The sequence below is a fragment of the Rutidosis leptorrhynchoides genome, chromosome 5 (assembly GCF_046630445.1).
Source record: "Rutidosis leptorrhynchoides isolate AG116_Rl617_1_P2 chromosome 5, CSIRO_AGI_Rlap_v1, whole genome shotgun sequence".
Lineage (NCBI taxonomy): Eukaryota > Viridiplantae > Streptophyta > Magnoliopsida > Asterales > Asteraceae > Rutidosis > Rutidosis leptorrhynchoides.
Genome location: NC_092337.1, coordinates 444,542,484 through 444,614,572, shown reverse-complemented (window position 1 = coordinate 444,614,572; position 72,089 = coordinate 444,542,484). Strand labels below are relative to the sequence as shown.

Here is a 72,089-nt window from a genome sequence, read left to right as displayed (position 1 = left end):
GACGAGTTGCAGGGTTAATTTGCTGATTGTGTTTTATTTATTCTATTTATTAAGCGAGGTCAAGAACAGCTATGTAATATGACCTGGCTCTTATCACTAAGTTCTAAAATAGTGGGTCTGGTCTTACTTGTAGGTATGCATTTCCTTCACCAGAGATACTCATTGCAATTTTTAATCCCTGCTTTAGCTTGACCTGTGCCCCCAATGTGAAACATAATTATTATTCTTTTTTCAAAACAAGATAAGTACGCCAAAGTAATTTTATTCCAGCCTTGCCTTTTCCATGGCCTCTACATATTGGTCAACATAGTTACCAACATAGTTACCTGGTGCATCAGGAATTATAGATTTGTATCCTGGGCCTTTTTCTGTACGTAAATTACAGATGCAATTAAAACAAGAAAAACAGGTATTGTATAAAAGCATGACGTATAATAGTTTTAACAAATAGATAAGATTCTCAATTATATACCAATTAACCACTAACCTGGATCTTGAGCAATAAAGCTCAAAACCCTGAAGATGAAATTGCCCAAATTATTTTTCAAATCACCATTTACCTTTGCTTGCATATCTGACCACGAAAATGACGTGTCTGATACCTACAGATGTGAACACTTAGAGAACATAATATATATATATATATATATATATATATATATATATATATATATATATATATATATATATAGTGGTAGGATCAAGAGGGAAGTAACCATTCGGGGGGAAGCAAAAACTTTTTTTTTTTTTTTCGTTTTTTGAAAAAACTTTGTTCACGAACATTATAGATGAGATGAAAATATGAACATTTAGTACAGACACTTTGTGATAAATGTTTTTATTTTGGCGGAAAAAAGCTCGAAGAAGTAATATATAACAATTATCGTGTTTTTCGAACGTATTTTGAGGTTTTAGCTATTGGGGTTTAGATATTAGGGTTTAGATATTAGGGTTTATAGGGTTTAGATATTAGGGTTTAGAAATTTAGGGTTTAGGGTTTAGATTTAGGGTTTAGATTTAGGATTTAGATTGAGTTTTTAACACGAACGGTTTAGAGTTTAGGGTTTAGGGTTTGGTGTTTTGGGTTTATGGAATAAACCCAAAACACCAAACCCTACACCCTAAACCCTAAACCCTAAACTCTAAATCGGGCTAAATTTTACTTCACAAAACATGGAAAAAAAACGTTCATATTCTTCACAAACAATAATATCTTGAATGTTATTTTTGTCGATCGCTTTCCCGCCTAAATAATAACATTCATCACAAAGTGTCTCTTCTAAATGTTCATATTTTCGTGTGATCTTGATGCCGGAAAAAAAAATTTCAAAAAAAACGAAGAAAAAAAAAAATTGCTTCCCCCGCTTCCCCCGATTGGTTACTTCCCCATTGATCATGCCGCTATATATATATATATATATATATATATATATATATATATATATATATATATATATATATATATATATATATATATATATATATATATATATAAAACGAGTTGGCTGATCACATTATTAGTAATCATTTACCTCTGGTCTAGTGGTTAACAAATAGTATCGCCATACTTTTACAGGGATCTTTGTATCCTTGGCATCATTTCCAAAGATGCCTACACCCTTACTTTTTGAGAACTTGCCTACACACACACACACACAGTATTTGAATTGAAATATACTTGAGATGATACACAACGTGGGCAATACAACATCAGCCCCACGTATAATAAGAAACCCTCATATCTGACAGACAAGTTCTTAAGCCAAACAATAAGTTCCAGGTTAGAGCATTAAACAAACCTCCCTCATAGTTTAAGTACTCCGTAGCACTAATTGTTTTCATCATAGTCCAGCTCTCACCAGTCCCGATTAGAGTAGAGGGAAACATTACCTGGAATAATCTTTTCATAGTTTAGGGACAGTGTTGTGTTGCATACAATAACTACACCAACTTTATTTCGTGTTCATGGTAACTATGATTGTTACTAAAATTCAAACAATTGTTATGACTTTGATTTTCGTTAAACCCGTGTAATCACGGTCATGAACTAGTAGTATTAACAATTATGAAATCCTTTCTTTAACATATTAGACTTACAGTGTGGAATTGAACGTTATCCATGCCCATAAACTGGAATAGCTCCACATTTTCAAGATTTTTCCACCACTTGTCCCACTCGGGTGTGTAGCATTTAGTAATTGAGACATATCCAATAGGTGCATCAAACCACACATAAAAAACCTAGTGAGCATTGTATACAACCATAAGAAGATATACATGAAGTAAAAAAAAAAAAAAAAAAAAAAAAAGGTGTGAATGTTGCTACTTTGATAGTTGAAAATGAAGTTATCAACTAGTATAAAATAGATAAAGCATAAGGACAAACAACGCCCCTACCTTGTCTTTGAATTCTTCAACAGGGACAGGGACACCCCACTTCAAATCTCTTGTAATACAACGTTGCCTCAATCCTTGTTTAAGCAATACATTTGTTGCACTAATGGCATTTTTACTCCATGAGCCACCCACTGACATTGTGTTGATGTATTCACCAACTTTGTCTTGCAACCGATCGAGTTTAAAAAACAAGTGATTGGTATCACGAATACGAGGGCTGCTCGCACAGATCTAATTGCAAACGAAATACAGTTATACACAAGCATGGGAATAAAGTTGAAAAGGTAACATACTAACATTAGATTTACCTTGCATCTGGGATTAATAAGTTCTGCTGAATTTATGAGTTCTCCACATTTTTCACATTGATCACCTCGCGCAGAATCATAACCACAATCTGACTTTGGGCAACCGCCCTCAACAAATCGATCGGCTAAAAACTTGCTACATATATCACAGTAAGGCTGCATTGAAAAACAAGATCATTTGTGATTCACCAGATATCACAAAAAAAAAAAAAAAAAAAAAAGAAAAAAAAAAAAAGAAAAAGAAGAATCATACATCAGTTCATATTTCAACCAGGGGCGAAAATATGAAGCACCGGGGGCACCCGCCCTCAAGTAGATTTGTAATTTCTCGTGCAAGAATTTTGGATTTTTGGATTTTTCGATTTTGCCCAAATGGATTATTTTTTCCCCCAAAGTCTCCATCTTTTGCCCCTAAAGCCTCCATATTTTGCCCAAAAGATTCCAAATTTTGCCCCAAACCCTCCCTATTTTGCCTAAAATCCTCCAAATTTTGACCCGAAACCTCCATATTTTGCCAAAAAAAAAAAAAAAAAAGATGCTATGTTTTTTTAAAAAATTTCACCCCGGTGAAAAAAAGTTCATGCTTCAGCCACTGATTACCAAAGATAGCCACACACCTGCCGAATTGTCTCGTCAAAAACCAATTCATTCTTCATCAAATTCATAAATATCTCTTGGCATACTTCAGTGTGCTCGTCAGTAGACGTTCTTCCGAATTCATCAAAACTTATATTAAACCAATTATACACTTCTTTATGAATCGCATGATACCTAAAATATCAAAATTAAAACAACATCAACACAACAACTATAATAAACCCTAAACATATTATTCTTATTTACTAAGTCAATTACTTTTTACAAATTTCTTCAGGAGTACAATTCTCTTCCAAAGCCTTGACCTCTGTAGTTGTTCCGTACTCATCTGTACCGCCAATGTATATGACGTTGTATCCTCTTAATCTACAATACCTAGCAAACACATCTCCACTCAACACGCCTACATACAAAATAACGATTCACAAATTAATTTCAAAGCTGATTAAATTACACATTTAATTTAAGTATACAGTATACTTGATATACTTACACCCAATAATGTTGCCGAGGTGAGGCACGTTATTCACGTACGGCAACGCGCTAGTAATTAAGATGTTTCGTTTGCCAGCAATCGGAAGCTTCTTCGGTTTCCGACTGTCTACGGCGACGGTAGGTGTAATTCCCATTATTACGGCGCTTTTTAGGGCTTAGGTTTTGGATTGAGAGCGATAAAAAAACGAAAGTCGTGGCTTTTAGCTGATTGTAATGTTGTATTATGAATTCCCGTTAGGATTTTATATCTTCGGCTTGCTTTGGGTTCAAGTAATTTAAAAGAAGCTTCGAATTCGTGGGCTTTTGAACTGAGATTTTTTATTTCGCGCTCTTAATTAAGCACGTAGATTTTTTCCATTTTTTTTTATTTTTTTTGGCAAAAAACGAAAACTTTATAACAATTCTAATTCTTGAAAAGAGAAGAAGAAAACAAGATACAAAAAAAAGTACAGACGAGGCTCGAAAGCAGCAAAACCCAACAAAAGAAACCTCACCTAAAGATAAATAAACTTGAGCCTAGCCAAAAACAAATGAACTACATGACCTACAAACACAATAATTGAGAAAACAACCTTAAACAACCAACTAAACTAATAACAAAGACAAACTACTCACAATCGCCGATGTTGTTGGTGTCAACGCCAATGCCCGCACTCGCCCTGAACGAAAAAGTCGACTCGTTACCGATCTCGTTATCGGTGGAAGTTCCCGCCGCAAGGGGATTCAAACCGCCTTTCCTATACTCGTCAAAAAAGCCCCCTTCTTCTAACACACGTCCCGACCCCGAACCCACATAAGACCACTTACAAGCCCCGACTTCTTGATTATCTATGAAGGTTTTTTGGAACGCAACCCCCACTTCATCATCATCACTGTCATCCCGTAAACAAAACGAACTATCCGTCACGATCTTCTTCTTAACCTTATCTTTTGACTTGACCCCACCTTTAGAACCATATTTCTTCACTCCGCCTCTACGAAATTTGCTCGAATGGACATGCCAACCCCGACAAAAACCTTTACATGCCGGATCCGCACAAATACAAAACTTTCTACCTGCACTATTACCCGTAGCAACATTAGCGAAATTATCAAGAAGAACACTAGTCGTCCCGTTACACACAGTTGGCTTCGAAACATCCGCAATTCGCCTTTTTTTACTCTTAGGTCCAAAACCTTCACCACCAAGGGCATTATCTATCTAGTCAAATTGAACCGAATACGGCGAAGAATTTAACCGATCAACACCACTAGACACTTTACCTTTGCCTTCATCATGACCAACACACACTGAACTCTTCCTATCAACCAAGTCCATCTCAATCATTTGATTCAACAAAACAGGAGCATCAACTGAGTCAGCCATAACAGAAATAGAATTAGTTACACCCTCGTCAACAAGAGCAACAACTTCAACCTCATTCGTTTGTCCATTTAAACTTGCCACATTATCAGCTGCCATAGATTCTTCATGATTACCCGCAATCGATGAAACCAAACCAGGAGTAGTAATCCCACCACGAATGCAACACTCAACCACACCCTCTTCGGGCTCAGCAACATCCCCAACAGTTTCTACAACCTCGGCAACAACATCATCAGAATCTTCAACGACCGCCCCAATTGCTTGCCCATTTAAAACGTCGTCTTTTTGTAATATAATACCTCGATTCAATTCAGAAATCCTGCTCGAGGACGACTCCTCGTTTAACAAACTTTTGATGATACCGGGATCATTCACCTCATTAACCCAAATATTAGTCTTAAGGCTAACATTTGAATCGATCAAAACCACCTCCAATAACTCATGTATGTGCTTAACCGATCTAGAATCGACAAAAATAAATACAGAACCCGCGTTCCAAAAAGAGTTCGAATTGTTGGCGACATAAATCACATCACCAAAATGATTAACTATAACGGTTGCATTTTTATCCGACACAAAAGTAACCGGGATGCCACGAATCTCTAACCACACAAACCTAAAAAAAACAACTAGCTTTGTCCACTAACGGAGTAGTCACCAGGTAATCCAAATTACACGAAGTACCAAGTAAAGAAACGAAATGAGAGGCATCTAGACACTGAATTATGCAACCAAATAAACCCAATTTGCAAACATAAGAAACCATTATCTTATGTTTGGCCAAAAAGCTCCTCAATTTAGTAACCTCAAACGGCAATATACCAGCTAAAACCACACAACGGTCCAGTCCCAGGACCACTGATTGATTGGGTTCGAGATTAAAATAAGTGTGTTTGTGATGATTGTAATACTTGCGGTCACTGGCACCACGACGACTAGGCCAACCAACATAAATAGCATGACCAAAAATGGCCGAACCATTTAATTTAGAAACAGCAGATCGAGCAGAGTCAGGTGCAGTGTATGTGATGAAAGCGTATCTTCTTGCGCTCCAGAACTTTACTTCGGTAATTTCACCCTCATTCCCGAACACACTACAAAGCATATTGCAGTTACACTTCTCTAATCTCCCAACAAACACTGTGCTACCAGTAGCAGAGGAGTCATCAGACGGTAAACCACCCGGGACATAAGCACCGTCACCACCAGAGTCGTTAAACGGTACGTTCTTAGAAATAACCACCGAAGGACCACCGTGACCGGCATCATCGGAAACGAATCCGGCACCTAAGGAAGAAGGAAAAGCAGGGAAGGGTGTGCGATTGTTGGGAGTTGAATTTGGGGGAGCTTGGTTTAAATTCGAATTTTGGAAATGGGATAAAAAAGTCATAATGCAAGTTGGAGGAATTAAATGAGGTTAGGTAAGGAAAATGGTGGATTGTGACGGAAAAGGGAGGAGATTTTGAAAAAACTGGTGGTTTAGGGGACTGGCTCGTATTTCAAGTCAGAGAAAAAAAATTATGGTTTTCTTTTAAAGGTGTAATTGGTACCATGGTCTGTAGATTTTTCCATTTGAGACCCTAAAATTGACTTATGCTTAATGTCTTTCAGTGTTTATTTTTATTTATCTTCTATAAATTCTATTGTAATCAAGGTTGTAAAAGTCGCGAGTCGGGGATGCATCAGTCGAGACCTAAAAAGGACGCGTCGGCTGAGTTGGGGACGCGTCGGGGACGCATCGGTCGTTGACCAACGTTGACTTTATTAATAATTTCTTAAATATATATTTATATATGTATAAAATAGTTGATTCTGTACCATACATTTCTTAAATAAGAACTTGATTTAAACACAATCAAACTTGAAACTCAATTAATGTTACCAAGTACATAATCAGTAAGGACACAGAGAAAAGAGTGGCCCAAAAAATGAAAACAAACCCTAATTTTAAAAACATATCACATCTTGACGAAAATTTGACTGATTTTGACCGTTTTTGACCGTTTTTGACCAACTTTAACCGTCTTTGATAGACTTTGACCGAACTTTTAGCTTTGACCGTCTTTTGAGTTGTTTTCAGAAAAAACGTGACTAAAAACCCAAAAAAACGACGCATCGGCCGACGCGTCGGCCAAGTCGGCCGACTTTTACAACACTGATTATAATTCTAAAATGAGGACATTATAAAAAAATTATTTCCTTTGTTAAAAAAATTAAATTAAAAAAGAAAAAAATCTAGAGACTCTAGACGATGTCATAATTGTATTTTTTTTATAATTAAAAAAATCATATTAACTATAATAAGTATTTTAAAACTACAAAAAGCATCATAAATATAGAATTGTTGCAAATTTTTGAAAATATATTTTCAAATTAAATTCCAGAATTCATGGGCATAGAATCGCTTACAATTACGATATTTGATATAATTACCTTTTTTTGAATTTCGTATTTAAGTATTAATTATGTATTTGTATACGTAGTTGTATATGTAATAAATATTTGTAGATTGAATCCAATGGTTACTATGATTTATTTAAACGCAATGCATGGCCAAGATCAAATATTTGAAAATAATATTACTTAATAAAACTCCTACTTTAATAAGAAGAGGGAAAAAAACATATTAACTATTATATTAATATTAAAATTCTATAATGATGATTTCATTATTAGGCTAGTTTATTTGTTAAGAAATAATCAAAAAGAAAAAAAAAATCTAAGTAAAATCAAATCTTGAATTAATATAATTTTGAATTAATCTTATTAATTAATTTTGAATTAAAATTAAATCTTATTAATTAATTATTATTATTAAATCTTATAAAAAATTATATTAAATATTAAAATTAAATAATTTTGAATTATTACCCAAACTAACTATTTCATATCGATGGTTCTGTTTCCCTTTTTCTACGCAATCTTTCTGACGTTAAAAACGCATAGGTCATTATGTATACTAGGTACTAACTACGTGTATCTAAAAACACTCATAGCAAAACGTTTTTACTTATGTAAATACATAACGCTACGTTAACTATGAATATGCAACCCGAAGACCCCGCGGCATCGCGCGGGCCACTTTTACTAGTTATTATTATTAATATTAAATTTAACTAAATTAATTTATATTTATATTTAATTACTTCATTTTCTATAAAATAAACTTCATCTCCATCTCCATCTCCATCTCCATCTCCATATATATTATAACAAAAGCAATATTTGCAAAGCAAGTTAGACTAAAAGATCACATGGCAAAATAATGACCCTTAATTTTAAAAGCCAAAATAAATTAAGACCGTCGAATTTAAATTACATGAATTATTTGCAACTATATCAAAGAGCTTTATCCTCCTTAGACCTAACGTGTTAGTAAGTATAATATATTCCTTCCAAACAGGGCCGGTTCCGAGTTTTCCGGTGCCCCGAGTGAGGCGGTAAAAAAAGGCCCCTCTGAATACAGGGCCGGTCCGGTTCAAGTCACGATTAAACTCTATATATACACGCATGTATACGATAAATAGCAATTTAAGTATTGTCATGTGGCAGGCTTACTTTTTGTTGCTATTTTTGGTATCCAAAACCCGATATTAAATTAGTAGACTATAATCAAAACTAATATTTAAAATAAAATTGTAATATCCCGCCTTTTTCCGTTTAACTATTTTAAAGTCTGTTATATAATTATAACACCTTCCGTTAATACACGTTTTTAAATTATCTCGTTTAGGTAATTCACGCACCTGCAACCGAACTCGAGGGACTAGTTTCGTCAATTGAGCATAGATGTGACTAGATGGACTAGTCAACACCCACCTCCTCCATTCATTATCCTTTCCTTTTTCATTTTCTTTAATACTTTCACATTTTCTCTCAAAACACCAATTCAAAGATTCATCATCCATTTTTAATCTAACAATCAAACATCAAAACAAATTACATATTTGGAATCCTTGCATCTTCCTCTTCGAATCCATACCGATTATTTCTCATTTGGGTAACTTTCTAAAATCACTAGATTTTGTGTTCTTGATGATTTTTACTTATAAAAGTGTTAATTAGTGTCTATGGCTCAAGTCTAACATGAATATGTGATTTATATGTTCGATCTCGTTATTTTAAGCAACTAGCATGAACTTGAATTTTGGTGTGTCTGATTTGGTGATTTGGTTGCTTGAATGTTGTTAAATGTTATAAGTGCATGTTTTAATTGTGTTACTAGTATCACTAGCTTCAATTTGATGTGTAGGTTGCTTTAGAAAACTTCATAAACTTGATTATTGATTTTGGGTGCTGTTGGTTAGGGTTTGATAGACCTAAATGTGAACATTTGATGTATTAAATGCCATGAATTGTTGTTGGTAAGTGGTTAGTTGGATTGTATACTTGATTACCTACGAAACGGCGTATTGTATGTAGGTAGTAAGTTCCCGAATCATAAATATGCATTTATGAACTTGAAACTTTGAAAACAGACTTTTAATGACCACTTGGCTATAAATCGGTTATTGTAAATGATGTTTTTGATTAATGAAATGTGTTTAGTTGTGTTCCTCGTTAAATTATCTTTCCAACGATATAAGATGCGTGTTTTGAATGTTTACGGATCATAAGTTATGGTGGTTTGAAATTAGGTTCGTGCCTTAAGTGTTAAAAACTGCCAGATTTGCTGAACAGGTACCTGGAACGGTGCTCCATAACCTTGAGCGACGCTCCAAATTAGGCTGTCCAACTTGGCACTTTTACGAAAAATGTTTGCTATGCTGTGGACCTCCAATTCACATGTAACTTGTTCCAACACGCTTATATGTGATTAAAAACCTCAGAAAAATAGTTCGGGATCCAAGTTTTTACAGCATACGAAGGGACACTCGAAAAACCGGAACCGGGACATAAGTCACGTGATGACGTACGACTTATCGGAACAAAAATTACAAGTCAACTATGCACGTGAATTTAATATAATATATAATTAATTATATAAATTATATATTATAAATATAATTAATAAATATGTCGACAAGCGTAGGACAAAACAGATGTGAGCTGGATTTTTCAGCCATGCGATCGCATGAAAAACCAGTGCAAACCCCATGCGATCGCATGGGGTATTTTTTCAGGCCAGGTCCTATAAATTCATTCGTTTTCTGTTTTGATCGAAGATATATCTTTCCATCTACTCTCTCTGTATTATTATTATTATTATTATTATTATTATTATTATTATTATTATTATTATTATTATTATTATTATTATTATTAAGATTAATAATATTAATCTTATTATTATTAGTATTAGTATTATCAGATATCGTTACCGTTATTATTAGTATTTTACATAAAATATTACGACGAGGTTATGGCCAAACAATTTCAAAATGGGTTTTCGAGCGGGATAAAGCTAAGGAAATTATGGGTTATAGCCATGGAGGTTATGGGTATGATTTGAGGGTTTTGCTCGTGAGTCAAACTAGTGTTTATCATCTTTGTTGCGTCTACGTACTTTCCTACAATATTGAATCTCAATATTGATACGTTGAGATCTACGGTTATTTGGTAATCCGAGTTTCGGTCAACGGATGTATTATGGTAAACTATTATTTATGGTGATTGTCTATATGTAGAAATCATCAAACGTTGAAAACCTTAGAAATTGATATTCATTTATTGTAGACCTTTTGAAAAGAATGCAATGTTTACAAAACGTATCATATAGAGGTCAAATACCTCGCAATGAAATCAATGAATGATGTGTTCGTCCATATGGATTTGGAGCGATCGTCACATAGGATATGATTAATATAGATTTGTTACCAATTTTCACGTAGTTACAACAAGCAAAAATATCCAATTTTGTTTTACCCATAACTTCTTCGTTTTAAATCCGTTTTGAGTGATTCAAGTTGCTATGATTTCACATTGAACTTAAGTTTATGAATCTAAACAAAAAAAGTATAAGTTTATTGTCGAAAATACAGGTTACAAGTCGTTTTTGTAAAGGTAGTCATTTCAGTCGAAAGAATGACGTCTAGATGACCATTTTGAAAAACATACTTTCACTTTGAGTTTAACCATGATTTTTGGATATAGTTTCATGTTCATAAGAAAAATCATTTTCCCATAATAACAACTTTTAAATCAAAGTTTATCATAGTTTTTAATTAACTAACCCAAAACAGCCTGCAGTGTTACTACGACGGAGTATATCCGGTTTTACGGTGTTTTTCATGTTTTCAGGTTTTAAATCATTAAGTTAGCATATCATATCATATAGATATATAATATGTGTTTAGTTGATTTTAAAAGTCAAGTTAGAAGGATTAACTTTTGTTTGCGAACAAGTTTAGAATTAACTAAACTATGTTCTAGTGATTACAAGTTTAAACCTTCGAATAAGGTAGTTTTATATATATGAATCGAATGATGTTATGAATATCATTACTACCTCAAGTTTAGTAGGTGAACCTACTGGAAATGATGAAAAAATAACTTGAGCTTCAAAGGATCTTTGATGGCTTGGAAGTTCTTGAAATAGAATCATGACACAAAAACAAGTTCAAGTAAGATTATTACTCGAATTAAGATAGTTATAGTTATAGAAATTGAATCAAAGCTTGAATATGAATATTACCTTGATTTAGAAAGATAACCTACTGTAAATAATAAAGGTTTCTTGATCTTAGATGATTGATTGGAATGGATTAGGAAACTTGGAAGTAAACTTGTAAACTTGGAAGTGTTCTTGAGTAATTATTTTTATGATGATTATAGGTAATAACCAAAGCTTGTATTTAATGATTTTTGCTGGAAAAATAGTAACTTAGACGTTCATGGAAGAGTGTGTGTGTTTTGAGAGAGAATTTGGAAGAAAATTGGAAGTGAAATGGAGTAGGTGGTGAGTGGTGAAGGTGAGTGGGGTTAAAAGGAGTTCTTGTTTTTGTTTCCTTACTCATAAGTCATGCTAGATATTAAATGATGGTTCCCACATGGTTAGGTGACTCACATGGGCTGCTAAGAGCTGATCATTGAAGTGTATATACTAATAGTAAATACATTTAGAAGTTGTGTATTGTACAAGTACAAATACGAGTGCATACGAGTAGAATTGTTGATGAAAATGAATGAGGATGTAATCGTAAGAATTTTTGTTAAGTAGAAGTACTTTGATATGTGTCTTGAAGTCTTTCAAAAGTGTACTAATACATCTAAATACACTACATGTATATACATTTTAACTGAGACGTTAAGTCATCATTAGTCGTTACATGTAAATGTTGTTTTGAAACCTTTAAGTTAACGATCTTGTTAAATGTTGTTAACACATTGTTTATTATATCTAATGAGATGTTAAATTATTACATTATCATGATATAATGATGTATTAATATATCTTAATATGATATATATACAGTTAAATGTCGTTACAACGATAATCGTTACATATATGTATCGTTTCGAAATCCTTAAGTTAGTAGTCTTGTTTTTACATATGTAGTTCATTGTTATTATACTTAATGATATGTTTACTTATCATTTAACATGTTTATATATAGTGTATCAATATCTTAAAATGATTCATATGTAATTAGTAAGACGTTGTTATAACGATAATCGTTATATATACCGTTTTCAAGTTTCTTAATTCAATAGTCTCATTTTTATGTATATAACTCATTGTTAAAATACTTAATGAGGTACATAATTATCATAATATCATGATAACTATATATATATCCATATGTATGTCATCATATAGTTTTTACAAGTTTTAACGTTCGTGAATCGCCGGTCAACTTGGGTGGTCAATTGTCTACATGAAACTCATTTCAAATAATCAAGTCTTAACAAGTTTGATTGCTTAACATGTTAGAAACATTTAATCATGCAAATATAGTTTTCAATTAATATATAATCATGGAAAAGTTCGGGTCACTACAGTACCTACCCGTTAAATAAATTTCATCCCGAAATTTTAAGCAGTTGGAGGTGTTGACGTATCTTCCGGAAATAGGTGCGGGTATTTCTTCTTCATCTGATCTTCTCATTCCCAGGTAAACTCGGGTCCTTTACGAGCATTCCATCGAACCTTAACAATTGGTATCTTGTTTTGCTTAAGTCTTTTAACCTCACGATCCATTATTTCGACGGGTTCTTCAATGAATTGTAGTTTTTTGTTAACTGTAATCTCGTCTAATGGAATTGTGAGATCTTCTTTAGCAAAACATTTTTTCAAATTCGAGACATGAAAATTATTATGTACCCCGGCGATTTGTTGCGGTAAGTCAAGTCGGTAAGCTACTGGTCCGACACGATCTATAATCTTGAATGGTCCAATGTACCTTGGATTTAGTTTCCCCCGTTTACCAAATCGAACAACGCCTTTCCAAGGTGAAACCTTAAGCATGACCATCTCTCCAATCTTAAATTCTATATCTTTTCTTTTAATGTCCGCATAGCTCTTTTGTCGACTTTGGGCAGTTTTCAATCGTTGTTGAATTTGGATGATCTTCTCGGTAGTTTCTTGAATTATCTCTGGACTCGTAATATGTCTATCCCCCACTTCACTCTAACAAATCAGAGACCTGCACTTTCTACCATAAAGTGCTTCAAACGACTCCATCTCAATACTCGAATGGTAACTGTTGTTGTAGGAAAATTCTGCTAACGGTAGGTGTCGATCCCAACTGTTTCCGAAATCGATAACACATGCTCGTAGCATGTATTCAAGGGTCTGTATCGTCCTTTCACTTTGCCCATCAGTTTGTGAATGATAAGCAGTACTCATGTCTAGACGAGTCCCCAATGCTTGTTGCAATGTCTGCCAAAATCTTGAAACAAATCTGCCATCCCTATCTGAGATAATAGAGACTGGTATTCCATGTCTGGAGACAAATTCCTTCAAGTATAATCGCGCCAACTTCTCCATTTTATCATCTTCTCTCATTGGCAGAAAATGTGCTGATTTGGTGAGACGATCAACTATTACCCAAATAGTATCAAAATCACTTGCAGTCCTTGGCAATTTAGTGATGAAATCCATGGTAATGTTTTTCCATTTCCATTTCGGGATTTCGGGTTGTTGAAGTAGACCTGATGGCTTCTGATGCTCAGCTTTGACCTTAGAACACATCAAACATTCTCCTACGTATTTAGCAACATCGGCTTTCATACCCGGCCACCAAAAATGTTTCTTGAGATCCTTGTACATCTTCCCCGTTCCAGGATGTATTGAGTATCTGGTTTTATGAGCTTCTCTAAGTACCATTTCTCTCATATCTCTAAATTTTGGTACCCAAATCCTTTCAGCCCTATATCGGGTTCCGTCTTCCCGTATATTAAGATGCTTCTCCGATCCTTTGGGTATTTCATCCTTTAAATTTCTTTCTTTTAAAACTCCTTGTTGCGCCTCCTTTATTTGAGTAGTAAGGTTATTGTGAATCATTATATTCATAGCTTTTACTCGAATGGGTTCTCTGTCCTTTCTGCTCAAGACGTCGGCTACCACATTTGCCTTCCCCGGTGGTAACGAATCTCGAAATCGTAATCATTTAATAACTCAATCCACCTACGCTGTCTCATGTTTAGTTGTTTCTGATTAAATATGTGTTGGAGACTTTTGTGATCGGTATATATAATACTTTTGACCCCATATAAGTAGTGCCTCCAAGTCTTTAATGCAAAAACAACCGCGCCTAATTCCAAATCATGCGTCGTATAATTCTGCTCGTGAATCTTCAATGTCTAGACGCATAAGCAATTACCTTCGTTCGTTGCATTAATACACAACTGATACCTTGCTTTGAGGCATCACAATATATCACAAAATCATCATTCCCTTCAGGTAATGACAATATAGGTGACGTAGTTAACTTTTTCTTCAACAATTGAAACGCTTTCTCCTGCTCATCCTTCCATTCAAATTTCTTCCCTTTATGCGTTAATGCAGTCAAGGGTTTTGCTATTTTGGAAAAATCTTGGATGAACCTTCTGTAGTAACCAGCCAGTCCTAAAAATTGGCGTATATGCTTCAGAGTTTTCGGGATTTCCTACTTTTCAACGGTTTCAATCTTTGCCGGATCCACTTGAATACCTTCTTTGTTCAATATGTGACCGAGGAATTGAACTTCTTCCAACCAAAATGCACACTTTGAAAACTTAGCGTACAGTTTTTCTTTCCTCAACAACTCTAGCACTTTTCTCAAATGTTCTTCGTGCTCTTGATCATTCTTTGAGTAAATAAGTATGTCATCAATGAAAACAATGACAAACTTGTCAAGGTATGGTCCACACACTCGGTTCATGAGGTCCATGAACACAGTTGGTGCGTTAGTCAACCCAAACGGCATAACCATAAACTCGTAATGACCGTAACGCGTCCTGAAAGCAGTCTTCGGAATATCATCCTCCTTCACCCGCATTTGATGATACCCGGAACGTAAATAAATCTTCGAATAAACTGTCGATCCTTGTAGTTGATCAAATAAGTGGTCGATTCTCGGTAGTGGATAACGGTTCTTGATGGTAAGTTTGTTCAACTCTCGGTAGTCGATACACAACCTGAATGCACCATCCTTCTTTTTGACAAACAAGACAGGAGCTTCCCATAGTGATGTACTTGGTCGTATGAAACCACGTTCTAAAAGTTCTTGTAGTTGGCTTTGGAGTTCCTTCATTTCGCTGGGTGCGAGTCTGTATGGAGCACGAGCTATTGGTGCAGCTCCTGGTACAAGATCTATTTGAAATTCAACAGATCGGTGTGGAGGTAGTCCCGGTAATTCTTTCGGAAATACATCGGGAAATTCTTTTGCGACGGGAACATCATTGATGTTCTTTTCTTCGGTTTGTACTTTCTCGACATGTGCTAAAACAGCATAGCAAACTTTTCTTATTAGCTTTTGCGCCTTCAAATTACTAATAAGATTTAGCTTTGCGTTGCTCTTTTCTCCGTACACTATTAAGGGTTTTCCTTCTTCTCGTAAAATGCGAATTGTATTTTTGTAACATACGATCTCTGCTCTCTCCTTTTTCAATCAGTCCATGCCAATTATCACATCAAAACTCCCTAACTCTACTGGTATCAAATCAATCTTAAACGTTTCGCTAACCAGTTTAATTTCTCGATTCCGACATATTTTATCTGCCGAAATTAATTTACCGTTTGCTAATTCGAGTAAAAATTTATTATTCATAGACGTCAATGGACCACTTAATTTAGCATAAAAATCTCTACTCATATAGCTTCTATCCGCACCCGAATCAAATAAAACATAAGCAGGTTTTTCATCAATAAGAAACGTACCCGTAACAAGCTCCGGGTCTTCCTGCACTTCTTCCGCATTAATGTTAAAAACTCTCCCACGGCTTTGCCCATTATTATTTCCCTGGTTTGGGCACGTTGTTTTGTAGTGGCCCTTCTTTCCGCATCCGAAACAAATAATGTGGGCAGTATTTGTTCTTTTAGTCACTGGTCCGAATGCTTCACACTTCATTGCAGCATGACCCTTCCTATTACATTTGGTACATACTACTTCACAAAATTTACCCGGATGATATCCTTCACACCTATAGCATGGAATTTTCTTATTGTTGTTGTCATTGTTGTTATTGAGATTGCTATTGGGATTGATGTGGTTGTTATTGTTGTTGGGACATTTGGTGAAGTTATTATTGTTGGGACGCTTATTGTAGTTGTTGTTGGGATTGCGATTGTTGTTGTTGCGATTGATGTTGCGGTTGTTGGGATAGTTGTTGCGATTGTGGTTGTGATTGTTGTTGTTGTATGGGTAACTCTTGTCACTGTTTTCCTCCCACTTTCTCTTAACTTGTTTCGTGTTGGCCTCTTCGGCCGCCTGTTCTTTAATCCTTCCCTCAATCTGATTTATGAGTTTGTGAGCCATTCGACTTGCCTTTTATATAGAGGCGGGCTCTTGTGAACTCACATCTTCTTGAATCCTTTCTGGTAACCCTTTTACAAATGCGTCAATCTTCTCCTCTTCATCTTCGAACGCTCTTGGACACAATAGGCTCAACTCTGTGAATCGTCGTTCGTACGTGGTGATGTCAAAATCTTGCGTTCGTAATCCTCTAAGCTCTACCTTAAGCTTATTGACCTCGTTTCTGGGACGATACTGCTCGTTCATCAAGTGCTTGAATGCTGACCACGGTAGTGCGTAAGCAGCATCTTGTCCCACCTGCTCGAGATAGGTGTTCCACCATGTTAACGCAGTACCTGTGAAGGTATGCGTAGCGTACTTTACTTTGTCTTCTTCAGTACATTTACTTATGGCAAACACCGAACATTTTCGGTCCACCGTTTCAATCCGATTGGACCCTCGGTTTCATCGAATTCCAAAGGTTTGCATGCAGTGAATTCTTTGTAGGAGCATCCTACACGAGTTCTTGTGGAATTTGTTCCACTGCTAGAACCAGAGTTATTGTTGTTATTTTGCATTGCGGCTTGCACCGCAGCTATGTTCGCAGCAAGGAAAACACGGAAGTCTTCCTCGTTCATGTTCAAGTTCTGACTAGTAGTCGGTGCCATTTCCTTCAAAAATAGCCAAAAGAATTAAGTTAATCATATAGAATATTAAGAATAGTCAATAGTATTTCGTAGCATAATATGAACTTATTTATAAAAGCTTTTTCTTCATATTAGCGTTTTATAGTTTTAATTCGGGTAGTACCTACCCGTTAAGTTCATACTTAGTAGCTAATATACAATTCAACTACTACAATTCTATATGAAAAACTGATTACAATAATATTTCACATTCAAACTTATATACAATATTTTGCAAACTTACAATACCGCTATTTTACATATAGCATGAAATATAGCACATAAAAACTTTGCTACTCGACAGCTATAAAGGCAATTCTAGTTAATACGCAAGTTGTTCAGCAAAAGAGATAAAGACACGTAATTCATAAGTCCAGAAACAAGACGACTTCCCATCCTTGGTCTTGTGGAAAGTAACCGTTATGATCATTGGCTAGGCAGCATGTTGTAATGTCGTCAAAAGGACGAGGGTTTCGTAATGTCCAACAGCCCCGTAATAATCTAAAAACCTTGTTCCTCACCCCAACTACTGAATCTGTCACCTGTGGGAATGTTTCATTTAATAGTTGTAATCCGATGTTCTTTTTCTCACTTTGGTGAGAAGCGAACATCACTAACCCGTAAGTATAACATACTTCTTTATGTTGCATGTTAGAAGCTCTTTATAACTCATGAAATCCTATGTTGGGATATGTTGAGTCAAAATAGGTTCTTAACCCGTAGCGTAAAATTGCATTTGGGTTCCCCGCATTTAACACTTTAAAGAAAATACGGCGTAACTTACGGTCTCCCCAATGCGATATACCCCACCTATCAAAGGAAAGCCTTTTATAAACTAAGGCATTTCTGGAAAGTCTTTTAAATGTTTGACAAGTTAATTTCGCCATAACTAAATGTGCTGATGAATTCTGACCGACTCGAGACAAGATTTCCTCAATCATATCCTCTGGTAGGTCTTCTAAAATATTCGGTTATCTACCCTTAACGTCCGTTTTGTTTTTATACTGTAAAATAGACAAGGATTAGATTCGTAAAAGATAATTAACAAATAATACAAACAATTTTTACATAGAACATAAAAGTACAAGCACACTACAATACATATAATACACAACATAATTACAACTCTATAATCTGAATCACTGGTTTCTTCTGCTTCGGACTTGGTTCGTTTTCCTAATTTCCTAGGGATATATGGTGTTCCTCTAATACGAGCAGTTGTTTTCCACAATGGTTTAGAAAAACCTGGTGGTTTAGAGGTTCCCGGGTTATTGTTACATTTTAGAAAATACGGATGTTGCCGATACATATAAAGTTCATCGGAGTTGGAATCAGGTTTCTCTATTTTTATACCTTTTCCCCTATTATTTTCTTTTGCTTTACTAAATTGGGTCGAGGTAATTTCTATAACATCATCAGAATCCTCATCGGGATCCGATTCATCGAAAAATTGGTAATCTTCCCAATATTTTGCTTCCTTGGCGGAAACACCATTGACCATTTTTAACTTTGGTCCGTTAGTTGAGGATTTTCTTTTATTTAATCGATTTACTGTAGGTATCAATATTTCTTCCTCCGGAACCTCTTCTTCTTCCTGTTCCTCCTCTTCCGGTTCCTCCTCTTCCGATTCCTCTTCGGGAATTTGTTAATCTTCCCAAAGTATATTCGACTCTTCATTATTATTAGGTGAGTCGATGAAATTTGTACTAGAGGTAGACATCTATCACACAATATCAAACACGTAAGAGATTAATATATATTTACATGTTAATAATATATAGTTTTCAACAAAAAATGTTAAGCAATCGTTTTTGAAGAAAAACACGGTCGAAGTCCAGACTCACTAATGCATCCTAACAAACTCGGTAAGACACACTAATGCAAAAATTCTGGTTCTCTAAGACCAACACTCGGATACCAACTGAAATGTCCCATTCATATCGATTTATAAACGTTCCATATTAATTGATTTCGTTGCGAGGTTTTAACCTCTATATGAGACGTTTTTCAAAGACTGCATTCGATTTTAAAACAAACCATAACCTTTATTTTATCGATAAAAGTTTAAAAATATTACGACGATTATCAAATAATGATAATCTAAAATAAAGCGTTTTCACACGATTATTACATAATGGTTTACAATAATATTACACATCAATTTAAGTCTTCGAATGCAGTTTTTAAACAATATTATACAAGCATGCTGACTCCAACTCTTGTCCATAAATTAGCATGCAACAGCAGAAGCTCTTAATAATCACCTGAGAATAAACATGCTTTAAACGTCAACAAAAATGTTGGTGAGTTATAGGTTTAACCTACATATTTATCAAATCGTAATAATAGACCACAAGATTTCATATTTCCATTTATCATAAACAACATGCAATCTGCATAAAAATCATTCATATGATGAACACCTAGTAACCGACCTTAACAGGATGCATATAGAATATCCCCATCATTCTGGGACTCTCATCGGACATGATAAATCGAAGTACTAAAGCATCTGTAACTCGGATGAGGCTTGTTGGGCCAAATAGATCTATCTTTAGGATTCGCGTCAATTGGTGGCAATTATAATAAACACCAATTCTTAGGCTACCAAACTAAAAAGGGGCATATTCGGTTCGATAATTCAACATAGAATGTAATTTTGATCACTTGTGTCTATTTTGTAAAACATTTATAAAACTGCATGTATTCTCATCCCAAAAATAATAGATTTTAAAAGTGGGACTATAACTCACTTTCACATATTTTTACTTCGTCGGGAAGTAAGACTTGGCCACTGGTCGATTCACGAACCTATAACAAATATGTACATATATATCAAAGTATGTTCAAAATATATTTACAACATTTTTAATACATTTTACTGTTTTAAGTTTATTAAGTCAGCTGTCTTCGTTAGTAACCTACAACTAGTTGTCCACAGTTAGATGTACAGAAATAAATCGATATATATTATCTTGAATCAATCAACGACCCAATGTATACACGTCTCAGGCTAGATCACAACTCAAAGTATATATATTTTTGGAATCAACCTCAACCCTGTATAGCTAACTCCAACATTACTGCATATAGAGTGTCTATGGTTGTTCCAAATAATATATATACATGGGTCGATATGATATGTCAAAACATTTGCATACGTATCTATGGTATCCCAAGATTACATAATATATTAGAATACATGTATAATACAATATGAGTTAGCTAGGATATAATTAATATAGATTTGTTACCAATTTTCACGTAGTTACAACAAGCAAAAATATCCAATTTTGTTTTACCCATAACTTCTTCGTTTTAAATCCGTTTTGAGTGATTCAAGTTGCTATGGTTTCATATTGAACTTAAGTTTATGAATCTAAATAGAAAAGTATATGTTTATAGTCGGAAATACAGGTTACAAGTCGTTTTTGTAAAGGTAGTCATTTCAGTCGAAAGAACGACGTCTAGATGACCATTTTGGAAAACATACTTCCACTTTGAGTTTAACCATGATTTTTGGATATAGTTTCATGTTCATAAGAAAAATCATTTTCCCAGAAGAACAACTTTTAAATCAAAGTTTATCATAGTTTTTAATTAACTAACCCAAAACAGCCCGCGGTGTTACTACGACGGCGTATATCCGGTTTTACGGTGTTTTTCGTGTTTTCAGGTTTTAAATCATTAAGTTAGCATATCATATAGATATAGAACATGTGTTTAGTTGATTTTAAAAGTCAAGTTAGAAGGATTAACTTTTGTTTGCGAACAAGTTTAGAATTAACTAAACTATGTTCTAGTGATTACAAGTTTAAACCTTCGAATAAGGTAGTTTTATATATATGAAACGAATGATGTTATAAACATCATTACTACCTCAAGTTTAGTAGGTAAACCTACTGGAAATGATGAAAAAATAACTTGAGCTTCAAAGGATCTTTGATGGCTTGAAAGTTCTTGAAATAGAATCATGACACAAAAACAAGTTCAAGTAAGATTATTATTCGAATTAAGATAGTTATAGTTATAGAAATTGAATCAAAGCTTGAATATGAATATTACCATGATTTAGAAAGATAACCTACTGTAAATAACAAAGGTTTCTTGATCTTAGATGATTGCTTGGAATGGATTAGGAAACTTGGAAGTAAACTTGTAAACTTGGAAGTGTTCTTGAGTAATTGTTTTTATGATGATTATAGGTAATAACCAAAGCTTGTATTTGATAATTTTTGCTGGAAAAATAGTAATTAGACGTTCATGGAAGAGTGTGTGTGTTTTGAGAGAGAATTGGGAAGAAAATTGGAAGTGAAATGGAGTAGGTGGTGAGTGGTGAAGGTGAGTGGGGTTAAAAGGAGTTCTTGTTTTTGTTTCCTTGCTCATAAGTCATGCTAGATGTTAAATGATGGTTCCCACATGGTTAGGTGACTCACATGGGCTGCTAAGAGCTGATCATTGGAGTATATATACCAATAGTAAATACATTTAGAAGCTGTGTATTGTACAAGTACAAATACGAGTGCATACGAGTAGAATTGTTGATGAAAATGAATAAGGATGTAATCGTAAGCATTTTTGTTAAGTAGAAGTACTTTGATATGTGTCTTGAAGTCTTTCAAAAGTGTACTAATACATCTAAATACACTACATGTATATACATTTTAACTGAGACGTTAAGTCGTCGTTAGTCGTTACATGTAAATGTTGTTTTGAAACATTTAAGTTAACGATTTTGTTAAATGTTGTTAACACATTGTTTATTATATCTAATGAGATGTTAAATTATTACATTATCATAATATAATGATGTATTAATATATTTTAATATGATATATATACAGTTAAATGTCGTTACAACGATAATCGTTACATAGATGTCTCGTTTCGAAATCCTTAAGTTAGTAGTCTTGTTTTTACATATGTAGTTCATTGTTATTATACTTAATGATATGTTTACTTATCATTTAACATGTTTATATATAGTGTATCAATATCTTAAAATGATTCATATGTAATTAGTAAGACGTTGTTATAACGATAATCGTTATATATACCGTTTTCAAGTTTCTTAATTCAATAGTCTCATTTTTATGTATATAACTCATTGTTAAAATACTTAATGAGGTACATACTTATCATATATATATATGTATGTCATCATATAGTTTTTACAAGTTTTAACGTTCGTGAATCGCCGGTCAACTTGGGTGGTCAATTGTCTACATGAAACTCATTTCAAATAATCAAGTCTTAACAAGTTTGATTGTTTAACATGTTGGAAACATTTAATCATGCAAATATAGTTTTCAATTAATATATAATCATGGAAAAGTTCGGGTCACTACATTAGTGTTGTAATTTTATGTCTATGTCGTGATAATTATTAGGCATAGGTTTCTAGCTCGGTATCCTTTTGCCTTGCGATGAATTGTATAATGTACATTATGTTTGATCTCGAGTAATACAAATATTTGCTTTTCAAAAAAAATAAACGATTATTTTGTTTATTTTCTTATACTATGTATATATTTTCATTTTTCAATACTCTTTTATGACAATTCGACAGTATTTACATACAATTTTTCATTCGTTAAAATCATAACAATTAATCGATCACATGGTCACAATATTTATTTATAGCAGAATGGTCATTTGCAGTTATAAAATAGATATAGACTAGCATGAACCACAACCAATCTATATAAGATGATACACACTATATCAAATTGTTGAAACAATGAACTACATTACATAATCAGTTTCAAATTAATGTGAATAAGTTTGACAGATTTTCTTACATTTAATTTTTTTTATGTGTTTTCGCGAATTCGCGGATTATAATTTACTCCGTATAGTTGATATCAGTAATAATCTAATTTAGTTATTTTATTAAAAGTGTGACATAACTTTCAGTCTTTATTATGCAAATAATCTTCAAGTAGTTGTTGCGATTGAACAATAATTTTATTTATGTAGTAGACAGGAATACTACAGACAATGTGGCCGTGTCACCGACTCACCGTGTGGGACTTCAGGTACGACTACATATGTATAATTTGCTTTAACTTTGGTACCTTGGCTAGCGTACAACTTTTGATACATGGTTTACAAACCGAAACAATAGACAAAACAGAGCCAGAGTGAGATACAAGAGAAGATGCCTCGTAAGTACGTACCATCGAATCGAATAAATATAGGCAGTACAGTCGGTGAATACTCCATTAAGGATGCCCCAAGTATTAAAAATTGATAAAATAACATCCTTCTAACTAAATGCATACATTGCATAAACATTTTATTAATAAAAAACACGACATAATGTTATCTAAAGTGTTTTATATAAAAAAATATATACACCCCAAGATTGTAAAGTTGTCGGAAACTAGTCAATTGAGAATTTATAGGGATTAACAGCTAAGTCAGGGATTAGTTGAGATTTATCTTTGACAAACTTTGACTTTAACTTTATAACATATATTTTTAATTTTAGTACGAAATCACCCGCGGATTTAACCACCTATGCGTCCCCTCCCTCACCGCCCCCGCAACGCGATGCGCGGAAGGCACCCAAGGGTGGAATTCATGGGTAAAGAGACAACCTTGTGTGCAATGTTGCACCCTACGGGAGTCGAACTCCTGACCTCTCGCTAAGAGAAGCAGACCACTACTACACGAGCTACAACACAAGGTTACTTTATAATACATTTTGACTAGCTAAATCTCATTTTAAACGAGTAAATCGAACTTTTGATTGAGTCGAGAACTAATCAGTCTAGTTGGACTAATTAAAAATCGCAACTAGCTAGTCTGGACTAGTTGATCTAGTCGGGTAACTATTATAACCGTATGCACCATCACTATTTGAATACTCTGTGCATAAATCATTGATCTTAGCATCATCTTAGAATACTTAACACAAGACAATTTTTGTTCATGATTATACAGGGAGGAAATGAAACATGAGCATCTTATACAAATGTTTATGGACAAATTTGACTTCAATTCGTAATATGTTTATCTTGTAGTCAATCAAATTTAACATTCTCCGTTAAATAAAAAGAACTGAACTTCTATTTTTAGAAATATAGATAAACACAAATATATGCATATAAGTTGGAAAACTTTTCTATCATCAATTGATTTTAGAAGGTTAACTAGTGTTCTTATTAATAGGATATGCTGTTGGTCTGTAGCTAGAGTTATAATGTTTTTAGTGTGTAACGGGTTATAATTGCATATTCTATTAAACATAAATTTTTATAGAACCAAAAATAATATAGAGTAATGTCACCTATAAATACCCATATGCTTTCCCTACACATCACATGCAATTAGTTGAAACTTGAAAGGTTCTAACAACTCCTCAATTATCTTTCTAAAATCTTTTTGTTCTTCACAAAAGACAAAAAGTTTTGGTGTTTTTAAAACACCAAGAACACTACTTTACTTTGGAAACCAAAAACAAGCAAAGAGAAGAATAGTTTCATAGTTTTCCATTTTTGCAACAGATCTATTGTTTTTAGGCAATAAAGATTATGGGAAACTATATGGAAACATGCATTCAAATATCAGAACCAACACAAGAAGATATCCCACAACATTTACAACAAGAGCAAGAGAAACAAGTGCAACAAGAATCTGAGAGAACAAGTAGTACTTTCAGCAAAGAAAGTAGTCCAATGAGGGTAAAATTTGTATTAACAAAAGATGAGTTACAGTGGCTACTGCTTCAGTTAAAGAAGGATCAAGGAAGAAAATTGGAAGAAATGTTGGGAGAAATTGAAAAAAGTAGATTAAAAGGACAAAGTGTTTCTAAGTGGAAACCTTGTTTAGATAGTATCATGGAGAGTCCTGAAATTTATCATCACATGGATAGATCACCATAATTACGATATTACAGAGTACTATTTTACCCTTGTTGATCATCTTGTTTTCTTATGCTTTTCTTTTGATCATGACCAGATTTGTAATTAAGTGTTATATCTTGGTATCTCTTTGAATAAACCATGAATCTTTCTTGATTAGCAACAATTAGCTTCATTGTTATTTCATTTCTTGGATTTTTTTGGATGGCTCAAGTTCTCCCCTGGTGTTTTATTGTCTTCGTCATAATGGTTTGGTTCAGTCGCCACTTCGGGCATCTTTGGATGTAACCTTAGTTATGCACGGATTAAGTATTAGGAAGAGGGGATCGCCTGGACGTTGGGAGATATAAATTTGAGAGAAAAACAACTCTATTACTCACAAGAATAGATTTACAGAGTATTACAAAACTCTTATAAAAAAAAAAAACTCTCAAAACTCACACACACTCTCTAGGTTGTGATTACACTTCTCTGAGTGATTTAGGATGATTTACAACTGAGGTTTGCACCTCTATTTATAGTAAAAATTCTATGGCGGTGGAATGGTGTGAACGGAGAAGGTTGGCGGCCGTCATCGTCATCAACTTTGCTACCTCCATATGAGTTGTCAAGGTTGCCTACTTTGAATATCTAGAAGGTGGGCTTCTAGATTGTAGGCTGGAAATCTTCAATTCTCCCCCTCCAGCCGAATCCACAAACATTCCAGTTATGTCTCTGCATAACTCCAACTTCTCTCGAGTCACCACCTTTGTTAACATATCCGCAGGATTCTCCTTTGTATGGATCTTCACTAGTCTCAAGAGTTGTCGATCAATTACCTCGCGTATCCAATGATAGCGAATATCAATATGTTTTGTACGAGAATGGTACATGGAGTTCTTGCTCAAATCTATAGCACTTTGACTGTCACAATATACCTTGTACTCCTTTTGCTTGATTCCAAATTCTTGAAGATAACGCTTTAACCACAACATTTCTTTTCCAGCTTCTGCGGCAGCAATATACTCTGCTTCAGTTGTGGATAATGCAACACACCTCTGTAGTCTTGACTGCCATGAAACAGCTCCCCCTGCAAAAGTGTAAATGAATCCTGAAGTAGATTTCCTACTATCAGGATCTCCGGCCATATCCGCATCTGTATAGCCTTCCAAGATTGGATCAGCTCCCCCGTAACAAAGACATAGATTCTTTGTACCTTTAAGATATCTGAGAATTCATTTTACCGCCTCCCAATGCTCTTTCCCGGGGTTCGAGAGAAAACGACTCACCGTTCCCACTGCATGAGCAATATCGGGCCTTGTACACACCATCGCATACATCAAACTTCCAACTGCTGAAGAATATGGTACTGAAGACATCTCCCCGATCTCTTCCTTGGATGGGGGACAAGAACTCTTGCTTAACTTGAAATGGTTGGCTAATGGAATGCTAACAGGTTTGGCATTGTTCATATTGAAACGTGAAAGCACTCGTTCAATATACTTCTCTTGAGATAGCCATAACCATTTATTCTTCCTGTCTCGGGTTATTTGCATTCCCAAAATCTGTTGAGCCTGTCCTAAGTCTTTCATGTCAAAAGACTTAGAGAGTTCCTTCTTCAGCTGGTTGATCTTCGTTGCGTCTTTCCCTACGATCAAAATATCGTCTACATAAAGTAGAAGAGCAACGAAATCTCCTTCAGAAAACTTCTGAATGTAGACACACTCATCTGCTGCAGTTTTCTTGTACCCGTGACTCACCATGCACGAGTCAAACTTCTTGTACCACTGCCTAGGTGCCTGCTTCAAACCGTACAAACTTTTCTTCAGCTTGCATACGAGGTTATCTCCTGAAACCTCAAAACCTTCTGGCTGCTCCATGTAAATTTCTTCATGTAAATCTCCATGAAGAAAAACTGTCTTTACATCCATCTGTTCAAGCTCCAAGTTCATACTTGCGACCAATCCAAGTATGACTCTAATTGAAGTCATCTTGACTACTGGTGAAAATATCTCGTCAAAATCAATCCCTTTCTTCTGTTGGAATCCTTTGACTACAAGTCGTGCTTTGTATTTCACCACTTTTCCACTACCATCCTTTTTCAGCTTGAACACCCATTTATTTTTCAGTGCCTTCTTCCCGCGTGGAAGTTCTACAATCTCATAAGTTTGATTTTTCTGCAGAGAATCCATCTCATCCTGCATTGCGAGCAACCATTTTTCTTTATCCTTATAAGTTACTGCTTCATGAAAACTCTCCGGTTCTCCATCTTCAGTAAGTAGAAGGTACTCGGATTCTGGATATCTACTCGATGGAATCCGACCTCGTTCAGATCTACGAACTTCTGGAACATTCTGAGGAGATCCACCATCATCTTGACCTTGTGATGGTGCTGGAACGTGTAACATCCCGCGTTTTTCCGTTAAATTTAATTTTAACACCGTCTTTTTTTTTTTTTTTAAACATAATCTTTCGTATTTAAATTAATAGTTTCCGTGAGTAACGTTCATTATATTTCCGCTATTTAATTTTGACATCACCCGTTTACTCGAGCGTTTTAAAAATATTCGATCGGTTAAATCCCGCACCCGCTTTGAAACTCGAGGGACCGGAGTTGCCAAATGGGCAAACTAGTTGACTAGGTCAACTAGTCAACCCATTTTTCATTCATTCCATCATCTCCCTCCTCTCTTTTCTCTCCATCTCAAGAACACACACACAAACCCATTCCATTCATTCATCATCTAAATTCAATCTTGGAAGCTCACAACAAATCCGACTACATATTCTTGATCCTCTCATCATCCTCTACGATTTGATACTAACTTCATTGATTTTGGGTAACATTTCTAAAACTCTAGATTTCTCTAAATTCGTGTTTTTGACTTGAAATGGTGTTAGTTAGTGTCTATGGCTCGTGTATAACATGAATATATGTTTTGTTTGCTCGATTCGTTGTTTTGAGTAACTAGTTTGAACATTTGAAATGGATGTGCTAAATCTTTGATTTTGGATGAGTTAATGTTGTTAAATTGTTAAAGTTCATGTTTTAATTGTGTTACTAGTATCACTAGCTTCGTTTTGATGCGTAGGTTGATTAAGGAAACTTCAAAAACATGAATATTGATTTTTGCGGATTTTGGTTAGGGTTTGATAGACTTAAAACGAGCTTTTGATGTTTCGAATGCCATGAAATGTTATTAGTAAGTGTTTAGTTGTAATGTATGCTTCATTACCTTCAAAACGGCATATCGTATGTGTAAATTGGATTCCCGAATCATAAAATACGTTTTACGAACTTGAAACCTTGAAAATAAACCTTTCTTGATCAATTGACGAGTTTTCGGTTATTGTAAATGATGTTTTTGATTGATGATATATGGTTAGTTGTATTCCTCGTCAAAATACCTTTTCGACGATATATAATAGGCATTATAAGTGTTTGCGGGTCAAGAATTGGGTTGGAAAAGGTTTTGGTTCGTGCACACTTGGAAAAACTGACCAGAATTCTCTGGCCAGGTAGTGGCGCGGCGCGCCACATCCCCGCGCGGCGCGCAGAATCGCCTGGCCAGATTCTGCTCACTTTGTCACATTTCACGCGAAATGTTTGACTAGCTACCGACCTCCGATTCACATGAAACTTGTTCTAATATGCTTATATATGAATAAAAACCTCAGAAAAATAGTTCGGGACCGAACCCGAACGCGTTGACTTTTTCGTTGACTTTGACCAAGTTTGACTTTTAGTCAAACTTAACCAAACTTTTATACAATCATTCTAACATGCTTTTATACTTGTTTCTTGTATGAAACTTGACAACGTGATTCACATGCTATACTTAATCGAGTCGTAACGAGCCATAGGACTAATTGAACACATTTCACCCGACCTTGTGTCGTAACCGGTTAATTGATACAACTTACTTGTTTAGGACAAGGCTAAGCAACTTTCATGCATACGTTACTTTGTGAAGTACTTTTATACTCGTGCACTCGAGGTGAGATCATAGTCCCACCTTTTCAACAACTTTTTATACTTTTAAATTGTGGGCTGAGAAACATATACCTTGTTACATTTTGTACTACTTACTTTTATACTTTGAACACAAGTACAAGGAAAACAAACATTCCACAGCGAGTTAGAACAAAAATCCTCAATTCGATTATCATTAGTTACACTTGCAGGGTGTAAGCGAGAACTTATATTGTGTGGCCATACGGGTTTGACAAACCCTCATTCGGACGGTTCGCTACCGTTATGCGGATGAAATATATTTTTGAGAAACAGTGTATGTTCTAACACTATTGTGATGGGGTTCTATAGAAGGAAACGTTAAGTCTTGATAATTGGGTGCTCGCGAACAATACTTTTGGAATGCAAACGATTTTGATAATCAACTATGGGAATACTAAATCTTGTGGTTCAAAAACAACGTTTATTACAAACACCTATGATTTCACCAACGTTTTTCGTTGACAGTTTTCTATATGTTTCTCAGGTTCATACTTGGCTATTTGATACATGCTTCCGCGTACACTCATACTTGCTTGGAGTCGAGCATACATGCATACACTCTGATTTCTTGCTTGGGGTCAAGCATACATACATACATACGCTAGGGATAGCACTTTTGGATTCAAACTTTTGTTTACATACTTACGCTATTTATAGCAACTGTGTTTTTCAACTTATATTATGTCGCAAGTTATTTCATTTATACTTTATGACTTTTGTAAACTTAGACTTGTTGTCGAACGGTTTCGTAAACTAAACTTGCAAGTCTTGTACCTTTCAAATGAATGCGACATAATTTTGGTCAAACGAGTCTCATATAGGGACTACGACCACGCAACGGGACCTGAGTTAACGGCGCCGTCAATAACGGTTTTGGTCGGGTCGTTACAAGTGGTATCAGAGCGTTGGTTGTAGGGAACTAGGACGTGCATTAGTGTGTCTAACAGAGTCGTTAAGACGCATTAGTGAGTCTAGACTACAACCGGATAGTTAGCATTTGCATTCTGACATACATTTGCTATAGATAGCACTTACTTGACTACTTGTGCATTATACTTGAATCATTTTTAGGCAAACTTTTTTTAATGGTACCCAACCTTCATCATACGAACTCGTATTCCGCCACTTTTTGGTAACACACGTAAATTCATGATTCATACACGTATGGATGACGACGACTTCATTAGTCACACTCGTTCGGGAACTCTGTCTCCCGGATTGTTATTTGCCACCGTTTCAACTTACTATCGGTTTCCCACTGGTGTTTCTTACTATCTACTTTTTGGTGTTACTACCATCACTACTCTAGGTGAGTATCGTCATCAACATTTATCACTACGGTTGCGTGCTACTCGTTATCATGACTCGTTACTCTTTTCATACCTAAATACATTATTGTTTGAATCGAACCGATTTGACGTTAACAATCGTTTATACACTTCCCGCGGGGAAACGCTTCTTTAGAGTTGTAGAAACTATTTCGATTTAATACGAGTCACGTTTGAGACGTCGTTACATTTTGTTCATTTTAGATTTTCGCGATGACACGAACTTGAATCTATAGAGTGATGTGGGAATGGAGGTATGAGTTAGCGTAATATAACGACACTCGATCAACGTGGTTATATTACGGTAAGACATACCAAAGTTCTAGTGACGCGTGATGGTGGTTAGACTCGATCAACCTAAACACCACCATGTGCCATGTACATGACTTCATCCTTTCATGTTTGGACATCCGAAAACCCCGAGAAAATTGATAACAACCATACCGGGGACACCCCTTCGACTTTTGTCGAACTATACTTATGCTTCCGAATGAATTACCGATTCCATTCGACTTCAACCGTATGTCACACGGGTATACTAGCTCGTCCTCGCGCAGTCTTATTGACTAACTACAATTTACTCGTTATGCTCACATCGGGGCGGAAACTTCTCTTGCATCACCCTCGTACTTCCGGTTCAGGAGGTCCTTATTCTAAATTCTCAATGGAGAGCGACTCTTCACGTCATACAAGTATTCGCCGCGAGGGTGGATAGTCCTAACAATCGTTTTCAAAACCCGATAAGAACTTGCCCCGACGAACGTTTTTGAAAACCGATAAATCTTCCGCGACGCGAATTTTCTTGAGAAACTTGTCCTAGCTAACGTTTTCAATTCCTAGCAAACTTGTTCAATATGCCTTAGGGAGATGTACCTCGTTTCGGATCGAGATCCTCGTTTCACTTCTAGATTTTGGAGTACCTTACAAAAAAAAAAGCCTCGGGACCGCGTTTAGACATGAGTACCGCGTACCATCCACAACCCGACGGACCGAACAAACATGCGATTTAAACCTTGGAAACCATAATACAAGTTTGTATTACCAACTTCAAATTTACTTGAGAAAAGTATTTTCCTTTAACCGAATCCTCGTACTACAATGATTTTCATTCGAGTTTTAACGTCACTCCTTTTGAAACCACATGTGACCGGAAACGTCATTCTCCTTTGTCGAACCAAGTAAACGATGATCAATTCACCGGGGCCGAGGTTATTCATGAGCAACCGAGAAAATTTATTCATATTCAGGTAAAACCCTACGCGACTCGTAATCACCAAGAGCTACGCCGATGTTAGACGTAAACATTTCAAATTCCACGTGGGAAACCACGTCACGTTAAGAGTCGCACCTTGGGAAGGTGCAATCCGTTTCGGGAAAACGTAGGAAGCAAAATCCGTGATATTTTGATCCTTTAAATTCTTGGGGTGTTTTGGACCCGTCGCTAGCCGTTTAGACTTTTCCGACTCATTTTGGGTCTCCGTTTATCCTACATTCGATGTATCAACTCAAAGACGTGTTTTGCGAAACGAGAACTTGCTATCTCCTTTGATGAACTCACTATCGACGATAAACTTCATTCCTAGGAGGGCCGGTCGAAACCATGAATCGTGAACCCAAACTCTAAGACGACGTGAAATCCCGACTGTCAAAGTTCGTTGAAATGCCCAAGGGAGTACCTTCACTTATTCGTAGAACCAACAACGCAAGATCTCGAGGAAGAAACAACAACTACTACTTCCAACTAAATTTCGGGACGAAATTTCTTTTGAGGTGTGGATAATGTAACATCCCGCGTTTTTCCGTTAAATTTAATTTTAACACCGTCTTTTTTTTTTTTTTAAACATAATCTTTCGTATTTAAATTAATAGTTTCCGTGAGTAACGTTCATTATATTTCCGCTATTTAATTTTGACATCACCCGTTTACTCGAGCGTTTTAAAAATATTCGATCGGTTAAATCCCGCACCCGCTTTGAAACTCGAGGGACCGGAGTTGCCAAATGGGCAAACTAGTTGACTAGGTCAACTAGTCAACCCATTTTTCATTCATTCCATCATCTCCCTCCTCTCTTTTCTCTCCATCTCAAGAACACACACACAAACCCATTCCATTCATTCATCATCTAAATTCAATCTTGGAAGCTCACAACAAATCCGACTACATATTCTTGATCCTCTCATCATCCTCTACGATTTGATACTAACTTCATTGATTTTGGGTAACATTTCTAAAACTCTAGATTTCTCTAAATTCGTGTTTTTGACTTGAAATGGTGTTAGTTAGTGTCTATGGCTCGTGTATAACATGAATATATGTTTTGTTTGCTCGATTCGTTGTTTTGAGTAACTAGTTTGAACATTTGAAATGGATGTGCTAAATCTTTGATTTTGGATGAGTTAATGTTGTTAAATTGTTAAAGTTCATGTTTTAATTGTGTTACTAGTATCACTAGCTTCGTTTTGATGCGTAGGTTGATTAAGGAAACTTCAAAAACATGAATATTGATTTTTGCGGATTTTGGTTAGGGTTTGATAGACTTAAAACGAGCTTTTGATGTTTCGAATGCCATGAAATGTTATTAGTAAGTGTTTAGTTGTAATGTATGCTTCATTACCTTCAAAACGGCATATCGTATGTGTAAATTGGATTCCCGAATCATAAAATACGTTTTACGAACTTGAAACCTTGAAAATAAACCTTTCTTGATCAATTGACGAGTTTTCGGTTATTGTAAATGATGTTTTTGATTGATGATATATGGTTAGTTGTATTCCTCGTCAAAATACCTTTTCGACGATATATAATAGGCATTATAAGTGTTTGCGGGTCAAGAATTGGGTTGGAAAAGGTTTTGGTTCGTGCACACTTGGAAAAACTGACCAGAATTCTCTGGCCAGGTAGTGGCGCGGCGCGCCACATCCCCGCGCGGCGCGCAGAATCGCCTGGCCAGATTCTGCTCACTTTGTCACATTTCACGCGAAATGTTTGACTAGCTACCGACCTCCGATTCACATGAAACTTGTTCTAATATGCTTATATATGAATAAAAACCTCAGAAAAATAGTTCGGGACCGAACCCGAACGCGTTGACTTTTTCGTTGACTTTGACCAAGTTTGACTTTTAGTCAAACTTAACCAAACTTTTATACAATCATTCTAACATGCTTTTATACTTGTTTCTTGTATGAAACTTGACAACGTGATTCACATGCTATACTTAATCGAGTCGTAACGAGCCATAGGACTAATTGAACACATTTCACCCGACCTTGTGTCGTAACCGGTTAGTTGATACAACTTACTTGTTTAGGACAAGGCTAAGCAACTTTCATGCATACGTTACTTTGTGAAGTACTTTTATACTCGTGCACTCGAGGTGAGATCATAGTCCCACCTTTTCAACAACTTTTTATACTTTTAAATTGTGGGCTGAGAAACATATACCTTGTTACATTTTGTACTACTTACTTTTATACTTTGAACACAAGTACAAGGAAAACAAACATTCCACAGCGAGTTAGAACAAAAATCCTCAATTCGATTATCATTAGTTACACTTGCAGGGTGTAAGCGAGAACTTATATTGTGTGGCCATACGGGTTTGACAAACCCTCATTCGGACGGTTCGCTACCGTTATGCGGATGAAATATATTTTTGAGAAACAGTGTATGTTCTAACACTATTGTGATGGGGTTCTATGGAAGGAAACGTTAAGTCTTGATAATTGGGTGCTCGCGAACAATACTTTTGGAATGCAAACGATTTTGATAATCAACTATGGGAATACTAAATCTTGTGGTTCAAAAACAACGTTTATTACAAACACCTATGATTTCACCAACGTTTTTCGTTGACAGTTTTCTATATGTTTCTCAGGTTCATACTTGGCTATTTGATACATGCTTCCGCGTACACTCATACTTGCTTGGAGTCGAGCATACATGCATACACTCTGATTTCTTGCTTGGGGTCAAGCATACATACATACATACGCTAGGGATAGCACTTTTGGATTCAAACTTTTGTTTACATACTTACGCTATTTATAGCAACTGTGTTTTTCAACTTATATTATGTCGCAAGTTATTTCATTTATACTTTATGACTTTTGTAAACTTAGACTTGTTGTCGAACGGTTTCGTAAACTAAACTTGCAAGTCTTGTACCTTTCAAATGAATGCGACATAATTTTGGTCAAACGAGTCTCATATAGGGACTACGACCACGCAACGGGACCTGAGTTAACGGCGCCGTCAATAACGGTTTTGGTCGGGTCGTTACAGAACGTCTGGCAGATGGGGTTGTGGCTCCCCCTGCTCAGCACCGTCATTTTCCTCATTATCTTCTACTTCTGGCATTTCTTCTTGCACTGAAAATTCATTTCTCATGAATGATTCCGTTGTTGCCTCTGGCACCTGAGCAGCAACATTTGACTTCTGAGATATTGTGGGTTTTTCAATATCTTCTATTGTCTGGCTTTCATGGAACACCACGTCCCTACTTCTGATCACCTTTTTCTCCTTTGAATCCCACAATCTGTATCCAAATTCTTCATCTCCATAGCCTATGAATATGCATGGAGTAGATTTTACATCCAGCTTCTGCCTGAGCTCCTTGGATACATGTGCGTACGCCAAACATCCAAATACTCTTAAGTGAGAGTATGATGGATCCTTTCCAGACCAAAGTTTCTCCGGAACTTTAAAATTCAGTGGTACTGATGGAGATCGGTTGATCAAGTAACATGCGGCTCTGACTGCTTCTCCCCAGAATGGCTTTGGCAGCTTAGCCATACTGAGCATGCTCCGAACACGTTGCATGATTGTTCGGTTCATTCTTTCTGCTATACCATTGTGTTGAGGGGTACGTGGAACTGTCTTCTCATGTCGGATGCCATATGATCTGCAATAGGCATCGAACTGCCTGGAAGAGTATTCACCGCCGTTGTCGGATCGAAGACACTTTAACTTCTTTCCTGTCTCACGTTCTACCATGACATGGAACTGTTTGAAGTAATCGAACACCTGGTCCTTTGTCCGAAAGAAATATACCCACACCTTTCGAGAAGTATCATCGATAAACGTCAGAAAGTATCGATTGCCGCCAATTGATTCAACCTCCAAGGGACCGCAAACATCAGAGTGTACCAGACTGAGTAACTCTGATTTTTTCGTTGAAGAGGAATTAAACGAGACTCTATGCTGCTTACCAAACAGACAATGATTGCAAGAATCTAGTGCAGCATCCTTGTCTACATTGATAAGCTCCTTCTTTATTAGGGTAGACAACCCTTTCTCACTCATGTGACCGAGTCTCTGGTGCCATAAATTTTGTGAAGCCTCCTTTTCTGCAACATTAATACTGTCTGTGCAGATCTTCACATGAGTCTTGTACAGTGTGCCACAAATGTGTCCTCGAGCGACTATCATAGCGCCTCTTGACAATTTCCATGTGCCTTTACTGAAATGACTATCATAGCCCTGTTTGTCGAGAGCTATCCCAAAAAGTAAATTCAGCCGAAGATCTGGCACATGGCGGACATCCTTCAGAGTGATTGTGCTCCCGGAACTTGTCTTTATCTTGACATCTCCAATTCCGACAATCTCAGCGGAACTGGAATTTCCCATCTTCACAACTCCAAAGTCACCAGCTTTGTATGTTGTGAAGTATTCCTTGTATGGAGTCACGTGGTAGGAAGCTACAGTATCTACCACCCATTCTGTTTATTCTCGTGAGACGTGAAGGCATGTCTCATCATGGGTTGAACAATAAGCTACATCACCAGAGATAGTCACTAATGTTTCTCCACCCTTATTCTTCGGCTGTGAACTGCTTTGACCTTGTTCCTCTTTTAATCTATAGCAGTTCTTCTTCATATGTCCCTCTAATCCACAATGATGGCATTTATATGTTGGTTTTCTGCCATCAGCTGACCTGCCCCTGCTCTTGCTTCTGCCTCTCCATTTATTTTTGCTACTCATTCGCTGTCTCCCCCGATTCTCTGTGACAAAGGCATGGGTCTGATCTGTGCCCATGTCTTTTCTCCTTGCCTCTTCACTGAATAGGGCATCCTTGACCATTGACATGGTAAGTTTGCCATTCGGGGCTGAGTTGCTGAGTGTTACTACTAGCGTTTCCCAACTATCGGGAAGGGAACTAAGTAGCAGTAGCGCCTGAACTTCATCGCCAAGCGGCATCTCTACAGACGATAACTGGTTGACCAAGCTCTGGAACTCACTGGTATGCTCGGCAACTGAAGTTCCACTTTTGAGCTTCATGTTGACTAAACGCCCCATCAGCAGGGCTTTATTCCGAGCAGTCTTGGCCTGGTACATGTCCTCCAACCTTTTCCAGAGGACATATGCGTCTGTCTCTTGTGCAACATGGTGGAAGACACTATGATCAATCCATTGACGGATCTGACCAATAGTTTTTCGGTTTGATTTCTTCCACTCTTTCTCTTTGGCAGAATCAGGGTTTATACCCTTCAATTCAATAGGATCGAACAAATCCTTACAGCTGAGGAGATCTTCCATTCGAGGTTTCCACAGCGTGTAGTTTGTGGCTGTGAGCATAATCATAGCTCCGAAAGATGATGTTGACTCTTCTGTAGACATTATCACCTTACAAATAATTTTTCAACACAAACGGGGTTGAATTGTAGAAAACAGAGATCACCGTTACGTCCGGAACGGTTGAAAATGGTGGAATAGACACTTCGCGGCTTAAATTCCACTTACGGGGCAAAATTATAATTTTTATAAACTTCAGGGACCAAGAATGAAATTCTGAAAATTTCAGGGACCAAATTGTAAAATTTCAGAATTGCTACAGTACTGCTACAGTGACTTGCTACAGTGACGCCAGCTGCTACAGTGAATTGCTACAGTGATCGTCTTCTCCGGCAAAAATTCCGGCACCGGTCGTCTTCTCCGGCGAGATTCCAGCGAGTTGACCAAACTTTGACCGCGTTTTCTGGGCTCGTTATAACTCCGTTTAAGTCGCCGTTTTTTGCGTTGGACTCGGTTAGACGAGACGAATCCAATGGTACACTAAAAATTGAATTTTAAGAAAACTTCAGAAGACCCAAAAACTCAACCAACGTCTCTAACCAAGCTCTTGATACCACTTGTTAGGAAGAGGGGATCGCCTGGACGTTGGGAGATATAAATTTGAGAGAAAAACAACTCTATTACTCACAAGAATAGATTTACAGAGTATTACAAAACTCTTATAAAAAAAAAACTTTCAAAACTCACACACACTCTCTAGGTTGTGATTACACTTCTCTGAGTGATTTAGGATGATTTACAACTGAGGTTTACACCTCTATTTATAGTAAAAATTCTATGGCGGTGGAATGGTGTGAACGGAGAAGGTTGGCGGCCGTCATCGACATCAACTTTGCTACCTCCATATGAGTTGTCAAGGTTGCCTACTTTGAATATCTAGAAGGTGGGCTTCTAGATTGTAGGCTGGAAATCTTCATTAAGTGCGGTGACACAAATAAAAACTAAAGCTATACGAGCAAAAAATTTTAAAACTTCAACTTTATAGCTTCAATTATCTCTCCAAACATTCAATTAGTTGAGTTTTCAAATTCGTATATTTTTCCCATAAAAATATATAGTTGGTTTACAACTAATGAACTAGTTGGGTAATGACCACCTGATAATTAAGCCACCTATAAATAGCCATATGCTTCCCCCCACACATCACCATGCAATTAGTAGGACAGATGTTACCTACAAAAAACTTAGTTGGACAAATGTGATGCTAGTGTTAAATTATCCAATGGATCCATTAGGTATGGATGAGACCTTGCAAACACCGGCAGAAGTTGTAAATGGTAGATCTTTAAAGCAGGCTACAAAATCCTTGTCTGTATGTAAATCCACTTGAAGAGTCTCCCAAACCTTCCTTTTCGGGTTCAGAGCTTCATCAGGCTCCCCACTAAATCCAGAAAATGTAACTCTTTCTCCAACAACAGCAGATGCGGGTGGTTCAACCAATTCAACCTGAAATAAAAATGTTGGAAGCTTCGACGAGCCCAACACACCCACTATAGAGGACCTAGACTATACTAGACTCACTACACCAACACTTTGACGTTGGTTAGCCTTTAATTTTATAAATCCTTAGTGCACAATGTACTTAGGCGACAGTGTCGACCATATATCTTTAGGCGGTATAACCGACCATGTATTACTTAGGCGGCAGAGCCAACCATATAATAAGAACAACAAAAGTGCACTAAGAACTTAAACACAAACTAAGGCTTGATCGGGAAACTTAATAAAAACACTTATATTAAATTACAATTACAATATTACTTACAAGCTTTCTCTTCTCTACTTTCGCTAACTCACACTCTTCTTCTCTTCTTCACAACTCACTTCTTATTTCACTCTCACAACTTCACACAACACAAATGAAATCTCCTCCCATATTTATACTACTCCATGGAACATTCTAGAACCTAGATATTTCCATGGATATATAAATATCTAGATATTTCTACAACCTACAAATATCTAGATTTTTCTTTTACATTTCAATTTCTAGATTTTTCTCTCATATTCTAATATCTAGATATTTTCTTATACATATTAATATCTAGATATTTTACCCATATACATTTACTAATTCCATATTATTCTAAATTTGCATTGTATTTTAACACTCCCCCTCAATGCAAATTTTCTTCCAACGATGTCTTGCAGACCATTCCAAGTGCTTCTCTGAATTTTTCAAACTTTGATTTACTTAGGCTCTTGGTGAATATATCTGCAACCTGTTCATCTGTCTTTGTTGGCACCATCTTGATCTCCCCTTCAAGGACCTTCTCGCGAACATAGTGATAGTGTACTTCTATATGTTTTGTTCTTGCGTGAAAGACTGGATTCTCTGCTAGACGTATAGCTGATAGGTTATCGCAGAAAAGCTCTACTTGATAGTCTGTTGATTGATGAAGATCTTCCATTAGTTGTTTCAACCATGTAATTTCTTGTGTTGCTGACGATGCCGATCGATATTCTGCTTCAGTGCTTGACAAAGATACTGTTGGTTGTCTCTTGCTGCACCATGATATTACTCCTGATCCAAGACTAAACATGTATCCAGTTGTTGACCGTCGTGTATCATAGTCTCCAGCGTAATCGGCGTCACAATATCCAGTCACGTGACATTCTTTTGTTTTCTTGTACAAAATGCCAAAGTTAATAGTGCCTTTAACATACCTTAAGATGCGTCGTACAACATCAAGGTGAGGCTTCTTCGGATTGCTCATGTATCGACTAACCACTCCAACTGCATAAGATATGTCTGGCCGGCTTAGTGTGAGATAAATAAGACTTCCGACCATCTTTCGATACATGGTAACATCTTGAAGACTTTTTCCTTCATCTGCTCGTAGTTTTGTATTCGGATCCATTGGGGTTGAGATAGGTTTGCAATTAAGCATTCCGTACTTTTGTAAAAGATCTCGCGCATATTTCTGTTGTCCCAGAAATAATCCTTCTCTTTTCTGCTCTATTTCGAGTCCAAGAAAATGTTTGAGTTCTCCAAGCTCCTTCATATGAAATCTGATAGACAGATTCTCCCTTGTTCTTTGGATCTCCTCATAGTGATCTCCCGTGATGATTAAGTCATCCACATATACTAGCACTATGGCTAGTTTTCCTTGATTTTGTTTCACAAATAAACTAGAATCTGAAGGAGCAACTGTGAAACCACTTTGTACTAAGAACTCACCAATTTTCCCGTACCAAGCTCTTGGAGCCTGCTTCAAGCCGTATAGTGCTTTCTTTAATTTGCTGACATGCTCAGGATGGATCTTGTTCTCAAAGCCTCTTGGTTGCTCCATATAAATGTCTTTGTCAAGTTCTCCATGTAAGAAAGCGTTCTTGACATCCATCTGCCATAACTTCCAAGATTTTCTAGCAGCTAAAGCTAGTAGAGCTCGAATTGTTGTGATCTTCGCCACTGGACTAAACGTTTCTTCATAATCCAGCCCATATTGTTGAGAAAAACCTCTAGCAACAAGTCGAGCTTTATACCTTTCAATGGAGCCATCTGATCGAGTCTTCACCTTGTAAACCCATTTACAAGATATTGGTTTTACATCTTTTGGCTTTGGAACTAAACTCCATGTCTGGTTTTCTTTTAGAGCATTAATTTCTTCTTCCATCGCTTTCTGCCATTCTTGACTTTGTGCTGCTTCTTCATAAGTGGAAGGCTCAATAGGTATTGATTCATCCACATGAGCAGCATTGGCATACCTCGGATTAGGTTGCCTTGGCCTTGTTGATCTCCGTAATTCTTGCACATGCTCCTCGGCATCCATTTGGCTTGGACGAACCTCTTCGGATGTAGATTGATGTACCCCAGTTTTCCATGGACTCGTTTCCTTAGAGTACGATCCATCTCCTTCTTTAATTGGATCCGATATGTGCTCTTTATGTTCTTCTTTTTCTTCTGGACCTTCTTCTAATCCATAAGATTCTGGAAGCTCTATCTTTTGAGGTGACCACCATGAAGACGCTTCATCAAATACCACATTTCTTGAAGTATGACACTTTCCGGTATTTGGATCACAACATCTCCATCCTTTTCTTGATTCATCATAACCGACAAAAATGCACCGAATTGCCTTCTTCTCAAATTTGCTTCGTAGATGATCTGGCACGAAGACATAGCATACACATCCAAAAACTTTGAGATGGTTGACGGTTGGTTTGATCTTCCATAATCTTTCATATGGTGAAATATATCCTAACTTTGTTTGTGGGAGTCTGTTAATCACGTACGATGCCGTCCTCATACATTCGGCCCAAAATCTGCTTGGTACATTCTTACCATGAAGCATACTTCGAAAAGTTTCAGCAAGATGACGATTCTTACGTTCTGCCACTCCATTCTGTTGTGGAGTATTAGGGCAAGTTAATTGACTTCTGATCTTGTGCTTCTCAAGATAGATATTGAACTCAGTCGATAAATATTCTCCTCCATTATCTGTGCGTAAGCACCAGATCTTAGTATTGAGCTCACTTTCTACCTTGTTCTTGAACTCTTTAAACTTCAGAAAAGTCTCCGACTTCTCCTTCATGAAGTAAACCCAAACATATCTTGAGAAGTCATCAATGAATGTCACCATATATTTCATACCTCCAAGTGATGTTTGTTTCACTGGTCCGAAGACATCTGAGTGTATTAGCTCTAGTGGTGTCTTGGACTGATGCGCTGACTCCTTGAATGGCAATTGGTGAGCTTTGCCAAATTGACATCCAGCACATATTGTATCTGTTCGGATATCAATTTGAGGAAGCCCATTTACTATGCGTTTCACCATCATCTCCTTTAACTTATTGTATCCCACATGCCCAAGACGTTCATGCCACAGATCAGCCGTCTCATTCTTTCGAGTCTTATCCACATATGGTGTTTCAGCAGATAGTACATAGACCGACTCTATTCTTTTTCCTTGCATAATTGGATTGCCAACCACCTTCACTCTCTTGAATACAGACACATCTTCTGGTCCAAAGAGCACATAATTTCCTTCTGCTGTCAATTGTGGTACTGACAGTAAATTCTTCTTTAGGCCAGGGACAAGATACACCTTCTCGAGTTGGAGCTTATGAGAGTCACCTTCACTTGGAATTATTGTCTTTCCAATGTGAGAAATAGACAACCTTGAATTGTTGGCTGTCAACACGACTCTTTTTCCTTTGTAATCCTCCATTTCTTGTAGCTTCGTCTCATCACTGGTCATATGATTTGAGCACCCAGAATCGATGATCCAATCATCTTTGTAGTTTATTTTTGACTTTAAAGTTGTTGTAAGAGCTTGATCATCTATGTCAGCTTCAACAGAGAGTCCAGCTTCTGCATCCCATGTTTTCTCATTAATGGATGCTTCAAATGTGACCTCTTTCTTCTCATCTCTTGCGGCGGCCACATTTCCTTCAAAAGTTCGCCTTCTGGGGAATCTACAATCTCGAGCAAAATGACCCTTCTTGCCACAATTGAAGCATTCACCATTCTTTCTCTTATCATTTTCCCCGTATTGTTGGCGATGATCTCTTCTTCCTTGTTGAGCTCCCCCTGAAGCATTGCTTTTTGGTTTTAGATGACTTTTGCCTCCATATGCATGTCTTTCTTTCGTCACTTCTTGTCTTCGAGACATAGTTTTCTTCTTATTGGTGAAGAGTGCTTCTTCTTCGCCTTTTATGCTCACTTCATTCATCTGCTTGGCTAATGCCTCTTGGTTAGCCAATAAATTCTCCAGCTCTATTAATGATGGTTGAGTAGGCCATCCTCTCACAGCGGCTATAAATCCATTATATTCGGATCTTAGGCCGTGGATGATAATTCTCTTCATCCTTGCTTCACTCACTTTCTCTTCAGGAGCAAGTTGAGATATCTCACGGCAGATAGATTTCACCTTGGTGAAATATTGAGAAATAGACAGACTTCCTTGTGAGATACCCGCGAGCTCATTTTCCAAGAGCTGGAGGCGTGCTTCATTCTTCTTTGAAAATAATTTTTCAAAAGTTTCCCAAGCTGCCTTTGCTGTTTTCTCGTCACGGATGTGCTCCAATAGATCCTCCTCGATTGTAGTCTTCAATATAAATAAAGCCTTCCCGGCCTTGATGTTCCATTTTCTAAAGGCTTCGGCATTTTCTTTCGGTGGAGGCGTTGTGTCACTGCCAGCAACTATTTCCCATAAATCCTGTCCTTGTAGGTAGGATTCTATGCAAGTCCGCCAATAACCATAGTTGTGGTTATTGAGACTCTTGATTCCACTGCTCGTACTTGCAAGATCTGCCATCATGACGTCCAACGTCCAATAAGCTTGGTCCCTGACCGATAAGCTTTCACAGTTCCTAACTGTGCTCCGACAGAATCTCCCTTAGAGCCTTGGTGAAAACAAGTCGATGTAAACGTCCAACGTTTACCGATTTCCTCCACTTGAAATGGTCCCGAACGACCCGCTCTGATACCAATTGTTGGAAGCTTCGACGAGCCCAACACACCCACTATAGAGGACCTAGACTATACTAGACTCACTACACCAACACTTTGACGTTGGTTAGCCTTTAATTTTATAAATCCTTAGTGCACAATGTACTTAGGCGACAGTGTCGACCATATATCTTTAGGCGGTATAACCGACCATGTATTACTTAGGCGGCAGAGCCGACCATATAATAAGAACAACAAAAGTGCACTAAGAACTTAAACACAAACTAAGGCTTGATCGGGAAACTTAATAAAAACACTTATATTAAATTACAATTACAATATTACTTACAAGCTTTCTCTTCTCTACTTTCGCTAACTCACACTCTTCTTCTCTTCTTCACAACTCACTTCTTATTTCACTCTCACAACTTCACACAACACAAATGAAATCTCCTCCCATATTTATACTACTCCATGGTGTAACATCCCGCCTTTTTCCGTTAAATTTATTTTTAACACCGTCCTTTTCTTTTAAATAATACCTTTCGTTATTTAACTTCGTAGTTTCCGTTGACTAACGTTCATAATAATTCCGTCATTTAATTATAACATCTCTCGTTAACTTGCGTTTTAAAAATATTCGTTTGGTTAATTCCCGCACCCGCTTTGAAACTTGAGGGACTAAACTTGCCAAGAGGGCAAAGAGATGACTAGGTCAACTAGTCAACCTTCACCCTCCTCCATTCATTTCAACCTCCCCATTTCATTACTTCCATTTTTATTCTCTCAAAACCTCAAACACAAAATCATCATCTAAATTCGGTTTAGGGAGCTAGCAACAAAACAAATTACATATTTGGAATCCTCTCTTCATCCTCTACAATTTGATACCAACTTCATCTCGTTTGGGTAACATTTCTAAAACTCTAGATTTCTCTAAATTCGTGTTTTCGACTTGAAATTGTGTTAGTTAGTGTCTATGGCTCGTGTATAATATGAATATATGTTTTGTTTGCTCGATTTGTTGATTTAGAGTAACTAGTATGAACTTTGAAATGGGTGTGCTTAATCTTTGATTTTGGATGATTAAATGTTGTTTAATTGTTAAAGTTCATGTATTAAATGTGTTACTAGCATCATTAGCTTCAATTTGATGTGTAGGTTGATTAAGAAAACTTCAAAAGCATGATTATTGATTTTGAGATGTTTGACTAGGGTTTGATAGTTCTTGACATGAATTTTTGGATGCTTGAATGCCATGGAATGTTAATTGTTAGTGTTTAGTTGTAATGTATGCGTTATTACCTTCAAAACGGCATGTCGTATGTGTAAATTGGATTCCCGAATCATAAAATACGTTTTACGAACTTGAAACTTTGAAAATAAACCTTTCTTGATCAATTGACGAGTTTTCGGTTATTGTAAATGATGTTTTTGATTGATGATATGTGGTTAGTTGTATTCCTCGTCAAAATACCTTTTCGACGATATATGATAGGCATTATAAGTGTTTGCGGGTCAAGAATTGGGTTGAAAAAGGTTTTGGTTCGTGCACACTTGGAAAAACTGACCAGAATTCTCTGCCCAGGTAGTGGCGCGGCGCGCCACATCCCCGCGCGGCGCGCAGAATCGCCTGGCCAGATTCTGCTCACTTTGTCACATTTCACGCGAAATGTTTGACTAGCTATCGACCTCCGATTCACATGAAACTTGTTTTAATATACTTGTATATGAATATTTAGCATAGAAAAATAGTTCGGGACCCGACCCGAACGCGTTGACTTTTTCGTTGACTTTGACCAAGTTTGACTTTTAGTCAAACTTAACCAAACTTTTATACAATCATTCTAACATGCTTTTATACTTGTTTCTTGTATGAAACTTGACAACGTGATTCACATGCTATACTTAATCGAGTCGTAACGAGCCATAGGACTAATTGAACACATTTCACCCGACCTTGTGTCGTAACCGGTTAATTGATACAACTTACTTGTTTAGGTCAAGGCTAAGCAACTTTCATGCATACGTTACTTTGTGAAGTACATTTATACTCGAGGTGAGATCATAGTCCCACTTTTTACTCTTTTGAACTTACTTTTGGGATGAGAAAACATAAACGATTCTTTTGAACTAAGTGAACACAAGAACGGGAAAACAAACATTCTACATACGAGTTTAGAACGAAAATCCTCAATCCGATTATCATTAGTTACATCAGATGGTGTAAGCGAGAACTTATGTTATATGGCCATATGGGTTTGACAAACCCTCATTCAAACGGTTCGCTACCGTTTACGAATGAAATATATTTTCGGGAACAGTGTTGTTCTAGCACTAATTGATGGGGTATTCAACGGACGGAACGTTAAGCTTTGATAATTGGGTGCTCGTGAATATTAACTTTTAGAATGTACTACTATTATTTCAACTTTGCAAATCTTGTGGTTCGACTTACCTTACTTTTACTCACTTACTCAAACCTATGATTTCACCAACGTTTTTGCGTTGACAGATTCTTCTATGTTTTCTCAGGTTTTCACATGGCTATTTGATACATGCTTCCGCACTCTTTGATTACTTGATTGGAGTCTACCATGCATGCATACGCTAGGGATAGCATTTTTGGATTCAAACTTTTGTCTACTTACTTACGCTATTTATAGCAACTGTGGTTTCAAACTAATTATGTCGCAAGTTATTTCATTCATACTTTATAACTTTGTAAACTTAAACTTTTTGTCGATCCGTTTGTTAAACTAAACTTTGTACCTTTCAAATGAACGCGACATAATTTTGGTCAAACGAGTCTCGTATAGGGACTACGACCACGCAACGGGACCTAAGTTAACGGCGCCGTCAATAACGGTTTTGGTCGGGTCGCTACAAGTGGTATCAGAGCGTTGGTTGTAGAGAACTAGGACGTGCATTAGTGTGTCTAACAGAGTCGTTAGGACGCATTAGTGAGTCTAGACTACAACCGGATAGTTAGCCATTGCATTCTGACATACATTTGCTATAGATAGCACTTACTTGACTACTTGTGCATTATACTTGAATCATTCTTAGGCAAACTTTTTAATGGTACCCAACCTTCATCATACGAACTCGTATTCCGCCACTTTTTGGTAACACACGTAAATTCATGATTCATACACGTATGGAAGACGACGACTTCATTAGTCACACTTGTTCGGGAACTCTGTCTCCCGGATTGTTATTTGCCACCGTTTCAACTTACTATCGATTTCCCACTGGTGTTTCTTACTATCTACTTTTTGGTGTTACTACCATCACTACTCTAGGTGAGTATCGTCATCAACATTTATCACTACGGTTGCGTGCTACTCGTTATCATGACTCGTTACTCTTTTCATACCTGAATACATTTTTGTCTGACTCGAACCGCATTGACGTGAACAATCAACTATACACTTCCCTCGGGGAAAGCATCTTCAGAGTTGCACCAATTCTTTCGATTTAATACGAGTCACGTTTGAGACGTCGTTACATTTTGTTCATTTTAGATTTTCGCGATTACACGAACTTGAATCTATAGAGTGATGTGGGAATGGAGGTATGAGTTAGCGTAATATAACGACACTCGATCAACGTGGTTATATTACGGTAAGACATACCAAAGTTCTAGTGACGCGTGATGGTGGTTAGACTCGATCAACCTAAACACCACCATGTGCCATGTACATGACTTCATCCTTTCATGTTTGGACATCCGAAAACTCCGAGAATATTGATAACAACCATACCGGGGACACCCCTTCGACTTTTGTCGAACTATACTTATGCTTCCGAATGAATTACCGATTCCTCTCGACTTCAACCGTATGTTACACGTGTATACTAGCTCGTCCTCGCACAGTCTTATGGACTAATTACAATTTACTCGTTATGCTCGCACTGAGGCGGAAACTTCTCTCTCACCACACTCGTACTTCCAGTTCAGGAAATCTTTATTCTAAACTCTCAATGGAGGGAGGGACTCTCCACGTTATACTAGTATTCACCTCGAGGGTGAATAGTTCCGACGAACGTTTTTCTTTCAGAAACCGATGAGGACTTGCCCCGACGAACGTTTTTGGAAACTGATAAATCTTTCGCTACGCGAATTTTCTTGAGAAACTTGTCCTAACAAACTTGTCTAAATATACCTTACGGAATGTACTCCGTAGACTTCGGAGTGCCTCACAAAAAGCCTCGGGACCACGTTTAGACATGAGTACCGCGTACCATCCACAACCCGACGGACCGAACAAACATACGATTTAAGTCTTGAAAACCATAATACGAATTTGTATTACCAACTTCAAATTTACTTGAGAAAAGTATTTTCCTTAACCGAATCCTCATACTACAATGATTTTCATTCGAGTTTTAACGTCACACCTTTTGAAACCACATGTGACCGGAAACGTCATTCTCCTTTGTCGAACCAAGTAAACGATGATCAATTCACCGGGGCCGAGGTTATTCATGAGCAACCGAGAAAATTTGTTCATATTCAGGTAAAACCCTACGCGACTCGTAATCACCAAGAGCTACGCCGATGTTAGACGTAAACATTTCAAATTCCGCGTGGGAAACCGCGTCACGTTAAGAGTCGCACCTTGGAAAAGTGCAATCCGTTTCGGGAAAACGTAGGAAGCTAAATCCGCGATATTTTGATCCTTTAAATTCTTGGGGTGTTTTGGACCCGTCGCTAGCCATTTAGACTTTTCCGACTCATTTTGGGTCTCCGTTTATCCTACATTCGATGTATCAACTCAAAGACGTGTTTTGCGAAACGAGAACTTGTTATCTCCTTTGATGAACTCACTATCGACGATAACCCTCACTTCCTAGGAGGACCGGTTGAAACCATAAATCGTGAAGCCAAACCTTAAAACAACATATGATCCCGACCGTCAAAATTCGTTGAAATACCCTAGAACGTACTTCTCCCTCATTCGTAGAATTGGCAACACAAAATCTCGAGGAAGATTCAACAACTACTACTTCCAACTAAATTTCGGGACGAAATTTCTTTTAAGGTGTAGGTAATGTAACATCCCGCCTTTTTCCGTTAAATTTATTTTTAACACCGTCCTTTTCTTTTAAATAATACCTTTCGTTATTTAACTTCGTAGTTTCCGTTGACTAACGTTCATAATAATTCCGTCATTTAATTATAACATCTCTCGTTAACTTGCGTTTTAAAAATATTCGTTTGGTTAATTCCCGCACCCGCTTTGAAACTTGAGGGACTAAACTTGCCAAGAGGGCAAAGAGATGACTAGGTCAACTAGTCAACCTTCACCCTCCTCCATTCATTTCAACCTCCCCATTTCATTACTTCCATTTTTATTCTCTCAAAACCTCAAACACAAAATCATCATCTAAATTCGGTTTAGGGAGCTAGCAACAAAACAAATTACATATTTGGAATCCTCTCTTCATCCTCTACAATTTGATACCAACTTCATCTCGTTTGGGTAACATTTCTAAAACTCTAGATTTCTCTAAATTCGTGTTTTCGACTTGAAATTGTGTTAGTTAGTGTCTATGGCTCGTGTATAATATGAATATATGTTTTGTTTGCTCGATTTGTTGATTTAGAGTAACTAGTATGAACTTTGAAATGGGTGTGCTTAATCTTTGATTTTGGATGATTAAATGTTGTTTAATTGTTAAAGTTCATGTATTAAATGTGTTACTAGCATCATTAGCTTCAATTTGATGTGTAGGTTGATTAAGAAAACTTCAAAAGCATGATTATTGATTTTGAGATGTTTGACTAGGGTTTGATAGTTCTTGACATGAATTTTTGGATGCTTGAATGCCATGGAATGTTAATTGTTAGTGTTTAGTTGTAATGTATGCGTTATTACCTTCAAAACAGCATGTCGTATGTGTAAATTGGATTCCCGAATCATAAAATACGTTTTACGAACTTGAAACTTTGAAAATAAACCTTTCTTGATCAATTGACGAGTTTTCGGTTATTGTAAATGATGTTTTTGATTGATGATATGTGGTTAGTTGTATTCCTCGTCAAAATACCTTTTCGACGATATATGATAGGCATTATAAGTGTTTGCGGGTCAAGAATTGGGTTGAAAAAGGTTTTGGTTCGTGCACACTTGGAAAAACTGACCAGAATTCTCTGCCCAGGTAGTGGCGCGGCGCGCCACATCCCCGCGCGGCGCGCAGAATCGCCTGGCCAGATTCTGCTCACTTTGTCACATTTCACGCGAAATGTTTGACTAGCTATCGACCTCCGATTCACATGAAACTTGTTTTAATATACTTGTATATGAATATTTAGCATAGAAAAATAGTTCGGGACCCGACCCGAACGCGTTGACTTTTTCGTTGACTTTGACCAAGTTTGACTTTTAGTCAAACTTAACCAAACTTTTATACAATCATTCTAACATGCTTTTATACTTGTTTCTTGTATGAAACTTGACAACGTGATTCACATGCTATACTTAATCGAGTCGTAACGAGCCATAGGACTAATTGAACACATTTCACCCGACCTTGTGTCGTAACCGGTTAATTGATACAACTTACTTGTTTAGGTCAAGGCTAAGCAACTTTCATGCATACGTTACTTTGTGAAGTACATTTATACTCGAGGTGAGATCATAGTCCCACTTTTTACTCTTTTGAACTTACTTTTGGGATGAGAAAACATAAACGATTCTTTTGAACTAAGTGAACACAAGAACGGGAAAACAAACATTCTACATACGAGTTTAGAACGAAAATCCTCAATCCGATTATCATTAGTTACATCAGATGGTGTAAGCGAGAACTTATGTTATATGGCCATATGGGTTTGACAAACCCTCATTCAAACGGTTCGCTACCGTTTACGAATGAAATATATTTTCGGGAACAGTGTTGTTCTAGCACTAATTGATGGGGTATTCAACGGACGGAACGTTAAGCTTTGATAATTGGGTGCTCGTGAATATTAACTTTTAGAATGTACTACTATTATTTCAACTTTGCAAATCTTGTGGTTCGACTTACCTTACTTTTACTCACTTACTCAAACCTATGATTTCACCAACGTTTTTGCGTTGACAGATTCTTCTATGTTTTCTCAGGTTTTCACATGGCTATTTGATACATGCTTCCGCACTCTTTGATTACTTGATTGGAGTCTACCATGCATGCATACGCTAGGGATAGCATTTTTGGATTCAAACTTTTGTCTACTTACTTACGCTATTTATAGCAACTGTGGTTTCAAACTAATTATGTCGCAAGTTATTTCATTCATACTTTATAACTTTGTAAACTTAAACTTTTTGTCGATCCGTTTGTTAAACTAAACTTTGTACCTTTCAAATGAACGCGACATAATTTTGGTCAAACGAGTCTCGTATAGGGACTACGACCACGCAACGGGACCTAAGTTAACGGCGCCGTCAATAACGGTTTTGGTCGGGTCGCTACACATGGAACATTCTAGAACCTAGATATTTCCATGGATATATAAATATCTAGATATTTCTACAACCTACAAATATCTAGATTTTTCTTTTACATTTCAATTTCTAGATTTTTCTCTCATATTCTAATATCTACATATTTTCTTATACATATTAATATCTAGATATTTTACCCATATACATTTACTAATTCCATATTATTCTAAATTTGCATTGTATTTTAACAAAAAATAGTTTAAACTTATGTTGTATCCATCATATCATATATACAGTAAGACCTTTTGAAGCGCGAGTAGCTTATAGGGCACAGAATTACAAGTAAAAATGTCCAAGAGAGTTGCAAAATAACTGTAGATAATTTCAACTTCTTCTAAGTTTGGAACTTTTTCCTGATTTGGAGGGGGGTTATCACTAAATACCAAGGTTGTAAAAGACGCGAGTCGAGGACGCATCGGCCATGCCTAAAAAACGACGCGTCGGACGCAACGGCAACGCAACGGGCGTTGACTAACGTTGACTTTTTATAATAGTTTTATTAAATATATATTTATATATAATATTATATAGCTCAAATCTTCAAATATAAACTATATTTACAATAAACATGGACAATTAACAATTATTAACAATATAAAAAAAAAAAAAAAAAAAAAATTTGACCGATTTTTACCGACTCTGACCGACTTTGACCGACTTTTTCTGAATTAGACCGACTTTTTCCGACTTTGACCGAATTTTTACCTTTGACCGACTTTTTAGCAACGACGCAGCCGACTTTTGCAACACTGCTAAATACAATATGCAACTACTCAAACAAAAAGTTGAATACTTGAATGAACCGAATGAACCGAATGACCAATGAGATGGAGCTTTGTCTGTATGTGACACCTTTTAAGTTTTAATTAAGTACTCTAATTGTAGTATTTTTATTATATTATTATTACGAATATGAAAATATGAATATGAATATTTATGAAATGCATACCTTGGTGTGATCACTAGTGGAAGCACAAAGAACCATAGCTTGTGATTTGATACCACGCATGGTTGCTGGCTTTAAGTTGCAGAGAACACATACCTTCCGGTTCTGAGAATAAATAGCAAGACAAATTTTTTAACAAGCTCGTGAAATCACACACACACACACACACACACACACACACACACATATGTTTAAGTTACAGACAAGTTAAAAAGTGGCAAAAAAAAAACCTGCATCTCCTCAAGAGGAATAAATTTAGCAAGCCCACTAACAACAGTCCTAGGCTGCTCTTCACCAACATCGATTTTTTCCACGTACAAAGAATCAGCATCAGGATGCTTTTGAACTTCCGCAATAACTCCAACGCGAATATCAAGTCTACTGATCGTAAGTTCCTGTTTAGAATCCTTAGTTTTGGCTTTACCTGAGGATTTCGTTCCGTTTTTATCTGCAAAATGCAAGATAAAAACATACTATATATTATTCCAAAGTAATATGAAAGAGAAATATAGTACGTATATCAAAGATGATTGATGTTAAAGATTGGCATAAAGCGATATACAACAAAATAACCACCAGAACCATCTAGGGAATAATCGGATTAGACTTCACCTCTCATTTGAATAATAAATATCAAAATTATATATGAGTAAATATAGAAGAAAACCGTACACATAGACGTAAACTTTAACATAACTATCTAGAAACATAAACATAATAATTCATTTGTTCAAGAACTCTAAAATAAAAAATTTGAATTCACATTTAAAGGTTGGCCAATTTTGACCGATTAAACCCGATTTCGACACATTGGCCGACGTTCACCGATAAAATAAGTGAATTATGGAAAATCGGAGAGACCAGTGACTAAAAACTTTACAAGTCGACCACATTAACATAACTGTCTAAACATAAAGATAATAATTCATTTGCTCAAAAAGTCCAAAAAAATAAAATTTGAGTTGCAATAGACTAGTACTGTAAGATATTAAGATACACCCACTCTATACTTCCTATTCAATAAACTTAAACAATACATATCAAAGTTATATATGTAACATGTAGCATGTAACCATTGGATAACAAGAGATGATCGGGGTTCAAGTTTCAAGTAGCAACAAACTTCCTAGATAATAAATCACTACGTATTTTAAGACAAGGCAAAGACTGAATGGATGTATAGAGCAAACAATTAAACAATCATATCATGAGTTGACTAAACTGGACTTATATATTTTACTAGAGATATAACAATTACCAGTAATTTTCTTTGCTTCATCTCCTTCATTATTAGCCCGGTCCACACGGTCAGCTTGACTTCCAGCAAACTTATTCCTAAAATTGTTTATTTCATCATCTTCCTGCACAATCCCACAAACAAGAATACAATAATACAAACAATTTTAAAAAGAGTAATACAAAAATTGTTTATTCTCTGGGCCATGTACAAGAATCAAAAAGTAACTATAAATGATGTTCAAGACAAAATTTTACCAAAATTTCAAACAATGGCACAGGGGTCCCAATATTGTGACCAATAGGGGTAAGCTCCCAAGGACTTTTGGTTTTAGCAACATTCCCTTCATCGTCGGAAAGGGACAGTTGAGGCAAATTAAGCTGTTTGAGTAGCTGTAACAACATAGATTGAAATGAACGTGTTGTGTTTACAGTAAAAAACATTATGTCTTAATTACATAAGACTAAGCAAACATAAAGCATATTTACTTGCCTCAATGGAAAACGAAGGCATGAAAGGTTCTAAAAGAGACGCGAGAAGATAAACTAGTCCCACTGAAGTTCTCATAACTATGGAACAGGAAGGCAAATCTTCCCTGTAAAGCTTCCAGAATTGACTTTCCTGCACGATAAAACACAAAATCGTGTTCGTTGATGATTGAAGAGTTGCAGGTTTGGAGATTGTACTATTTTTTATTTATTTATTTATAATTTTTTATTTATATATGTGATATGTCGCAGCTCTTATCACACTAAGTTCTAAAATAAGTGGAGTTACTTGTAAGTATGCATTTCCCTGGTCAGAGATACTCAATGCGATTTTCAATCCCTGCTTTAGCTGGATCTGTGAAACGTGTAAAATAAATTTATTATTTTTTCAAAACGAATAAAGAAGACCAAAAACATTCCTGTTCGAATATAATAATAACTTGCCTTCTCCATGGCCTCAATGTATTGATCAACAAAGTTACCAACTTTGTTTCCCAAAGCTTTTGTTAAGGCATGTGATTCTGCACCTGGAGCATCAGGAATTATGGAACCATATCCTGCAATCCGTGAATTAAAGATGTCGTTCAGATGCAACCAAAAGAGGAAAATAACAAATAGATTTTAAATATGATTATATAACAACGAAACACTAACCTGGATCTTTAGCAATAAAGGTCAAAACCCGGTAGATTGAATTACCCAAATTATGTACCAATTCACTATTTACCTTTGCTTGCATATCTTCCCACGTAAATGACGTGTCTGATACCTACAGATGTGAACGATTAGAGAATTGTTATTTGTTATTGTTAATTAATAAAAATATAAAGTGGAAATGATTTGGCTGATCACATAATTAGTAATCATTTACCTCTGGTCTATTGGTTAACAAATAATATCGCCATACTTCGACAGGGATGTTTGTATCCTTGGCATCGTTTCCAAAGATGCCTATACCCTTACTTTTTGAGAACTTGCCTACACACACACACACAGTATTTGAATATACATATACATACATGAGATGATACAATAAGTTCCAGGTTAGCATTAATTAAACAAACCTTTATCATAGTTTAAGTACTCTGTAGCACTAATAGTCTTCATCATAGTCCAGTTCTCACCAGAACCGATAAGCGTAGAAGGAAACATTACCTGGAATAAATTTTCTCAGAGATAAACACAAAAATGCACTAACTTTTCCGAAAAAGGCTACATATATTGATAATGATGAAATCCTTGCTTGAAGATTAGACTTACAGTGTGGAATTGAACGTTATCCTTGCCCATAAACTGGTATAGCTCCACATTTTCAGGATTTTTCCACCACTTCTCCCACTCGGATGTGTAGCATTTAGTAATTGAGACATATCCAATAGGTGCATCAAACCATACATAAAAAACCTAGTGAGCATTGTATACAACCATAAGAAGATATACATGAAAAACAAATATAAAGTTGAAGGTTGCTACTTTGATACTTACAAATGAAGTTATCAACTACTATAATTACAATCAAGACCCATATACCAAAAATTGGGTCCATTGGGTCAACCATTTGGGTCCTGGTCTTGAGGAAACAAAGGGAATGGGTCCATTATGGACCCATCTTTAGTGCATTAATATATTAGAAGGTCCATTAGACCCGCTGAAACCCATTTCCAATATGAAAAAGTTTAAAAAATAATAAACTTATAAAATAAAAAGATAGAAAATCTAATAAAATTGATGAAAATAAAAAAATAAAATTAATTTTTTTTTAAAAAAGTGAAAAAATTATAAGAAGCTAAATAAAATTTTTTTAAAAATTATTAGAGAAAATGGGTCTCTACCCGACCCAACCCGTTTGGACCCGACCCGTTTGACCATGACCTGTTTTGACCCAAACCCGACCCATTTGTCAGGCTTCTATAATATAGATATAGCAGAAGGACAAACAATGTCCCTACCTTGTCTTTGATAATTTCAGCAGGGACAGGGACACCCCACTTCAAATCTCTTGTAATACAACGCGCCCTTAATCCTTCTTTCAACAATCTATTTGTCTCACGAATGGCATTTGGACTCCATGAGCCACTCACTGACATTTTGTTGATGTATTCCCCAACTTTGTCTTGCAACCGATCGAGTTTAAGAAACAAGTGATTCGTGTCACATGTACGAGGGCTGCTCCCACAGACCTAACAGCAAACGAAATGGAGTTATACACAAGAATGGGAATAAAGTTAAAAAGGTGACATACTGACAATAGATTTACCTTGCATCTAGGATTAATAAGTTCTATTGAATTTAACTGATTTCCACATTTTTCACATTGATCACCTCTCGCAGAATCATAATTACAATTTGGCTTTGGGCAGCCGCCCTCAACAAATCGATCGGCTAAAAACTTGCTACATGTATCACAGTAAGGCTGCAAAACAAGATCATTTGTGATTCACCATATTTCACAGAAAAAAAAGCTTACATCAGTTCACATTACAACCAGGGGCGAAAATATGAAGGACCGGGGGCACCCGCCCCAAGTGGTGGATTTGTAATTTTTAGTGCACAAAATTTGGATTTTTTGATTTTGCCCCCGGTAGATTCTTTTTTTGCCCCAAAGTCTCCATCTTCTGCCCCCAAAGTCTCCATATTTTTCCCAAAAGCCTCCCGATTTTGACCCAAAACCTCCATAATTTGCCCAAAAAACCTCCAAATTTTGCCTAAGAACTCCAAATTTTGCGCCGAAAACTCCATATTTTTCCCAAAAAAAGTTGCTACGTTTTTTAAAAAAAAATTCGCCCCCAGTTAAAAAAATATTCCTGCTTCCGCCACTGATTACAACCAACGATAGCCACACACCTGCTGAATTGTCTCCTCAGAAATTAATTCATTCTTCATCAAATCCATAAATATCTCTTGGCAAACTTCAGTCTGCTCGGAAGTAGAAGTTCTCCCGAATTTATCAAAACTTATATTAAACCAATCATACACTTCTTTATGAATCGCATGATACCTAAAATAACATAATTAAAAACAACATCAACACAACAACTACAATAAACCCTAACATATCATTCTTATTTACTAAAAGTCAATTACTTGTCACAAATTTTTTCAGGAGTACAATTTTCTTGCAAAGCCTTGACCTCTGTAGTTGTTCCGTACTCATCTGTACCGCCTATGTAAATGGCGTTGTATCCTCTTATTCCACAATACCTAGCAAACACATCTCCACTCAACACGCCTACATACAAAATAACGAATCACAAATTAAGTTCATAGCTGATTAAATTACACAATTAATTGAAGTATACTTGATAAACTTACAGCCGATAATGTTTCCAAGGTGAGGCACATTATTGACGTACGGAAGGGCGCTAGTGATTAAGATGTTTCGTTTGCCAGCTATCGGAAGCTTCGCCGGTTTCCGACTGTCTACGGCGACGGTAGGTGTATCTCCCATTATTACGGCGCTTTATTAGGGCTTAGGTTTTAGATTGGGAGCGATTAAATAATGAAAGTCGGGGCTTTTAGCTGATTGTAATGTTGTATAATGAGAGTCTGCACTCAATTCACGTTGGGGGTCTATCACGACGAAGAATAAGTGCGATTATTTGGGATGAAGAATTTGAATATATGTAGGGTTTTATCACTCAGTTCCCGTTAGGGTTTTATTGCTTCGGCTTGCTTTGGGCCCAAGTAATTTAAAATAATTTAAAAGAAGCTTCGAATTCGCGGGCTTTTGAACTGAGATTTTTTATTTCACGCTCTTAATTACTCCGTAGTTAGAGCACGTAGATTTTTCAATTTGAGACCCTAAAATTGACTAACGTGTAAGAGCACAAGGTGTCTGTGTCGATTTTTCAGTGTCAATTTCAGTGTCCATTTTTGACACTAAAATTGACTGACAGTATGTAAGTTGGAGGTGTCCACAGTGTCGATTTCAGTGTCCATTTTTTATTTTTTATTTTTTTAAATTGAATTTTAAATATTGTATTTAACTAATTTAATATAAAAACAAAATAATTGATTAAAATTCATAAAATAAACTATTACATTAATTAAAATTCATAAAATAAACCATTACATTTATTAAAATTCATAAAATAAACTAATACGTAATAAAATTCATAGGTCGTCACGAAGATCCCACAAATGTTCAATCAAATCAGATCGTATGCCTTCATGCACTTCTCTATCACGTAACTCCCTCGTTCTTCTTGCTCGAGCGTCGCACCTATCGATCCACGTACGTTGTATATGTTGGACGGGCTCAACTACCCAATCATTCTCAGCAAGGTTGTATCCATTGTCTTCGATAATGATGTTGTGTATCACGATGCAGGTGTACATTAGTTGTCTCATTATATTCACCTCGTAAGCTCGTGCGGGTTGCTGAAGAATATGCCAACGGCCTTGTAGGATCCCAAACGTTCTTTCAACATCTTTGCGAGCACTCGCTTGTTTCTTTGTAAAGTAAGTACGTTTTTCGTCAACGGCACTTGAAAATCCCTTAACAAATGCCGCCCAAGTTGGGTAAATACCGTCAGCTAAATAATACCCCCTGCTATAATGAACCCCGTTTATTTGATAAGGAACGTCAGGCATTTCCTCATTAAGCATTGAGTTGAACAAATCACTAGTGTTTAGCACATTAATATCGTTGTTTGAACCCGCTACACCAAAATACGCATGCCAAATCCAATTATCATACGAGGCGACCGCTTCAAGCATAATAGTTGGATGATTGTGATCACCTCGCATATACTGTCCTCTCCACGTAACTGGACATTTTGCCCATGCCCAGTGCATACAATCTATACTGCCCAACATGCCCGGAAAACCATGAATCCTTTCATGACCTTCATACAAACGATGAATGTCATGCAAAGTAGGCTCTCTTAGGTACACGTTAGCATACAAATCAATGATACACCTACAAAAGTTGTGTAGAGATTCCCGAGCAACTCGTTCGGACATTTGAAGATACTCATCCAACGCATCCTGTGTATAACCGTATGCTAGCTGACGTAGCGCGGCTGTCATCTTCAAATGTGGGCTAATACTCCACTTACCACGTGAATCTTGTCTTCGATGAAACCATCTAAAATAATACGGCAATGGATTTGCTGAGTAGCTTAGAATATCATTCATAATCCTAAGAAAAAAACGTCGCCGCATTCGAAATCTTCGTTTGAAATTATCAGCCGAATATTTGCAACCCTCGTTAAAATAATCGTCCATCAAACGATCATGTGCTTCATAATGATTTCGACGTATATAACGACGTGAGTTAACTTCTTCTTCACCGGATAAATTTTCAATTACGTTTATTGTGTACTTCGTGAACGAGTCGCCGGAAGAACTCGAAGAAGACGACATATTTTGGGAAAAAGATAAAAAAAAATTGATGAATAAAGATATAAAATGTGGTGAAAGGTGAATAATGAGTGTGTGTGTTAAAATGTTAAAATGTAGTGTTATTTATAGTGTAAAAAGGAAGAAAGAAAAAAAAAAGAAGCCAAAACTAGCCGTTAAACGGCTAGTTTTTTCAAAATTCAAACAATTGATCCTTTGGAACTCAGCGTCGGATTGTGGAGGTTGGAAATCGACGGCGGGATCGACGCCGTGTCGGTGTCGACCCACCGTCGATCCCGGGGTCGATTTTGGGTTGACGGTCGATTTCAGAGTGGACACCGAGTGCTCTAATGTCTTTCGGTTGTTTATTTGTATTTATTATTATTATTATTATTATTATTATTATTATTATTATTATTATTATTACATTTAACTAAATTAATTTTATATTTATATTTAATTACTTTATTTTCTATAAAATAAAATTAATACTTAAGTAAAAATAAAATTAATACTTAACATTACATTAAAAGAGAATTAAATGTTACATTAATAATAAAAAATATTAAAAATACAATTACATAAATTTAAAATACGAAGTACAATTAAATAAATAAATAAATTAATAATTTAAAGTTTTTTTAATCTTGTCATTACTAACATATCCCTAATTACTACTTTCGTAATTAATCTCGAAAAATATATTCTTATAATACAATTCAATTCGTTCCGAGCGTATAATTATTTTTTCGAGTATTTCGGGCCATTTGTCTTAGTCTTTAAGAGACATGAATACCTCCAAGTCTCCATGTAGTGACCCGAACTTTTCCATGTTTATATATATTAATTGAGATTGATATTTACATGATTAAATGTTTCCAACATGTTAAGCAATCAAACTTGTTAAGACTTGATTAATTGAAATATGTTTCATATAGACAATTGACCACCCAAGTTGATCGGTGATTCACGAACGTTAAAACTTGTAAAAACTATATGATGACATATATATGGATATATATATATATATAGTTAACATGATACTATGATAAGAAAACATATCATAAAGTATATTAACAATGAACTACATATGTAAAAACAAGACTACTAACTTAATGATTTTTAAACGAGACATATATGTAACGATTATCGTTGTAAAGACATTTAATGTATATATATCATATTAAGAGATATTCATACATGATAATATCATGATAATATAATAATTTAAAATCTCATTTGATATTATAAACATTGGGTTAACAACATTTAACAAGATCGTTAACCTAAAGGTTTCAAAACAACACTTACATGTAACGACTAACGATGACTTAACGACTCAGTTAAAATGTATATACATGTAGTGTTTTAATATGTATTTATACACTTTTGAAAGACTTCAAGACACTTATCAAAATACTTCTACTTAACAAAAATGCTTACAATTACATCCTCGTTCAGTTTCATCAACAATTCTACTCGTATGCACCCGTATTCGTACTCGTACAATACACAGCTTTTAGATGTATGTACTATTGGTATATACACTCCAATGATCAGCTCTTAGCAGCCCATGTGAGTCACCTAACACATGTGGGAACCATCATTTGGCAACTAGCATGAAATATCTCATAAAATTACAAAAATATGAGTAATCATTCATGACTTATTTACATGAAAACAAAATAACATATCCTTTATATCTAATCCATACACCAACGACCAAAAACACCTACAAACACTTTCATTCTTCAATTTTCTTCATCTAATTGATCTCTCTCAAGTTCTATCTTCAAGTTCTAAGTGTTCTTCATAAATTCCAAAAGTTCTAGTTTCATAAAATCAAGAATACTTTCAAGTTTGCTAGCTCACTTCCAATCTTGTAAGGTGATCATCCAACCTCAAGAAATCTTTGTTTCTTACAGTAGGTTATCATTCTAATACAAGGTAATAATCATATTCAAACTTTGGTTCAATTTCTATAACTATAACAATCTTATTTCAAGTGATGATCTTACTTGAACTTGTTTTCGTGTCATGATTCTGCTTCAAGAACTTCGAGCCATCCAAGGATCCATTGAAGCTAGATCCATTTTTCTCTTTTCCAGTAGGTTTATCCAAGGAACTTAAGGTAGTAATGATGTTCATAACATCATTCGATTCATACATATAAAGCTATCTTATTCGAAGGTTTAAACTTGTAATCACTAGAACATAGTTTAGTTAATTCTAAACTTGTTCGCAAACAAAAGTTAATCCTTCTAACTTGACTTTTAAAATCAACTAAACACATGTTCTATATCTATATGATATGCTAACTTAATGATTTAAAACCTGGAAACACGAAAAACACCGTAAAACCGGATTTACGCCGTCGAAGCAACACCGCGGGCTGTTTTGGGTTAGTTAATTAAAAACTATGATAAACTTTGATTTAAAAGTTGTTATTCTGAGAAAATAATTTTTATTATGAACATGAAACTATATCCAAAAATTATGGTTAAACTCAAAGTGGAAGTATGTTTTCTAAAATGGTCATCTAGACGTCGTTCTTTCGACTGAAATGACTACCTTTAAAAAACGACTTGTAACTTATTTTTCCGACTATAAACCTATACTTTTTTGTTTATATTCATAAAATAGAGTTCAATATGAAACCATAGCAATTTGATTCACTCAAAACGGATTTAAAATGAAGAAGTTATGGGTAAAACAAGATTGGATAATTTTTCTCATTTTAGCTACGTGAAAATTGGTAACAAATCTATTCCAACCATAACTTAATCAACTTGTATTATATATTATGTAATCTTGAGATACCATAGACACGTATACAATGTTTCGACCTATCATGTCGACACATCTATATATATTTCGGAACAACCATAGACACTCTATATGTGAATGTTGGAGTTAGCTATACAGGGTTGAGGTTGATTCCAAAATATATATAGTTTGAGTTGTGATCAATACTGAGATACGTATACACTGGGTCGTGGATTGATTCAAGATAATATTTATCGATTTATTTCTGTACATCTAACTGTGGACAACTAGTTGTAGGTTACTAACGAGGACAGCTGACTTAATAAACTTAAAACATCAAAATATATTAAAAGTGTTGTAAATATATTTTGAACATACTTTGATATATATGTATATATTGTTATAGGTTCGTGAATCAACCAGTGGCCAAGTCTTACTTCCCGACGAAGTAAAAATCTGTGAAAGTGAGTTATAGTCCCACTTTTAAAATCTAATATTTTTGGGATGAGAATACATGCAGGTTTTATAAATGATTTACAAAATAGACACAAGTACGTGAAACTACATTCTATGGTTGAATTATCGAAATCGAATATGCCCCTTTTTATTAAGTCTGGTAATCTAAGAATTAGGGAACAGACACCCTAATTGACGCGAATCCTAAAGATAGATCTATTGGGCCTAACAAACCCCATCCAAAGTACCGGATGCTTTGGTACTTCGAAATTTATATCATATCCGAAGGGTGTCCCGGAATGATGGGGATATTCTTATATATGCATCTTGTTAATGTCGGTTACCAGGTGTTCACCATATGAATGATTTTTATCTCTATGTATGGGATGTGTATTGAAATATGAAATCTTGTGGTCTATTGTTACGATTTGATATATATAGGTTAAACCTATAACTCACCAACATTTTTGTTGACGTTTTAAGCATGTTTATTCTCAGGTGATTATTAAGAGCTTCCGCTGTCGCATACTTAAATAAGGACGAGAATTGGAGTCCATGCTTGTATGATATTGTGTAAAAACTGCATTCAAGAAACTTATTTTGTTGTAACATATTTGTATTGTAAACCATTATGTAATGGTCGTGTGTAAACAGGATATTTTAGATTATCATTATTTAATAATCTACGTAAAGCTTTTTAAACCTTTATTGATGAAATAAAGGTTATGGTTTGTTTTAAAATGAATGCAGTCTTTGAAAAACGTCTCATATAGAGGTCAAAACCTCACAACGAAATCAATTAATATGGAACGTTTTTAATCAATAAGAACGGGACATTTCAGTTGGTATCCGAGCGTTGGTCTTAGAGAACCAGAAAATTTGCATTAGTGTGTCTTATCGAGTTTGTTAGGATGCATTAGTGAGTCTGGACTTCGACCGTGTTTTCTTTAAAAATGATTGCTTAACATTTTTGTTGGAAACTATATATTTTTAACATATGAATATTATGTGATATATTAATCTCTTAACGTGTTTGATATTATGTGATAGATGTCTACCTCTAGGACAAGTCCCATTGACTCACCTAATAATAATGAAGAGTCAAATGTAAATTGGAATGATTTGTGGACTGATTCACAAGTTCCCGAAGAGGAACCGGAAGAAGAGTCGGAACCGGAAGAAGAATCGGAACCGGAAGAAGAATCGGAACCGGATGAAGAAATAGAACCGGTGGGGGAAATAATAAAACGGTTAAGTAAAAGAAAATCCTCAACCAACCGACCAAAGTTAATTATGGTCAATGGTGTTTCCGCCAAGGAAGCAAAATATTGGGAGGATTACCAATTCTCCGATGAATCGGATTCCGACGAGAATTCCGATGATGTTATAGAAATTACCCCAACTGAATTTAAAAAGGCAAAAGAAAATAATAAGGGAAAGGGCATAAAAATAGAGAAATCTAATTCCAACCCCGATGAACTTTATATGTATCGTCAACCCCCGAAGTCCTTAAGTTGTAACAATGACCCGGGAACCTCTAAACCACCAGATTTTTCTAAACCAATGTGGACAACAACGGCTCGTATTAGGGGAACATCATATATCCCTAGAAACTTGGCAAAACGAACCAAAACCGAAGAAGAAGAAACGAGCGAGTCGGAATAAGATAGTTGTATTCGTGTGGTGTAATATATGTAATATAGTGTTCTTATGCTTTATGATATATGTAAAAATTGCTTGTATTAATAAGTATTTTTTTTTATGAAACTAACTCTTGTCTATTTTACAGTTTAAAAACACAAAATGGATAGACAACCCAATATTTTAAGAGACCTACCCGAAGACATGATTGATGAAATCTTGTCTAGAGTCGGCCAGAATTCTTCGGCACAACTATTTAAGGCGAGATCAGTTTGTAAGACATTCGAAGAACGTTCCAAGAATGTCTTGGTTTATAAGAGACTTTCGTTTGAAAGATGGGGGATATCACATTGGGAAACCCATAAGTTACGATGTGTTTACTTTGACGCATATATTGCGGGGAACCCAAATGCTATTTTACGCAACGGATTAAGAAATTATTTTGACTCAATATATCCGAATATTGGACTTCGTGATTTAGAAAAAGCGGCTAACATGCAACATAAAGAAGCATGTTATGCTTACGGATTAGTAATGTTCGCTTCTCACCAAAGTGAGAACAAGAACATCGGGCTACAACTATTAAACAAAACGTTTCCACAAGTGATGGAGTCGGTAATTGGGGTAAGAAATGAGGTTTTTAGATTATTACGGGACTGTTGGACATTACGTAACCCTCGTCCCTTTGATGACGTTACAACACGCTGTCTTATCAACGGCCATAACGGTTATGTTGCACAAGACCAAGGATGGGAAGTAGTCCTAGTAAAACCAGAATGCATGACTTGTTTCTGGACGTATGAATTACGTGTCTTTATTGCCTTTGCTGAACGACTTGTGTACTAGCTAGAATTGTCTTCACAACTATCTTGTATCAAAGTTATTGTGTGCTATATTTCATGCTTTATGTAAAATAAGCGATATTGTAAGTTTGTAAAATATTGTATAAAAGTTTGAACGCGAAATATTATTACAATCAGTTTGTCATATAGAATTGTAGTAGTTGAATTGTATATTAGCTACTAAGTATGGACTTAACGGGTAGGTACTACCCGAATTTAAACTTATAAAACGCTAATATGAAGAAAAAGCTTTTATAAATGAGTTCATATTATGCTACGAAATACTATTAACTACTCTTAATATTCTGTATGATTAACTTGTTCCATTTAACTATTTTGAAGGAAATGGCACCGACTACTCGACACACCGTGAATATGAATGAAGAGGAATTCCGTACTTTTCTAGCTTCAAACATAGCCGCAGTACAGGCTGCGCTACATACCAACAATAACCTTGGATCTAGCAGTACAGGAAATCGTGTAGGATGCACCTACAAAGAATTCACTGCCTGCAAACCTTTGGAATTTGATGGAACCGAAGGACCAATCGGATTGAAACGGTGGACCGAGAAGGTTGAATCGGTGTTTGCCATAAGTAAGTGTACTGAAGAGGACAAAGTGAAGTACGCTACGCATACCTTCACAGGTTCTGCGTTAACATGGTGGAATACCTATCTAGAGCAAGTGGGACAAGATGATGCGTACGCACTACCGTGGTCAGCATTCAAGCACTTGATGAACGAGAAGTACCGTCCCAGAACCGAGGTCAATAAGCTCAAGACAGAACTTAGTGGGTTACGAACCCAAGGATTTGATATTACCACGTACGAAAGACGATTCACAGAATTGTGCCTATTGTGTCCGGGAGCATTCGAAGATGAGGAAGAGAAGATCGACGCGTTTGTGAAAGGATTACCGGAAAGAATCCAAGAAGATATAAGTTCACACGAGCCCGCCTCCATACAACAGGCATGTAGAATGGCTCACAAACTAGTGAACCAGATTGAAGAAAGAATTAAAGAACAGACTGCTGAAGAGGCCAATGTGAAGCAAGTCAAAAGAAAGTGGGAGGAAAACGGTGATAAGAATCACCAATACAACAACAGCAGCAATTACAACAATAATCGCAACAATTATCCCAACAATCGTAACATCAATCGCAACTACAACAAACGGACCAACAACAACAACAACAACAACAGCAACTACAACAATCATCCCAACAACAATAATAACCGCAACAACAACAACAATCAGAAGCAGCTATGCCAAAGGTGTGAAAAGAATCACTCGGGGTTCTGCACCAAATTTTGCAACAAGTGTAAAAGAAATGGTCATAGCGCGGCGAAGTGTGAGGTCTACGGACCAGGGGTTAATAGAACGAAAGGAACAAATGGTGTCGGAACGAGTAATGGCGGAGCAAGTAGTGTCGGAGCAAGTTATGCCAATGTAGTTTGTTATAAATGTGGAAAACCAGGCCACATTATTAGAAATTGCCCGAACCAGGAGAACACGAATGGACAAGGCCGCGGAAGAGTTTTCAATATTAATGCGGCAGAGGCACAGGAAGACCCGGAGCTTGTTACGGGTACGTTTCTTATTGACAATAAATCTGCTTACGTTTTATTTGATTCGGGTGCGGATAGAAGCTATATGAGTAGGGATTTTTGTGCTAAATTAAGTTGTCCATTGACGCCTTTGGATAGTAAATTTTTACTCGAATTAGCAAATGGTAAATTAATTTCAGCAGATAATATATGTCGGAATCGAGAAATTAAACTGGTTAGCGAAACATTTAAGATTGATTTGATACCAGTAGAGTTAGGGAGTTTTGATGTGATAATCGGTATGGACTGGTTGAAAGAAGTGAAAGCAGAGATCGTTTGTTACAAAAATGCAATTCGCATTATACGAGAAAAAGGAAAACCCTTAATGGTGTACGGAGAAAAGGGCAACACGAAGCTACATCTTATTAGTAATTTGAAGGCACAAAAACTAATAAGAAAAGGTTGCTATGCTGTTCTAGCACACGTCGAGAAAGTACAAACTGAAGAAAAGAGCATCAATGATGTTCCCATTGCAAAAGAATTTCCCGATGTATTTCCGAAAGAATTACCGGGATTACCCCCACATCGATCCGTTGAATTTCAAATAGATCTTGTACCAGGAGCTGCACCAATAGCTCGTGCTCCTTACAGACTCGCACCCAGCGAGATGAAAGAACTGCAAAGCCAATTACAAGAACTTTTAGAGCGTGGTTTCATTCAACCAAGCACATCACCGTGGGGAGCTCCTGTTTTGTTTGTCAAGAAGAAAGATGGTACATTCAGGTTGTGTATCGACTACCGAGAGTTGAACAAACTTACCATCAAGAACCGCTACCCACTACCGAGAATCGACGACTTATTTGATCAACTACAAGGCTCGTCTGTTTATTCAAAGATTGACTTACGTTCCGGGTATCATCAAATGCGGGTGAAAGAAGATGATATTCCAAAGACTGCTTTCAGAACACGTTACGGTCATTACGAGTTTATGGTCATGCCGTTTGGTTTAACTAATGCACCAGCTGTGTTCATGGACCTTATGAACCGAGTGTGTGGACCATACCTTGACAAGTTTGTCATTGTTTTCATTGATGACATACTTATTTACTCAAAGAATGACCAAGAACACGGTGAACATTTGAGAAAGGTGTTAGAAGTATTGAGGAAGGAAGAATTGTACGCTAAGTTTTCAAAGTGTGCATTTTGGTTGGAAGAAGTTCAATTCCTCGGTCACATAGTGAACAAAGAAGGTATTAAGGTGGATCCGGCAAAGATAGAAACTGTTGAAAAGTGGGAAACCCCGAAAACTCCGAAACACATACGCCAGTTTTTAGGACTAGCTGGTTACTACAGAAGGTTCATCCAAGACTTTTCCAGAATAGCAAAACCCTTGACTGCATTAACGCATAAAGGGAAGAAATTTGAATGGAATGATGAACAAGAGAAAGCGTTTCAGTTATTGAAGAAAAAGCTAACTACGGCACCTATATTGTCATTGCCTGAAGGGAATGATGATTTTGTGATTTATTGTGATGCATCAAAGCAAGGTCTCGGTTGTGTATTAATGCAACGAACGAAGGTGATTGCTTATGCGTCTAGACAATTAAAGATTCACGAACAAAATTATACGACGCATGATTTGGAATTAGGCGCGGTTGTTTTTGCATTAAAGACTTGGAGGCACTACTTATATGGGGTCAAAAGTATTATATATACCGACCACAAAAGTCTTCAACACATATTTAATCAGAAACAACTGAATATGAGGCAGCGTAGGTGGATTGAATTATTGAATGATTACGACTTTGAGATTCGTTACCACCCGGGGAAGGCAAATGTGGTAGCCGATGCCTTGAGCAGGAAGGACAGAGAACCCATTCGAGTAAAATCTATGAATATAATGATTCATAATAACATTACTACTCAAATAAAGGAGGCGCAACAAGGAGTTTTAAAAGAGGGAAATTTAAAGGATGAAATACCCAAAGGATCGGAGAAGCATCTTAATATTCGGGAAGACGGAACCCGGTATAGGGCTGAAAGGATTTGGGTACCAAAATTTGGAGATATGAGAGAAATGGTACTTAGAGAAGCTCATAAAACCAGATACTCAATACATCCTGGAACGGGGAAGATGTACAAGGATCTCAAGAAACATTTTTGGTGGCCGGGTATGAAAGCCGATGTTGCTAAATACATAGGAGAATGTTTGACATGTTCTAAGGTCAAAGCTGAGCATCAGAAACCATCAGGTCTACTTCAACAACCCGAAATCCCGGAATGGAATTGGGAAAACATTACCATGGATTTCATCACTAAATTGCCAAGGACTGCAAGTGGTTTTGATACTATTTGGGTAATAGTTGATCGTCTCACCAAATCAGCACACTTCCTGCCAATAAGAGAAGATGACAAGATGGAGAAGTTAGCACGACTGTATTTGAAGGAAGTCGTTTCCAGACATGGAATACCAATCTCTATTATCTCTGATAGGGATGGCAGATTTATTTCAAGATTCTGGCAGACATTACAGCAAGCATTAGGAACTCGTTTAGACATGAGTACTGCCTATCATCCACAAACTGATGGGCAGAGCGAAAGGACGATACAAACGCTTGAAGACATGCTACGAGCATGTGTTATTGATTTCGGAAACAGTTGGGATCGACATCTACCGTTAGCAGAATTTTCCTACAACAACAGCTACCATTCAAGCATTGAGATGGTGCCGTTTGAAGCACTTTATGGTAGAAAGTGCAGGTCTCCTATTTGTTGGAGTGAAGTGGGGGATAGAAAGATTACGGGTCCGGAGATTATACAAGAAACTACCGAGAAGATCATCCAAATTCAACAACGGTTGAAAACCGCCCAAAGTCGACAAAAGAGCTACGCTGACATTAAAAGAAAAGATATAGAATTTGAAACTGGAGAGATGGTCATGCTTAAAGTTGCACCTTGGAAAGGCGTTGTTCGATTTGGTAAACGAGGGAAATTAAATCCAAGGTATATTGGACCATTCAAGATTATTGATCGTGTCAGACCAGTAGCTTACCGACTAGAGTTACCTCAACAACTCGCGGCTGTACATAACACTTTCCACGTCTCGAATTTAAAGAAATGTTTTGCTAAAGAAGATCTTACTATTCCGTTAGATGAAATCCAAATCAACGAAAAACTTCAATTCATCGAAGAACCCGTCGAAATAATGGATCGTGAGGTTAAAAGACTTAAGCAAAACAAGATACCAATTGTTAAGGTTCGATGGAATGCTCGTAGAGGACCCGAGTTCACCTGGGAGCGTGAAGATCAGATGAAGAAGAAATACCCGCATCTATTTCCAGAAGATTCGTCAACACCTTCAACAGCTTAAAATTTCGGGACGAAATTTATTTAACGGGTAGGTACTGTAGTGACCCGAACTTTTCCATGTTTATATATATTAATTGAGATTGATATTTACATGATTAAATGTTTCCAACATGTTAAGCAATCAAACTTGTTAAGACTTGATTAATTGAAATATGTTTCATATAGACAATTGACCACCCAAGTTGATCGGTGATTCACGAACGTTAAAACTTGTAAAAACTATATGATGACATATATATGGATATATATATATATATATATATAGTTAACATGATACTATGATAAGAAAACATATCATAAAGTATATTAACAATGAACTACATATGTAAAAACAAGACTACTAACTTAATGATTTTTAAACGAGACATATATGTAACGATTATCGTTGTAAAGACATTTAATGTATATATATCATATTAAGAGATATTCATACATGATAATATCATGATAATATAATAATTTAAAATCTCATTTGATATTATAAACATTGGGTTAACAACATTTAACAAGATCGTTAACCTAAAGGTTTCAAAACAACACTTACATGTAACGACTAACGATGACTTAACGACTCAGTTAAAATGTATATACATGTAGTGTTTTAATATGTATTTATACACTTTTGAAAGACTTCAAGACACTTATCAAAATACTTCTACTTAACAAAAATGCTTACAATTACATCCTCGTTCAGTTTCATCAACAATTCTACTCGTATGCACCCGTATTCGTACTCGTACAATACACAGCTTTTAGATGTATGTACTATTGGTATATACACTCCAATGATCAGCTCTTAGCAGCCCATGTGAGTCACCTAACACATGTGGGAACCATCATTTGGCAACTAGCATGAAATATCTCATAAAATTACAAAAATATGAGTAATCATTCATGACTTATTTACATGAAAACAAAATAACATATCCTTTATATCTAATCCATACACCAACGACCAAAAACACCTACAAACACTTTCATTCTTCAATTTTCTTCATATAATTGATCTCTCTCAAGTTCTATCTTCAAGTTCTAAGTGTTCTTCATAAATTCCAAAAGTTCTAGTTTCATAAAATCAAGAATACTTTCAAGTTTGCTAGCTCACTTTCAATCTTGTAAGGTGATCATCCAACCTCAAGAAATCTTTGTTTCTTACAGTAGGTTATCATTCTAATACAAGGTAATAATCATATTCAAACTTTGGTTCAATTTCTATAACTATAACAATCTTATTTCAAGTGATGATCTTACTTGAACTTGTTTTCGTGTCATGATTCTGCTTCAAGAACTTCGAGCCATCCAAGGATCCATTGAAGCTAGATCCATTTTTCTCTTTTCCAGTAGGTTTATCCAAGGAACTTAAGGTATTAATGATGTTCATAACATCATTCGATTCATACATATAAAGCTATCTTATTCGAAGGTTTAAACTTGTAATCACTAGAACATAGTTTAGTTAATTCTAAACTTGTTCGCAAACAAAAGTTAATCCTTCTAACTTGACTTTTAAAATCAACTAAACACATGTTCTATATCTATATGATATGCTAACTTAATGATTTAAAACCTGGAAACACGAAAAACACCGTAAAACCGGATTTACGCCGTCAAAGCAACACCGCGGGCTGTTTTGGGTTAGTTAATTAAAAACTATGATAAACTTTGATTTAAAAGTTGTTATTCTGAGAAAATAATTTTTATTATGAACATGAAACTATATCCAAAAATTATGGTTAAACTCAAAGTGGAAGTATGTTTTCTAAAATGGTCATCTAGACGTCGTTCTTTCGACTGAAATGACTACCTTTACAAAAACGACTTGTAACTTATTTTTCCGACTATAAACCTATACTTTTTTGTTTAGATTCATAAAATAGAGTTCAATATGAAACCATAGCAATTTGATTCACTCAAAACGGATTTAAAATGAAGAAGTTATGGGTAAAACAAGATTGGATAATTTTTCTCATTTTAGCTACGTGAAAATTGGTAACAAATCTATTCCAACCATAACTTAATCAACTTGTATTATATATTATGTAATCTTGAGATACCATAGACACGTATACAAT

The 72,089-nt window shown here is 36.1% G+C and overlaps 3 protein-coding genes across 3 annotated transcripts in view; all 3 read right to left on the bottom strand.

Moving 5' to 3' along the window:
• The window catches only part of LOC139850122 (probable methionine--tRNA ligase), a 5,869-nt gene extending 1,938 nt beyond the window's left edge, over positions 1 to 3,931 (bottom strand). The window contains exons 1-11 of the mRNA XM_071839710.1: positions 3,796 to 3,931; positions 3,561 to 3,705; positions 3,323 to 3,476; positions 2,706 to 2,861; positions 2,398 to 2,628; positions 2,098 to 2,241; positions 1,800 to 1,890; positions 1,533 to 1,639; positions 488 to 602; positions 277 to 380; positions 128 to 193 (exon numbers count right to left, since the gene is read on the bottom strand). Of these exons, the coding sequence (XP_071695811.1) occupies positions 128 to 193; positions 277 to 380; positions 488 to 602; positions 1,533 to 1,639; positions 1,800 to 1,890; positions 2,098 to 2,241; positions 2,398 to 2,628; positions 2,706 to 2,861; positions 3,323 to 3,476; positions 3,561 to 3,705; positions 3,796 to 3,931 (1,449 nt within the window). The remainder of the gene's footprint in view (positions 1 to 127; positions 194 to 276; positions 381 to 487; positions 603 to 1,532; positions 1,640 to 1,799; positions 1,891 to 2,097; positions 2,242 to 2,397; positions 2,629 to 2,705; positions 2,862 to 3,322; positions 3,477 to 3,560; positions 3,706 to 3,795) is intronic.
• A 34,578-nt stretch (positions 3,932 to 38,509) lies between these two features.
• LOC139850121 (methionine--tRNA ligase, cytoplasmic-like) lies at positions 38,510 to 57,501 on the bottom strand. Its single transcript, XM_071839709.1, has 17 exons — positions 57,366 to 57,501; positions 57,138 to 57,282; positions 56,898 to 57,051; positions 56,311 to 56,466; positions 56,003 to 56,233; positions 55,314 to 55,457; positions 55,118 to 55,208; positions 54,925 to 55,031; positions 54,708 to 54,822; positions 54,498 to 54,610; positions 54,343 to 54,408; positions 54,058 to 54,186; positions 53,823 to 53,957; positions 53,587 to 53,689; positions 52,559 to 52,776; positions 52,332 to 52,433; positions 38,510 to 38,935 (listed from the first exon to the last, which is right to left on the bottom strand). The coding sequence occupies exons 1-17, from the start codon at positions 57,499 to 57,501 to the stop codon at positions 38,705 to 38,707; spliced, it is 2,376 nt and encodes a 791-aa protein (XP_071695810.1). The 3' UTR covers positions 38,510 to 38,704.
• Positions 57,502 to 58,166: 665 nt separating this feature from the next.
• Positions 58,167 to 59,420, bottom strand: LOC139850120 (uncharacterized). The gene has a single exon (XM_071839708.1). It carries the CDS (start codon positions 59,418 to 59,420, stop codon positions 58,167 to 58,169), a length of 1,254 nt encoding a protein of 417 aa, XP_071695809.1.
• Positions 59,421 to 72,089: the final 12,669 nt, after the last annotated feature.

Excerpts from the sequence above, each read along its gene's own strand:
- LOC139850121 (XM_071839709.1), bottom strand. The coding sequence starts at position 57,501 with ATGGGAGATACACCTACCGTCGCCGTAGACAGTCGGAAACCGGCGAAG. Across the intron at positions 56,234-56,310 it reads TTATTAATCCTAGATGCAAG|GTCTGTGGGAGCAGCCCTCG; the intron begins GTAAATCTATTG and ends GTTTGCTGTTAG. Across the intron at positions 54,409-54,497 it reads ACATTGAGGCCATGGAGAAG|ATCCAGCTAAAGCAGGGATT; the intron begins GCAAGTTATTAT and ends CACGTTTCACAG.
- LOC139850120 (XM_071839708.1), bottom strand. The coding sequence starts at position 59,420 with ATGTCGTCTTCTTCGAGTTCTTCCGGCGACTCGTTCACGAAGTACACA.